The sequence below is a fragment of the Ananas comosus genome, linkage group 9 (assembly GCF_001540865.1).
Source record: "Ananas comosus cultivar F153 linkage group 9, ASM154086v1, whole genome shotgun sequence".
Taxonomy (NCBI): domain Eukaryota; kingdom Viridiplantae; phylum Streptophyta; class Magnoliopsida; order Poales; family Bromeliaceae; genus Ananas; species Ananas comosus.
Genome location: NC_033629.1, coordinates 4,415,416 through 4,487,504, shown reverse-complemented (window position 1 = coordinate 4,487,504; position 72,089 = coordinate 4,415,416). Strand labels below are relative to the sequence as shown.

The window sequence follows — 72,089 nt, the reverse complement described above, 5'->3', positions numbered from 1 at the left end:
CAGACCTTTCTTACGATGTCATAGGCACAGTACGACGTCGGGACGGCCTCTAGCACGGCCCGGTCCGCCGGTGGCTAACGGGGCGGGCAAAATGTAGGGATGGACCCGGAGCGCTATCCGGGGGGGCGGGCAAAATGTAGGGATGAGCCCGGAACGCCATTAGAAAACCCAGGGTTCTGGGTTGAGGACTCTTTCCATCCGGATCTTAGAGAACCCAAGGGTCCTCGCGAGCCGGGTCGAGTCGAAGGTTCCATTTGATTGAGAGAACCTGAAAGAACCTTCGTCTTGGGTAAATTAAAAAAAAAAATTTATATTATAATATTGAAAGTTCGAAAATAGGTTTAAAAAATTTTAAGATTTTAAATCAAATATATATATATATATATATATATATATATATATAGACCCCAAGCCCCAAGGCAAAATTGCCTTGGGCTTGGGGTCTGAACTCATGGGCAGACGGCTCCCTAGGAGCTCTCCTGGCAGACTTGGGAGGGGTGTTTTTGGTCCATCGGACCAAACAAGTTAGTCTGATGGACCAAAAGCCCACATAATTTATATTTGAAATAATTTATAATTTTTTAAAAAAATTAAAATATTTACAAATTAAAAAATTTCAATCAAAATATAGATTTAAATTGAAATACTTAATTGATCATATTTTAAAATTTTATATTTTTTAAAAAGTAAAAAGAAAAAATTTAAGGGGCCGACCCGAAACCGGGCACGGCCCGGCCCGACCCGGACCTTTCGGGCCTAGGGGTCGTGTTGGGTCGATGGTTGATTGCTTCTGGCCCGGCACGGCACGGCACGGCGCGACTCGGATGTGAATCTGAGCCGGACCGGGTCGAACCCTGACCCACATCTGGGCCGGGCCGGGCCAGACCGAACCCTGGCCCATTTCGGTCCGGGTTATGTGGGCCATACTGGCTCGACACGGCCCACATTACACCCCCTAGGCCCGGGCCACATAAACCAATAATTAATATTAAAAGCAAAGGTTAATTACATACAAGTCCCTGCAAATATAGTAAATTACAAATATATTCCTACAAAGTTCAACTTTCATATGTTGACTCTGCAAAAGTCCTAATATTTTCAAATATGTCCCTACCGTTATAATTTGTTAAAAAAAAATTAGTTAACTATAAGTTAAATACTTAACCCTAATTAGTTTAGGAGATAATTTGACATTTCTACCTCTTTTATATTATATTATTGTGGCCTTTAGAAGGATATATTTGTGATGACGAAATTGATATTTCGCTTATTTTCTGTTAAAATATAAATAGTTCTCTAACAGTAATAAATCAGAAAGATATATTTGAGAATATTAAAAATAAAGTTGAACTTTGTAGAAATATATTTGCAATTCACTATATTTATTAGGACCTGCATGCATTTAACCCTAAGGGTGCGTTTGGTTCGCATTATGAAAGATTACTAGGAATAAAAGATATCCGAGAATCTTATTCCTATTCATCCTATTACTAAGAATGTGAAATTCCTGTGTTTGGTTCGTACAGTAATATTAATTAGTCATGTTATTTAATATTGCAAAAAATATATAATTAATTAATTAATTTATTTATTTAATTTTAGATAATGTTCTAACCCTATTAGGATTATACAGATTAAAGAAAGAAAGAAGGATAGGCGGCCGATTAACTATAATAAAAAGAAATGTGAGATTGGAATATAGAGAGAGATTTGAATAAAAAAAGAGATTTTAAGTTGAAAAAAAAAAGAGAGAGATTTGATTCGAAAGAGAGAGAGAGAAGCTAGTTTAGAGAGATGAAAAAAAAAGAAAGTTGAATTTTAGAGAAAAAATAAGTTTAGGACGAGGACTATAAGGTTAGAGTGTAAAGAAAAAATATCAATTAGCGGGGATAGGGAAGAAAGAAAGAAATTAGACATATTAGGATTTATCCCAATCCATTAATATGATGATAGCCACACCTCCCTCAAGGATGGAGATTAGTACTTTGGTGATCTTATTCCCAACGTGAATGCCAATATTTACCAACTAGATTACTTAGTGCGTTTAGCGCAGAACACCGTCATGATTTTTTTATTCCATTGGATTTACTAGGAATCTTTAAAAGAACTAGGCGCGAACCAAGCGCACCTAAAAGTCAGATGTACTTGTCGGACTGTTCTTTGGGAGCACAGCGCTTATGAGTAATGCTTTGGTAGAATTCTAGTTGAGAAGTTTTGAGTGGTTTGGCTTCTCTCTTATTCATCTGAGTGTGCCATATATTATTTTTAGTTGGGAAAACTTTTCTAACATATTCGTTTTGTAAAAAATGTGAGGAGACTCATAGCATGTTTGAAATGACTATCACAACTTTAATATTTTCATTCAGAAAATCCTCAATTTTAGTTTTTCGAATTAGATAATTTTGGTAGAAAAAAAGGTGCTATAGCATGTAAGGATTTGCTTTGGTTTCTCGTAAAATAAAAAAAAAACTCTTTTTGGCCCAAAGAATTTATTTTCATTGGTTTTGTTTAGTCGTAAAGTTGCTTTCCTCGTAAAATATTTTTACATATTTAAAGGAAAACTGACCCCTCGTAGAGATGTCAATGGATCGGATTCGGGCGAATTTTTAAAATAAACGAACCGAACCCGACTCCAAATCGAAGACCCGAATCTGAACCCAAACCCAACGGATTTAAAAATCCATATCTAAACCCGAACCCGACAAAAAATCCGAAACCCGAACCCGAACTCGAACTCGAAAATTTGAACCCGAAACAATTATTTCTTTTTTAATATTTCAAAAATATTATATTAAATCTAAATTTTTTAAATACAAATTCAAATATAACATCAAATTTTTTCTATATATATTATATATAATATAAAATAAATTCGGGTTCAGTGTCGGGTTCGGGCGTATTTGGGTTCGGATCGGATACAATCAAAATTCTATATCCGAATCCATATCCGTTCGGGTTTCTATTTTTGATATTCATATCCAGAATCCATACCCATATCTATCGAATTATCCGTTTCATTCGGATTCGGATCGAATAAAATCGGATATCCATACCAAATTACATCACTGGTCCCTCGCTGCAAAAAAAAACACAGCATGCATGTGCGCACAAAGAAAATCACGCCGTTCACCCACTAAGAAACCAAATGTGTGAACCAAGTGCACCTACAATGCATAGACCAGGTGTATTCATTATTATTTTTACACCATATTTTCATCTACCATTTTTTTTTAAATATATTAGTCTAATTCCATTTTGTATACAGAATTTTTTTAAAAAATTAAAATTTGATAGTTAAATTAAAAGTTATGAAACAAATTGGTGGTCCTTTGAAGCATGGTGCACGAGGTGCACAAATAATTTTTTTCTTGTGGAACTCACCAACATTGTAATAATAATGTGTATGTTTTTATATAAAATAATATGTATAATGTATATTTACAATTTTGCAAGTATTTAATTTTCAAATATAAATTATAATATATATTATATATATATATATATATTATAATATATAATTAGAAAAAAATAAAATAATGGTTTTTTCTTCATCTTTTCCTTTCAACCAAATAAATATCAGTAAATTTTTTTTTTTTTTTTCTATAAACCAAACACCAGAAGTCATAAAACTTTTCTTCTATCGAAAACTTTGTTTCATGGAAAATTAATTTTTTTTCATTGCTATTTCTGAAGAGGAAGTAGAGGAGTTGGAGGCTGAAATTGACTTGAAAATATTTGTGTGAATAGATTATTTTGGGCCGCTGACTTATATTTGCAAAAAAGTTTATTAAATTCATTGATAATTTTATAAAATTTAATAGTTTTCAATACTTTTTAGCAAATTTAACAGAAACAATTAATAATTTTAGCTCCATCAATTTTTCAGGATTTTGACATTTTAAACATCATCAACAAAAGTTATGTGCCGCTCACTAACTATACCTTATATTATTCAATATTAGACCTCAAGCATTCAATAATAAAATAAAACTGCATTAATTAAACTGGAAGAAAATATTTTGCAAGTACCCAATCATCAAGAGTAAAAAATAAATAAAAAAAAAATCAAATAATCAGGAGGGCTAAATTTTCATGTTGGCACGTTGGCGTGGTTTGACCAATGGCCTGATAGAGAGAGTTTAATTTAATATAGAAAAATCTTCAAATAATCCCTTGTGATTTACTATATTTCTAGTTTATTTGGTACGCTTTAATTGGACATGTTTCAGTTTATTATTTTATTATTTTATTTTTATTAATCTGCCGTCAAAATCTCCCGTCAAGTAAGGTGCTAAAGTTTGCAAACCACAAAGAGAGACTATTTAAAATTTTAACGAAAGAGATAATTAATGGTGATGCTTACAAAAAGCAAAAATAAAAATCACAGAAATTTAAATAAATTAAATGATTCACTTAAAATCATATAATACTGAATTAAAAAATAATAAATCAGAAGGGATCGAACATTTTAAAGTTCTCTTTAATATATGAAAATTGACCACTTTTGGGAGCCAATAAAAGCACCCCCACCAAAGAGATTAGGCAAATGCAATCCACTCCTCTAATCCCCAAATAACAACCTCTCCTCCTTCTAGTTCTCTACGTGTGGCTCACGCCGTACACGCCCCCTCCCATATAACCAACTTCAATAAGAACCATCCACCACACCTTACTCCTCCATTTTAGAGAGAGATAATACACACAAAGAAAGAGAAAGAGAGAGAAGAGGACCGAGGACCGAGGATCGATGTCGAAGCTGCAGCGATCATCTGTGTCGTTCCGGCGGCAGGGCTCGTCGGGCCTCATCTGGGACGGCCCCCACCGCGGTCTCGACCCGAAGAGCACGGCTGGAGCTGCCACGCCCCGCGCCGCAGCCTCACGGGTCGTGTCGGCTGGTGTGGCGGCCCCGCCGTCCAGCCCTCGGCTCGCCAACGGCATGCCGCCCTACGCCACCCCTCCCAAGGCTCGTCCGGCCCGCCGTCGGAGGCCGCTGCACGGGTGCGGCTTCTCCGCGACGCTTTTCACGTGCGTGAAGCCCCATTCCACCACCCCGGCACAGTAGAGAACAATCAATCTCCGTGCCATATGGATTGTCACACCGCATGCATGTTGCGAGTTGAGTTTTTTTTATATATTAGTGTTTGAGAGTCATGGATGAGTCTAAGGATTTCCATGTAGTCCTTTTTTATTTAATTTTTTTTTTATTTTTGTAAATGAGAGGAAGTATAAAGAGGTAAATATGAGAACAGGATATTAGTTGGGGCTCACCTCTTTCAAGCTGCGTGTCTGAAGTTGTGATGAAGTATATATGCTAGTTTTTCTTCTTGTTGTATTATATATAGAGAGAGAGGTAATGATCGAGAAGGGAATTGTGTTTGATGTTGTGATGGAATATGTATATAAATATATGTTAGTTTTTCTTATTGTTGTGTCGTTGTCAACTATAATAAATATTATGATGTTTCTTTGGCTTAGTTTCCAAATGAATGATCTTATCCTTTTCTCTTTTTTCTTCTCTTTGACAAATGTATTATCTTAAAAGAATGGGTTAAGAATTTTTTGCTTTGACTACAACAGAATTAGGTTATAGGGAAACATGTTTGGGACACTTTTGAGTAAGTGTCCCATTTATGCTAAAACTTAAAAAAACATCTACTAATGCCTAAATATAAAGCCTAATCCAATCAAAAATAAAAGATTACTCTATTCAACCCACCACACCCAGTCCATTTGGCCCGATTACAAACAGAAAAGAAAAAAAAAAGAAAAATCAATTACCATCTTTTCTTTTCTCTTCACTCAATCCACTGAAATTCTAGACGAAGAGCCTTTCCTGTCGTCCTCCTCCGCCACCGCAGCCAACGAGATAGAGTTTCGGCGGTTGCTAAATGCTTAAATAAGTGTTGGTAAATTAGCAGCACTCTTTTAGGTTATAGCGACACTCTTTAACTGTCACTATATACCTAGCGACCCCACATATAGCAACACTTTTTAAAAGTGTCGGTAATTTTAGCTAGCAGCACTTTTTTGACATGTACCTATATTTAAAAGTGTCGCTATAAACCGTTTTTGTTGTAGTGGACAAAACGTAAAAGAAAATTTTAAATATTTTTGTAAAAATTATATCTAAAATTTAATAATTGTATATGTTAATAAATTAATATTACACATTTTAGGAAAAATCTAAATAGAAATTTTTAATGATTGTAGAAGAAGGAATAAAGTTCGGCTTAAGGTCCAATTAATTAATGCAGCTCTATTCAATCAAAGCTGGTCCGAATCAGGAGCTATGTCATGCCAGAAGCCAATTTTTTCCACTGATTTTAACGTTTTCTTTTGCTTTGTACTAAAAATCAAACTAATGTGGAGTAAACCCTACCCATGTTTGGTTTAAGAGATAAAGGAAGAATAAGAAATATATTCTTCTTATTGTTCAAACGATGCTAAGAATTGGTAAGAATTACTGACCATTCCTAGAGTAAGTGGCAAAGGGCTTAGTGGTTGGTACTCGAGACCCAAGTTCGAATCCTAGTTTATTCACATTTCTAGCTAAGTTTATTTCTAAATAAAATAAACGAAGTGGGTAGCGTACTACCTATCTCTCTCAAAAAAAAAAAAGAAAAAGAAAAAAAGAATTGCTCAGAATTACTATTCTTCTCTTAACCCGGGTTATTCCAAAATAATCCATTAAGAAAGAAGAATAGTAGTGCCACCTACCTTATTTATCTACTAATTAAGTTATAAATAATTATAAATTATAATTAACTAATGTTATAATTTATAATTAATTATCTAATAAAATAGTTAGCTATTTGATGTGCCTATTCAATCATTAGCTAATAATTTATATTATTTAAATAGTTAATATTTTAATTTATCTAATTAATATATTAACTAGAATATAGATGATTAAATAATAAACTAATGTTAACATATTGACTTATTTTTTATAGTTATTTACTAATTAATGTCATCATCATCATGTCACGCTCCGGATTACTACGTTTTTCCGGGCATGCCAACAGACCTGCCGTATATATAGAAATTTTTCGTGTATACGAAGCGATAACTGTACCTGTAAACAGAATATAGCTACACGAGGTAAAGAGCTGCTATAACTAAAATATGTATATAAAAACATAGAGGGTCCACTGTAATACAAAAGCCACGGAACAACCTCGCTCCAGTGAGTACAATAACATAACGGTATGTACATACAAACCCCAAAACTACCTCAGCAAGGTACTCCTCTAACATAGCGACCAAGGATAGTAGGGATCTAGCTCACGACTCCTTTATCGCGGTCGGAATCAGCAACAGCAGCAGCAGTGGACGGCTCTGCAAAATTAAAGATGGCAACAACTGGGTGTGAGAATTACTGCAAAACAATATAATTCTCGGTATGTACCGTCACTGACCTCAACGGCCCACCCGCTAAGTTTACAGTAAGGTATGCAAAGGGTAGTAATACGTAAACTGGAAGAGACTCTACAGCTACATGCTACTATACTACTGCTATCCCAAACCAAGCTCACTGTAGATAAAGGAATGCATCACTAGCTACAATTCAACCACACTGACCAAATCTCAAGGGACTGCCAACTGGCCCCTCCAGCCTGTATCCAAAACTATACCGCACACCACCCACGGGGATGGCCGGTCCAAGAACTGTCCAAACAGGAATGCTACGACATCAACGGAAGAAAATCCTCACTCCGGAGCGACCCAACCGAGAATACAAGCATGTCTCTGTCGAGCTCAATCAGGCTCACACAGGCTATAGTCAATGCAAATGGGTCAAACTGATCTAACAACCAAAGCTCACGTGCCCTCGGCTCAATCTGAAATAAGATGTAAACATCTGGGTCCACCGTCAACCCCCGACGGCTTCTGACAGTACAAAACAGTCCAAACCCTACTGTAAAACAAGCTCGGTCCCTCAACACGAGCGTAACCTCAACCTACACTAATCTGAGTATCCACTACACACTAACAACGGTGATACAAAAGAATAACAGCTCCTGAAGCTAATTCGGTTACTTTTCAAAAAGGGATAGTGTAGGTTTAACGAGTTTTCTCCTAAGTCAAATCCCAGTCCAGCATATATGAAATTTATCTACCATCATTAAATTATACTCTAAATTCAGATTCCAAATAGAATATGCAAATCCATGAATTCGAGCTACTAACATGAACCATACTACAAATAGAAGCATGCTGATATTCTAAACTTAGGAGGAGTTTCGAAGTGTTCGGTCAACACCAACCCACCTCGAATGCTCGTCCAACGTCGGCCAGAAGTCGATAGGAGAAATCCCGCACTAGCTCGACCTCAAACGGGCTCAACTGGAATTGGCCACGGCACACGAACAATCCTCCAAGACGACGAGAAGGAAAAATCAGCTTATTTCCTCAAATTCCCAAAGAAATGAGAAGAGAAGCTAGAGAGAGAGTAGGAGGAGGAGGTAACCACGTTCTCCAAGCTTCGCAGGCTGATATATAAGCTGGTGGTCGGTTGGCGATACAATCCACCACCAAAAAGACCAAAACACCCCTTACCAACTCAAATATGCCTCTGGGGTACTGGTACTCAGCTTGTGTACCAGTACTCGGCACGCCAGCCAGTATAGTTCGCGCGCTGGGTATCGGTACTAGCCCGATGCAGTACCGGTACTCAGCACTGAAAGGCGCAAACCCGAGAGCTCTCTTATTGCGTAATCCTTCTGGGGTTCCGGTACCCAACCTAGGTACCAGTACTCAACACTGAAATACTGCACTTTGCAGATTTCAGGGTCAGAACTCCAACTCGCACTGCGCTGAGTTCGTTTCCGCGTCAATTTCGCACCAAAACGATTCCGACTCGTCCCGACACTCTCTAGACGTGTCGACAAGCCACAGATACTACAGTCACTCGGACAGCTAAACCCCAGGGACACTACACATCATCTCTATAGTAATTTTAATTAATTTATTTATTAACTTATTAAAATATTATTTTACTAATGCTTAGATGCTTATTATTTAGATAAATTATTTTTACTTTCAATTATAATTACTCTTATTTCTACTATTTCAACCTAATCACCCAAACACATTTTTTTTTTATTTTTCTAAATATCTCAGTTCTCGTCTAAACACAAAATTAAATTAATTCATGCCTATTCTAGAAATTATATCTAATTTAAGAATAAACAAAAATAGTTTATTCTCGAACCAAACAGTAGGCTGACTTTCCTGCATTTTTAGCTTAGAGCCAGTTTCATACTCAAGGCCATTTAACATTGAGAAAATTCTACTTATGTAGCCCATGACGGGGTGTAGATTTTACACCCCCTCTTCCTAGAATTTACAAAAATTCAAATAATTTTTAGTAAAAATAAAAATAATTGATGTGATAAGTAGAAAATTAATAAACTTTGGACAGAGAACTCACTATAATAAATTTTACACTTAAGAACACTTTAAACAATAATTAATGACGCTTTAAAGCGTCGGCAAAAATAACCCTAACACTTTTAAAAGTGTCGGATAAAGAGTCGTTAAATAAACATGCTAGGATAAATATACCAACACTTTAATATAGCGTCGGGAAACTTTTTTCTGACTTTTTTTAGAGTTGGTATTATGTTAGGTGCCGACTCTAAAAAGAGTCGTTAATTTAAATAAATGTGTGAAGATTGAGAATTTGGCTGTGTAGCTGTACTCTCTGTTGACGATGTTTTTGTGTGTATTTTAATTACAAAAGCACTCGTCAAGTTTCAGGGATTTGTGTGGGGTTCGTGAGTTGGGTATTTTGGATTTGTGGGTTGCATATTGACCCGGTGGACCTTCATAGGTCCAGTTGATTTCTTGCGCATCCAGGACCCTGACGCAACTATGACAGGTGGGTGCTTCGAGCTGGTAGTCGGCGAGATCGTTTCACTTTCCTCTCCCTTACTCTTGCTCTTGTATATCAGTACTTTTGTCTCTACATGTCAGTTGTTTTTGTTCATCATCCGTTCATTTATATCTTGCTAGTTGTATAGTGATGGTTGTTGATAGACATGTAGAGCAGGCTTACATATATTGTATATCTGTGGATCTTGAGTCCAGGCAACACATTGACTCTTTTGTCGTGTGTTTCGATCTAATTGATCATGGTTTGGCATTGTATGCCTTTGTATTTGGCTTCGGCCAAGGCACCGATTTTCTACCGGTTTTCGTATTGAGCATATCAGCATAATTTAGTCACAACACTGTGTATTCTAGACATCGGTTGGTTTGACCACCGACCAGGGAGTGTACGTATCCGGATAGGTCGTTAGTGGACGCATGAATCAAGTCAGTGTATGCTCTGTGACAGGCAATACTTGAGGTCTGCGGACCAATATGACAGGCACCGGATTGAGTACAGTTTGGGTTTGGTTATCTTGAGACATGCTCAGCATTGTATTCCTTACAATAGCATCTTTTATTACTTGCTCTATTATATCTGTTGTTATAGTTACTGTAGTTGTTTTTCATATCCTTACACATATATAAGTTTATTCTATCTCCTTTGTTTTTCAGTGAATACAATTTGTCTTCGTGGCTCTGCCGTACCCACTGAGAAAGCTTGATTGTGGTTTCTCACCCCCTATTTTCTCAAGTGGCTCGAGTAAGGAGTTGGTCCGTGGCGGACGGGAGAACGTTCTCGCTAGACTGCATTAGTGATCGTCACATTCGTTACTTTCATTTCCACATTTAGTAATTTAAATAATAAATGGTTCAGTTAGATGATCACTATTACTGTTTGAATAGTCGTAAACCTGTATGAGTTGGTGATCTCTGTTATGCACGCAATCGAAGCTTTATAGATCTTTGGTATTTGGATTTATACGTTGTGGTTTTCTACCTATCGAGATAGTCGGTTTTCAAAAATGGAGTTTTCGAGTGAAAAATAGTTTTAAAAGATTTTCGAATGATTTTTATAGATGATTAAATAAAGTTTAAAAATAAAGTTTCCGGATGGGGAGCATTTTTAAATAGGATGATTGTTGTATTGTGCATCGCATCATCCCGCGCCTAATAAGTGTTTAGAGACATGCATCATCTCTAAGGATCGTTAGCTATATGAAAATATATCGCATAAATTGCTTGTGGATTGGTAAATGTAGGTTGTTATTGTGATCCTGGTGTTGTTATTGGTATGCCGTGCTAATATGAAAGGGACTCCGTCCGTGTGGTCAGGAACTTTATATTTGTTGCGGGTCTGTATGCCACGTGGGCCATGTGGAAATAAAAAAAGGCACGTTTTTCGCTACTCTCGTTTCTAAAAATAGTATTTTTTATAAAAAGGCTTCTAAAACGGCTCCGGGGCGTGACAAACTGCCGATACACCAAATTATATGTAAATTATGAAATACCAAATAAACACGTCAATACGAAAACTTTACAATAATGAACAATAAATTTTTAAATATTTCAACAGTAATAAACTTCAATCAACAATGCTAATCCCAATCAAGAAATAAAAAATTCTCTACTATTGTATAAGTGAGAATAATAGGAACAAACGAAAATTTAATCACTTTTAAATTAGCAGTGAATTATTGAGGTCTTTAAATGCATTACTCTACTCTTATAGTGTATATATTGCTTTCAGTTGAAAAGTATGCCTTCTGGTAATGCATATGTAGCCATAGACAAAATGTGATAAAAAGAGTTATATAAATAGAACTCAACTGCTTCAGGATTTCCACCAAATTAGCATCAGACAATATTCATCCTACAAAAGCAAACAAAAATTAAAATTAGTACAAATACTCAATTCACCAATCTTATATCATTGTAGATAGAATGTGAGGAAAAAAAAGTTGGCTAAATTACATAAAACTCCTCTGTCAATATTCACTTTTTCACTTTCCTCCCTGTCATTTAAAAATCTACACTTTGCCCCCTTGTAAAATGAAAAATATTCACAGGAGAGTTTGGTGTTAAAATATGATGACTAATTTGGCCCTTACCATCTCCATCTCCATCCCAATCTTGCTCATTTGCCGCCTCTCATTTTCTATTTTTCACGTCTTGATTGCCCGTTGTTAGTCTTCATTTTCTTCTCTATCTTCTCCCCTTCTCCTCCTGCACCCTCGTCGCCCCTCCCTTTCGGTGACAGTAGGGAGGAAATCGAGATGGGCGTGGATGGAGAAGTGAGAAAAAGCGACGGCGTAGGCGAGGCGGAGGAGTAGGGCGAGGAGGTGTTTGTGGGCGCGAACAAAGATGTGGGCGAGGGTGAGGCAGCGAAGAAGGGCGAGGCGGCGAGGAAATAGGCGGCAACGTTGAGAAAAGGAGGCTGAGAGTAATTTTTGTATAAAAAAAAAATATAATAGTATTTTATAAATGGAACCCTAATGGAGAGCACTAACGGTAGGTAGTGAAGTGAATATTTTTTATTTTACAAGGGGGCAAAATATAGATTTTTAAATGACAGTTGGAAAAAATGAAAAAGTGAGTATTGACTGGGGGTTTTATGTAATTTAGCCAAAATAGTTTGTGATTAAAGTTCTAGATAGTTGGTTACCATACAAATAGACATGTATCTTTAATTGTTGCCAAAATAGTTTGTGATTAAAGTTCTAGATAGTTGGTTACCATACAAATAGACATGTATCTTTAATTGTTGGATCATCGAATTTCTTTTTAAAAACTCAAATCCAAAGCTTACAATCAAAAGTTGATTGTAATGCTAGTCTTACAATCAAAAGTTGATCGTAATTTACAGCTCTATATATAATCTCAAGTATCATGAACGACTACGCTATCGGTGGTAGCAAAACTCAACTATGGAAAATAAATTCAAGGGAAAATCAAGGAAAATTTTGTCCCCCATTAGTGTTAAAGAATCACTGCTCCTTTTATACTAAACATTCTTTATAGAAATGTCAATCAAATTACTTTAAATTGAGTTATTTCTATTTTTTGATTAAGTTATCTGTTGATAATGGTTATGATATAATGATTAACTAAGTTCTTTTAAATCACATAGTTATCATAATAACATATTTTCAATTAACTGGTGCTTTTTAATTTTGTGGGAATATAATTAAATAATTGTTTCTATTTTTCCTCACTTATATGTAAATAATTGTTTCTAATTTTGATCTTAATCATTAGTAGCCTAAACTTTAGATCGATTGAAAATAACTATCTAAGCTTTAAAAATTTTAGTTTTACTATCTACCCTTTTATTTTGTTGGATTTTATTTGATTTATTAGTTCTGAAAAATTATTGCATATACCTGGTGCATTTGTACATTTGTACACTTTACTTTTATTAATCACTTATTTTAATATGACCACTCATTTTTCTAGTTAAGACTTAAACGCTAGAATTATTATGAGGTGTATTTTAAAAAAATAAAAATTCATTGGAAACATATCTGAATGCACTAGATGCATGTAATTACTTTTAGGAAATTAAGTAAAATTATTTGAAAGATCAGATGATAATAAAATTAAAATTTTTCAATGTTGGATCATCATTTTCAATTGATCCAAAGATTAGATCAGTTGTATATAATTTCACCTTTCTAAAATGTATAACTTTTTTATGCCGGTATATTGTATGTAATATCTATTAAATTAAATTTTGTTTTTAAAATATATTAAAGTAAAAAATGTAAAAATTTATTTGAAACATGGACAATTTTGATTCGACTGCATGTCAAAATTTTAATTTTGCTATTCAAACTTTCAACTCATTTGATTTAAGTAATTTGATGGCTCCTAGGATGAAAAATATAAGCTAATTGTTCACTTTAATAAATTTATAGTTACGCAAATTGTATAAAATATACAAATTAAATTCATAAAATAAACGATACATGCAAATTTTTAAGTTAAAATTTTTTTAATTGGCTCAAATCAAATAAATTAAAAGATCAGGTAGCAAAATTAAAATTTTTAAAAGATGCGATAGTCAGATTAAAAAAAAAAGGTGATACCTATGATAAATTTTATACATTTTTTCTCAATATAATTAACTATCAAACAATAGGTATCATATCTTTATACCTGTATATTATTCTCTCTAAATTTTTCATACGGCAACATTCTCTTCATTATTGAGTGTGGATTCTATTCCGAACCGGCTCAAGTTTTTCATATATATATTTTTTTCTTTGCATGGACTGATCTGAAATTTTTTTTTTTTCTTTCTTTACTTGAACAAAATCAATCATTGTTGAGTTTGGGCTTCTTGAGCTGGTTAAGCTGCTCCATATAATTTTCTCTTTTTTGCTTGATCTGAACCGAATCGGATTACACCTCTGTATTAGGCCGAATTGTTCCTCTTCCACTTCCTCCAACTATTACCTTCCTTCATCGGCAAGATGAATCCCATATCTTATCATCGCTTCGCTGTGTACTCTTTCTCTGTAGACATTTTTTTTATTTTTTTTCTAGTTATCTGTCCGCGCATCGCATTGGTTACTAATATTAGTGGTGCATGAATTGTACGGATGCGCTTGGTGCGGGCAGTAATTTTAAGAGCTACCAGGATCAAAAACGCAATCTGTGGTTCGGCGCAGTCACGGGCCGAATCGAAGCCCGATCTCGCCGCCTTTCCCGTCTAAACTTTAGGAACCTGCCGACGGCAGGATCGGAGACGAACGGACAATGGTGGCGCTGGCCGTCAGCCGCGGGAACCTGCACAAGGTTCCCAACGCCCCGCGCCGGTGGCCTCTCCCCCCCCGCTCCATCTCCCTCCCCCAATTCAAGAACCTTCTCCGCCGGCGAGCCCTCGCCCTCTCCCGCATCGCCGCAGCCGCCGCCGACGAAAACCCTAGCAGCACCTCCCCCTGTACGGAGAAGAAGGTGAAGGAAGAAGAGGCAGAAGAATCACCGGAGAAAGCGGTGAACCCCGCGATCGGCGGCGCCGCGGCGAAGAATGGAGAAGACGAGCCCGCCCCGGACGGAAAGGCGGTAAAAGAAGACGCTGCCGATTCGAAATTGGAGGTGAGACCTAAAATTTGTTCTGTAAATGGTGTTGCAGGCCTGTTCGCATGCATGAACATCTTGATTGTCGGATTTGATCGATGAAAAATAGGATCAAATATCTAGAAAGACATGCCATGTCCGGCCTTCCAAGTTAGGAATAAGATAAATCACCTGGGAGGTAAAATACACTCAGGCCATGTTTGGATGCATGTATATCTTGTTCGGCTTATCTCTATCATTTATTTGAGAAATTCGTAGTATTTGGTAGATATTTGAGAAATTCGTAGTATTTGGTAGATGAGCACTATGATCAAATGTTTAGAAAAACATATCATATTCAGTTTTCAAGTCTTTCTGTCGGAATGGATAAACTGTCTCGTGGATAAAATATACTATCCGACCAAATTATAGATACCAAGACTTCCCAGGAGCTAAAATCAGACTCATGACTTATAGTAACACAGTAAAATCTTCGTTATGCGTAAAAAGGCATACCATACTAGCTATTTCTTCGGGACAAGATAAAACACTTTGTAGGTAAAATACACTTAGGCCATATTTGGAAATCGGAATAAGTTATCCAGGGATAACTTATGCGGTGTAAAGATTTTCTAATGTGATTGTAAGGTAAGAGTTTGATTTTTGTTCTTTGAGAAGTTTTGATATTCATGCTTTGGTAGGATGGGATATTTCGCCAATAAGGTGATTTATCTTATCCAAAAAAGTGATTTGAAGGCTGAATATAATATTCAATTTTGGACATTGATCACACTCTTTATCTACCAACGTACAAGCTTCTCAAGTAAATTATGGAGATATATACTAAACAAGATATTCATGCATCTAAACAAAGCCTTATCGTACTAAATCATGGATGCCAGGACCGTCTAAAGAGCTAAAATCTAACTCTTAACTTGCAATCACACAAAAAGATCTCCATAACGCATAAGCTATTAGTGACTGGATAATATGTTCTGATGTCCATACAGGGTGAGTCAGGGTTTTTTTTTTCTTCTGTAGCTAAGAAGGCTAAATTACAAAACGCTTCTTATGTTTTAGCCCATGTCTTAACTACCCCTCCATAAAAATTGCATCATATTTCAGCGATGCACTTTATCATCTTCTTAAATGGGCTCAGTATTTTCGGTGGATTTTTGGACTTAGATGCAAAGTTTCACAGAGACGAGTAATAAGTTGGTTTAAATGATTAAGTACGGGGACCAGATTGAAATATTGTGATAATATATGAACTATCCATACATTTTGCCCCATTTTCAATGTATCGCGAAAATTGTTTATTTGCCTGGAAGGATGGCTTTTTTGAATGTACCTAAACCACAACCAATTTTATTAAGTTCGGGGGATTGAATATACTTTTCATTTTCCTAAATTTTGATCTATGCTCTCTGATGAGATCTTTATAAAATATATGAAAAATAGTTAAGCCAATCCTAATTGCGGGGGTTCCAATAAGTATTTTCTGAGGTCTGACATACTGTTGCAAACATGGGGTTAATCTATTCATATTGTAATAAAGGATTAGAGTGCTTGAGTTACATGATAAATCTATTTAATATCTTTGTCATTAGTTTTACTAACCATGATATAGTTCGTGTAAGCATCTTTTACAAATCGGATCTTAGGCGCATTGCTTAAGAGTTTGTACATTTCAATGATAATTCTCCACTCTGGATCTGTGAATAGGTGAAAACTTACTCTCATTTTGCAAGTTTAATTTTCTTCTACTTGAATGTGTGATGTAGCTTCACTTCATGGGTTGAAACATATCAATCCTACCAGTGGTGGTCTGATAATTCAACAGAAGAGAGCAAACTGCATTAGGCTTATTTCCAACTGATAGTAGATATGATAAAGGTAAGACAATGGGCTGTAGATGGATCGAGAGTAGCAAATTAGAAATGAGGAAGTGAAGAAGACAAATAGAACTATTTATTCTGACAAATCACTACAAAGCATCCTATTTGTGGATCTCCATATGGATTGGTTGATACCAGAATGGCTTTAAAAGGATGTCCTGAAACGTCCAAATTTGTTCTACTACTGAAACATAATTTTTTCGATATCAAATCAGTAAGAAGTTTTGCTCCAATCAAACTTTTGACTTTCCTATAAAACAACATAAGCCAATTTAACTCATACTCCTAATATTAATAGTTTTACACTAATAAGGATTCTTAAAGCTCTTTCCTACTTTTGCAAGTAATTCCAAAACCAATGGCTCTAAAGTAAATTATATTGAAACCTGGACTGTTTTACCGATTTTCGAAAGATGAATAAGGAATGATTGTATTATCGTTGGATATTCATATCTTAAACTTGGTAATTTGTTTAGATTGATTAATAACATATTTAAGTGCTTATGAAGAGCAACTGATTGTTAGAGTTTCGTGTCATAACTCAGGTTGGCTTATCTTTTAGATCACATGAATTTTCTTTTCATTAACAGGTGCATGTACAGATGTACCACGTATTACTCTTTAGCCTATTGTGCTTTTCTAGTTACATTACATAACTGCCAATTTCTTTAGCTGTTGCGCATATGACTTTGTCTAGCTTTATACATATGTAATCAATGTGTCAGATAATTAACACAAAAGTACCTTTACCCTTTGTGGCTGTATGGCGTCACTTCTGTCTCTGTTTTCAGCTTCAGCCATCTCTAGCTGAGTCTTTGGAAAGTCAGAAAAGTTTGGGGCTTTTGCTAGTGGCTACCAAAATGAAGCTCAGGCTAGCTCCTATTTGGAGCAGCTCATTGTTCTGCAGAAGAAGCTGTTTATGGTACTTCAATCAGTATTCCTAGTCAAATCACACTTCATCAAACAAAACTACACCCTATAGCAGGCAAAATGTGCCATAATATGGTGAACTACTATATTCTTTTCCGAAGTTCTGTCCTACAATTTCTTCAAGGAGTACCTAAGTTTAATAACTCTTTTTTCGATGGAAATAAATATGTCCAGAAGAATGAACTCATGTTTCGTCTACATTACTATATCCTTAAAGTGCATATTAAATTTTTGTAAATCATTCCTTGCCTTTTAACATTGCCTCTTTGTTTTCTATTTTGAATTTCTTAGGTGATTGATGACTCCAAAGATATTGTGAAAAAAGAGGAGAGCAAAGGAGAGCTGGAGAACAAGTTGCAAGTCTTGAATGAGAAAAAGCACAATCTTGTACAAATGCTGAAGCAGGTAAATTTTGTTTTCGGATTTGTTATTGATATGGACCATAAGGTTGCGTTTGGTTCTGGCATAAGTAAGAACTGCTTATTTCAGGGATAGGTACAAGTTCAGATATAAGTAGGAACTAGACCAATTTTGCGTTTGGATGAAAATAGGGTTGTTTTTATAAACAAGATAAATAGTGTTTGGATGGTTAGATTGGAATAAGCGGAATAAGAGTTATAATTTTAAATAATTTATTTTATCTAATTAATTAACATCAAAATATTACTTAGAAATAATTTAATAAATTAATAAATTTATTAGCTATGAATATTGTATAAGATAATAAAAATATATTAATTAATTAATTATAAAAAATAATTTAACTTTTTACTTAGTAAATTATTTTAGCTAGATAACTAGTAAAAAAAAATTAATTAGATTAATAGAAATATTAATGGTTGATCAATAAATAAATATTAGTTTATGAATAAATACATTAGATTATTAATTAAATTAATTATTTTATTATTTAAGCAATAAATAATGATTTAAATATATTAATTAGATTAATTAATGATTTAATTCCATAATTAAAGTTAAATTTAGACTTTAATTAATCTTGTTTACTTGGGAACAAGCTTGTTCCAGGGAAAAGGGTGGAACGACAGTTTCAACCTTATACCAGCTTATTCCAGAAACCCGAAAACTATTGTTCTCGGATACCAAACACGGCATTTGGGAACAAAAGGGGGAACAAGGGCTTATTCCCCTTCTTGTTTCCCAACCAAACACTGCCTAAAAGTGCATATATGTGTTAATTTTTGCTTCAAAAAATATGGTGTAGATTACATCTAATTTCCCAAGAGTCCCATCCTTGAAAACATTTTAGGAATGTAATTCAGAGTTGGAATGGCTTAGTATAAATTGCTTGGCATTTAGTATCTCGAGTTTGATCTTAGGCTCCTTGTCTTGTCTTGTTGGGCCATTATATAAAAGACATTGCCAAATTCAAAACCATGTTCTTTCATCAATTTTTCACCTGTATATGAGGTCTTTGTGTGCTGTCTTATATCCTCTATCTCTTTCTCTTTTCCTGCATGACCAATCATTTTCTGTTCTAGCCTATCTTTTTTCATTTTCAGGCGTGCAAGCTCAAATACACTAAACTCTTTCCCTAATACATGTTTATGGCTACAATTCTTTTGGTTTCATTTTAATGTCGAGTTCATGCTCTTTAATGTTTTTTCTTTTTTTAATTTCATAACAACTACTCTATTTATTGATACTATTCTCAAACAAATTTAGGTTCTGCTGTCTTTTACACTTGAGTGCTATTGGTCATTTCAGTTTGGCTGAACTGTTGTAACAACTTGCTTTAACTAATGATTAAGTTTCACCGATTGCTAAAAGTTTTTACCCTCCTTTACATAGCAACTACCTTGTTCTAGATAAATACACACCTAGATATCAATGTAGGAACTTCCATCTTGGTACTTGATTACCCATCCAAGCTCTATATCATATACGAAGGGAAAAATATATTTCCGGTGTCTCATTCATTTGTTCTTTAATAGTTTATAACATAAGGGTCAATTTGGTTGTTCAACAGATTTTAAATGCTGAAGAAGAAGTAAAACGACGGACCATGTTGTCATCTGTGACAATGCCACTGCATGTGGAGGTGAATTTCGGTGGTGATTCAGCTGGTGAATCTGATGCTGCTCCTAGCCACAGCTCTCATGGGCGTCAATTGCATCAGATACACAGTACATCCCCCTCTGCTTCCTCTCTGAACAGGCCTGTGTTTGGCTCTCTTCAACAGAATGTAAGTGATTATTAATATATCGAAGTGGTAGATTATGATTTTAGCTCTGCATTGAATATTTCTACTTTGCCATGGATTATTCATAATGGTACCTAATGTGATTTGTTTGTTGTGGCCTTTGTAATTATCCCAAATGCTAGAATTATGCAGCAGTGACATTGGTCAGAAAATTTACTTACATTTAGGGGATGTTTAGTTACACGTAATTACAACTGCGCTATAGTTATAACTGCATGCAGATGCAATCTAGTGTTTCGTTTGATATATTTAAATTCAACTGCTGCAGTTGGAACTGCATGAGCAAGCTCAACTGCAACAATTAAAACAGCACCTAAATTGGCTGCATTGCCAACTGCAATGGCTGGGAGATTAAACCTTAAACAAAAGAATTATTAAGTTATGATGTAATGCTATGCATTTCAGAATTATTAAGCTCTGATGTCAGGTATTTGACCATACCACTGTATGAAATAGTAAAGTCAAACATTTATAGTTTAGGGGGTGTTTGGTTTGCTGTAAAAGTAGTCTGAAAATTAATTTTCAGTTGAAAAACATTTTTCTGATGTTTGGTTCTCTGTAAAAAAAATTTTCTCCGAAAGTTTTTTTTATGGATTCTGTGAAAATTTGGGGTTTTCGTTTTTCGCTCCGCAAGAGCGGAAAACAAAAAGCTACAGTGGAAAATGGCGGGGTTCATAGGATTTTTTGTGCGCGGTCCACGAGGTGAGCTTCACCTCGTGGACCGCCTGAGTGAGAGAGAGAGAGGTCCAGTCCTCTTTGATTTTATATATATATATATATATATATATATATAAAGTAGGGCTAGAATACTTTTACAAATATCACCCAAGTGATACTTGTGTGTTTTTAGCCCTTGGATCACTTTTTGATTATTAATCAGCCTTGGATTAAACACATTCACCTACCACACCTACCACCGACCTACCATCCATCATCTCAACCTCACATCTCTCCATCCAAGGGCTAAAAAACACACAATAGCACTTGGGTACTTTTACAAGTATTCTAGCTTCTACTCATATATATATATATATATATATATATATATATATATATATCTATATATATATATATATATATATAATTTATTTATAAATATATAATAATTTATTTATAATATTAAATATATTATTATATATATATTATATAATATATTTAAATATTTTTATAAATATAAATTATAATAATTAAATATATTATGATAATTATTATATATTAATAATATATAATATATATAATTAGAGAAAATATATAATAATTATAATATATTAATAATATATATAATAAAAAATATATTAAATAATTTTTCATCTACCTTTTCTTTTCCTTTCAACCAAAAAACTGTCATGGAAAACTCTTTTTCTTTTCCTATAAACCAAACACAAATGACATAAAATTTTTTTCCACCGAAAATTTTTTTTCCACAGTTTTACGTGGAACCAAACTCACCCTTAGGCTTTTAAGTTTTGGCCTTCTTTGATATTATTGCCTTTTTTTGTATATTTTAATGTATAAACATTTTATATGATTGGATGTGCGGACAAATGAGCTTCCCTACTCTCGTCATAGTTTGGCTAATTTGCAATGCAACGTTGCCAGATGTCAAAAGGCATTTTTTTTCCAAAAAAAAAAACCGACAAGTAAAGAAGCAGAAAAAGTTACTATAGTTGTTTTTGGTTGCTAAACAAATCGGCAAATGTAGAGACTGCAAATACTATACCATCCACTTGCACACTCCGTAGAGCAGAATTGTGTTTTTAAAAAAAAAACAAACAAAATAAAAGAGGCAACATTATCAAAACAAGGCCTTAGGAGTTCATTTAATATATGCTCTATAGTTTGTGTAGTATTTGCAAATTGTTACCTTCTTTGTATGCCTAAGCTTCCTGATGAACATTATGTTGTGATTTGATTATTGAAAACAAACTCCTCAATATATGATGCACCATATAAATTGCAGAGTAACCCCTCAAGAGGACTCGGAGCCCACCCATCGACGACTTATGCTGCATCAAATAGTCCATCTGGCTTTCCGTTGATGGGACAACTAGCCCATGCCGCAAGCCTTCCTCTATCATCTCCCGGGGCCCAATTTATGGCTTCTTCTCCATCACCCGCTGGCTCAGGAGGTGGATCATCATTCTGCAGGAACTCTCGCACCAGCTCCTCATGAAAAAAAAAGAAGAAAAAAGAATAGGGCATGTAATTCAGATAAATGACATGTTGCGGTTACGGGTGATTAGGAGTAGGTGTTTCTGATCATTTGGTTGCATGAGTATTTTGGCTTATTGTTGCGGAGGACGATCTTGTATCCTTTGTGGTTATGGGTGATTAGAAGCAGGTGTTTCTGATCATTTGGTTTCATGAGTATTTTGGCTCTTGTATCCTCCTCTTGTTTTGGAGGTTCCTCTCACTTGGTGTATAGAACATTTTAATGAGCAATTTGGCTCTTGTAACATGAAAAGGCTCTCATAGAACTAACCCTTTTTTTTTTTTTTCTTTTTTTCTTCCTTTTTTTTTCTTTTCTAGCAAAAAAGAGAAGAATACATTTGTTATTTCATTTTCTTTGAATTCCAGTAAATAGCTGTTGAAATTGTTTGATAATATTCAGTTAGCTTGTTTTGATAAATTACAAGCAAGGTTTCTTTCACTTTCTTACTGTGTTGAACTGATGATTGCATTTCATTTTATTTATTTGATTGCTCAAATTAAAATGGTCCAAATAATCGAAAGGTCCTGTTAAATGATCCAGTAACTTATAGTTTTTAGATGTGGGTCCAAATAATCAAAAGGTCCTGTTAAATGATCCAGTAACTTATAGTTTTTAGATGTGGGCAATTTCTCTTATTATTGTTTTTTTTTTTCCGAATAAAGTCGTGAATGCAAATAGTGGGTGTGAGGAAATTGTCAGATGTCTTTGTACGAAGTCTCTAATTTTGAGAAGAACAAGAGACTTTGAAAAAAAAAAATCTCTCGAATACTTGAAACATGCAATGCAGAAAAGGCCGATAAAGTAACAGACAACGATTACATAAATTTTTTCACCAATTATTCATTTATTCTTAAGATCACAACCATATAATTATTCAACAGGCATACTGGCTACTGCACAAACAAATAATATATAGTAAATAATACAAAATAATTAATTTTAAGAATCAATAGACAAATTAATCAAACATCGTAAGAGTTAATTAATTAGTTCCCGAACTTGGACTTGAAGAGATTGATCACACTCTGATCAACCTGGAAAGTCTTGGTGAGCACATCATTCGGGATCGCCGGCGTCGACCCGAACAGCGTGAACGGCGCCAACACGACGCCCGGCAGCTGGCTGTCGAACGCCGTGATCACCACCGCATTCCCCGTCCCGACGTTGAACTGGAAGTGAACCAGCCCCCTCGGGATCACGAAGCTCTCGCCGGCTTTCACAGTCTTGGAGTAGAACGCGTTGGCGGTGCTGACGAAGCCGACCAGCACCTCTCCTTGGAGGATGAATCCGAGCTCGGTGGCGCGCGGGTGGCTGTGGAGCGGGTTGATGCCGCCAGGGACCAAGTCGACCCGGTTCATGGAGAGGCCGAGCGTGTTGAGGCCGGGGAAGTTTGCGACGTTGGCCTGGGTGATGTTGGACCCGAACATGTTGTTGGTGTTACCCGGGGCGGACAGGCCTGAGAAGAAGAAGTCGTCGGAGACGACGGAGGATGTCGGCTTGCAGGGAAAGCCGTCGACGGTTATGTCGGTCGCCTGGAGGTTGGCGACGCAGAAGTCCTGCAGAGGGTCGGGATCAGCGCGGCAAGAGGAGATGATCAGGAATACGGTGGCGAAAAGGATAAGGAGCGATCCTGGTTTGGAATTGGAGTACTCCATTGTTTAACTGGGGAGATGTTCTGATGTTTTTGAGATGAGAGGATGCAGCAGAGCGATCTTTATATATATATAGTGGTAACTAATTAAGATACATGCATGATGCAAGTGGTTTGAAGAGTTCAGAGGGTGCTCAAACAATTAACTTTCTTTTCCATTGACTATTCTCCTCATAATCAGGCAAAAATAAAACGCGGACCGAAAATCTGAAGTAGAAAAAATTATTAAATTGTCGGATTCAAATAAAATAGAAGATTAGATACATGAATTCAAGATGTTTAAAAAACCAGATAGTTTAATCAAAATATACTATAGTTTAGATAAGTTTCACACTTTTTTACTGTTGGAAATAATAGGCAGCGGAAACTTACAAACCGGATAGCCAACGTATCCGGGAACCGGAATCGGATCGGGTTGCTTGTTTTACAAGCCTTCTTGGATCGTTCTTGTCTCGATGCTTCTGGATCTCCCACGTTTCTCGTCTTCTTCCACGCGTACGCCTTACGTCACGGAACGGATCGCCTTACGTCACGGATGCCAATCGGAGAGAGCTACCAGAGTCCTCTCCTATGTCCACACCCTAAAACCCCGGGAACGTAGGTGGAAATCCCAGAGAGGAAGAGGAGAGAGAAGAAGGAAGATTTTCTGGATTCTCGAATTAGATCGTATTCGATCGTCTCTTCTACGGGAGAAAACGGGGGCGTATATATAAAATAACGGAACCCCTAAATATCCTGAATCTCCTATAGATTAGGATAAGGATTGGGATATTTATTAACATATAATAAATATCCATTATAAGATATGTTTCTTAACTGATAAGGGTATATATTTACAAAAGATTAATTTCAAAATTTATTCATGACTTTTGAATTGAGAACAATTCAACATGCACTAAGTTGTTTTGATAGGCCTAGCATATCAATACAAATGGCAAACATGGACACGTACTCATGAACTCTAACGAGAGGGTTAGGGACGACTCTGATACCATATTATCAAAAATCAATCTAATTAAAAATGACTCATAAACTCCTTAATAAGTTTTATTATATAGATCTAGCTGTAATCTGTTATGAGTAAGTCGGCTCTTCCGCCGTGTAATGTGGTTTTGTGTTTCCACTGCAGAAGATTAATTAAAGCTAGATTCACGTAATAGACAATATATATATGCATGTCAATGCTCCAATTCAAGCATTGCTGCCAGAAAAAGTTGAATTTTCTACTGCATGCATGTCTTAATTGAGATAAATATGTGGGATAGTCCTTCATTTATTCTTAACAAACAATGATAACTTTTTTTTAAGTGCAAAGAAAGAGTCTTTACCAATAAAGCTGTCATTGCCTAAGACTGATTCAAATCATCCTTCTTGAGATGAGATGCATCATTAATTACGACAACAGTTTGATTAATTCTTGTTGAATAAAATTGATTAAAAATTAGCAGTTTAGATTTTTGGAATAATTAGTTATCTTACAGAAACTCTTGAGTTTGAACCCACCAAAACTCTTTTATTTTAATCTATACATTTATACATGTTCGCCATGTTTTTGACAGCTTGAATAATGATGACAAGAAAATCAGAAGAAAATTCTATATAAAACCTAAAAATTATCAAAATCATTCATTAAAATTACAAATATTCATTAAAATAGATATTTAAGTCATATTTTGGGTGGACTAATCGTATATATTATAGGAAATTTGATGATTTTACTAAAAATTGAGAATATTTATTGTATTGACAATTTTTGGAGGATTTTCATATAATTAGAGCTTGAAGGAAGGGCACATATGAAATTAATCATATTAATTATTGTTTATTATGTGTTTGTGTTATTATTGGGATAGAGTTTATAAGGAAACACTTACAGAAAATTTCGTAGGTCGCAATTGAATGTCCTTCATCCAATTAAGTTTTTCAATTACCACCGTCAAACTAAAAAATAAATTTTTAATTACAAACACATAATTTTGTGAAGAATCCAAATTAAATATACTAACTTGATGAAGGACACCTAACTACCATCTGGAAAATTCTATGAGAGAGCTACATTTTATATAAAACTTTTGTGTTTTATTGCCTTATGGCATTTGTAGTACTGTACAATAAAGCAAAATGAGTATAGCCCAAGTGGCGTACGTTACTCTTCAATAGTATATTAGTACTAATAATTAGACATAAAAATTTTGAGCTAATGATTTGAACCTAATAAGTTATTACTGCTAATATATAGTCCGTCATGTTACATTTGGTATCAAAGCTATATTACTAGTGCAAGCCGAAAGATTAGTCTGATGAGTCTAACATCACTTGATAATTTTGGGCTACGAGTTCGATTGGGTCAGCCGAGCATATTAAAGCTGTGTGTTGGGCCCAATGAGGACAACCCTAATTGAGGAAAGGTGGACATATCATCAAAATATATCGTACATCAGTACTAATAATTTGATTTAAGTATTTTGGATTAGTGATTGGAGTCTATGTCACGCCTAGGGCTATAGCGAAATCCTTCGGGTGCGCTAATAGACCCGTCATATGCATGAGGACGCACTTGGCACATACGAAGCGTTCACAAACATCGATCCTATTCAAATACAAGTAAAAGGAATGTGTATCATATAAACATGTATTAGAGTCTATCAACATCAATAAAATATAGCAATAATTGTACATATTACATCCATATAGTCCAAAATGAAACTATATATGTACAATCACCCACCGGCATCGCTAATAAAATATATATATACAATCTGCTACATACAAAAATATACACTAGTGGTTCTCCTTTAACACGTCTATATCTGGGTGGGAGACGTTATATAGCTCACAATCACCTTATCTTGATCAGACCCTAAAAAAAAAAAAAACAAAAACAGGGAATGAAAATTATTGAATAGCCGTCCCTAGTGGGTACGTTACATTCAACGACAATGAAGAACTACACTACTAACTCTACTAGAGGCAATAATAGTAAACCGAATAATAAAAATAGTAGGATATAATTGAGTTGAAAGTAAAATAAACTACCATACATCTAAAATTATACGTACACCAGAAAGCAGCAAATCAGATATCACATCCATCAACTAGATAACTGAATAAGCAATGCTGTGTAAGCGAATCATTTCGACGAACTCATTAGTCCGGTTAAGCCTGCCCCTCCCTCATGCTTGGTCCCCTCCTGCAGGTCGTCCATCAACTTGCAAGCAATCTAACACATTTATATCAGCCGTCAGCCTCTAGGGGGATACTAGAGGGGCGCGACCTCACTGAATATCATGTTGCATATGTCAAGCACAATTTGACTTATGCAGCCTATAGTAAAATGCGATGATCAAAAGATGATAACAGTACTGTCAAGTGCCCTCTGGCACTATAATCTCCTATTTCACTGCCTACTGCTGTCTAACTGCCTCTAGACCTTTTCTTAATTTTCAGTAAAATAGTACACAATCAGCATACATAAGATAATCACAGATAATAAAAAAATAACCATGCATGCATCTATATAACTCATCTCACTAATTAATAGCACTAAACTATATATAGGATCTCCTCAGATGAGCAGTTGAACCGGAAGAATTAATAGATGGCCAGCAATCAAGACGCCGGTTATTCATTAAGTAGACAGCAAATACAATAATGACATATAGGTACGTAACAAATACAAATTTCACTGTAGCACGAATGTGCTACTACACTAATTAATAATTAGATGATCCTGAAAATTTAGACTTCAATAGATTGATCACATTCTGATCAACCTGGAATGTCTTGGTCAGCACATCATTTGGGATAGCCGGCGTCGACCCGAACAGCGTGAACGGCGCCAACACGACGCCCGGCAGCTGGCTGTTGAACGCCGTGATCACCACCGCGTTCCCCGTCCCGACGTTGTACTGGAAGTGAACCAGCCCCCTCGGGATCACGAAGTTCTCGCCGGCTTTCAAAGTCTTGGAGTAGAACGCGTTGGCGGTGCTGACGAAGCCGACCAGCACCTCCCCCTGGATGACTAACCCGAGCTCGGTGGAGCGCGGGTGGCTGTGGAGGGGGTTGATGCCGCCGGGGACCAAGTCGACCCGGTTCATGGAGAGGCCGAGCGTGTTGAGGCCGGGGAAGCTCGCGACGTTGCCCTGGGTGACGTTCGAGCCGAACATGTTGTTGGTGTTGCCCGGGGCGGACAGGCCCGAGAAGAAGAAGTCATCGGAGACGACGGAGGATGTCGGCTTGCAGGGAAAGCCGTCGACGGTTATGTCGGTCGCCTGGAGGTTGGCGACACAGAAGTCCTGCAGGGGGTCGGGGTCGGCGCGGCAAGAAGAGATGATCAGGAAGATCGTCGCCGTGACTAGGAAGAGTGATCCTGCAGGTTTGGAACTGGAGTACGCCATGGTTTATGTGCAATTTGTTTTGCTTGTTCGTGGTGAAAGGGAGGATGATAGGTGGTTCTTCTTATATAGTAGTAATTAAGATGTACATGCATGCTTATGATTTTATAGGCGTAGTTAATTTGAACTCTGAAGAGTTCAAAAGTCTATCAACTTTGTTCGTTGACTTTGCATTTTTCGTGAACTTTTCCTCCAGATTTAGTGGAGTTGGTAATTTTGTCTTCAGTTGGCTCGGAATTACACATCTTATGTTGAAATATTAAAATTTTGGACTCGGTCATTCCACAATACGTAAGGCACAACTTAAAAAATTCGTAATTAAAGGTCCGAATATATTTACTGTTAATTTTTAAGTCATAAATTTGTCCGTCACAATAAGCAATACTATCGGTATTCTCAAAAAATAGAGTAAACCCTGCACTGTTCAAATATCAGTTTTTTCGCATTACTTTTATCAATAACTTTTTAAATATTCTTGTGTAAATTCCAAAAGTAAAGATAGTTTTCTATACAACAGTGGCATCACATCCATAGTTAGTTAATTCGGATTCGACAAAAATTCGGTACGGATATAATTCGGATAAAATTCGTCTTTTAATTTTTAAATTCGTTAAAAAATACGGTTAAAAAATGGATTCGGTAATTATTCGGATACGTGATTTATACGGATATTATACGTTCACCAATTAAAAATTCGGAATCAAAAATTTGGCTATATAATAAATATATAATAATTAATATACTATATATATTATTATTATAATTTTTATATATAGATTAAATATATTCATATATTAATAATAAACCTTATTAATAATACATAAAATTTAGGCCAATTTACATAAAAAATCCACTTATTTTGGGCTTTTGCAAAATTGGGCCACCTTTTTCGTTTTTGCAGATTCGGTCCGTTTTTTCAGCAAACTAACCAAAATACCCTTATTACTATTTCTCTTTCTTCTTTCTCTCTCCTCTTCGTTTCTTTCGTTCTTTTTTTTTTTCTCGCCGAAAAAAGTAACGAAGGCAGAGGCGGAGGCGGAAACGGTCCGCCTCGCCTCTTACCCTCATGCTCTCGCCCCCGTCCTTACCCTCGCCCACGCACCCCCCACCTTCCTCGCCTCCGACCCCGCCAAGGCCGCGCCGCGACTTTTTCTTTTCTTTTCTTTTCTTTCCCGACTCTCCTCGACCGTCTCCGACGACGACGCCTCTCTCGCTCTTCCCCGCCCTTCTCGCCTCTCCCTCTCCCTCTCCCTCCTTTTCTGTCGCCTCCGACGACGATGCATTTTCGCCGGCGCCGACGCCGACACCGTGGAGGTCACTGCGGCGCTGCAGCCTCGGAGCGGGGGGTCCTTAGCGACGTCCTCACCGGCGCTGTGACTGTTGGCAGAGAGGGTGATAAAAAAAAATTATAGAAAAAACAGAAAAAAAATAAAGATAAAAAATTATATAAAAAGAAGTATGAAGATGAAATTGCATCGTTAACTGCAAAAAAAAATTATAAGTTGCACTACTTAAGATGTAAACTGCAGCTTTAAGATTAAAATTACACTCTTTAAACGAAAATTACACTCTTTGAGAAATATTTACACTGTTTCTTTTCTTATTGCACTCTTTCAGATGTAAACTGGATCCATTAAGATAAAAATTACACTATTTAAACGCAAGTTGCACTGTTTCTCCTCTTGTTGCACCATTTTTTCTCTTGTTACACAGTTTTTATCTTAAACTGCACCCCTTTAAGAGATATTTATACTGTTTCTCCTCTTGTTGCACTGTTTCTTCTCTTGTTGCATCATTTCTCCTCATGTTGCATCATTTCTCCTCATGTTACACTATTTTTTATCTTAAACTGCACCCCTTTAAGAGATATTTATATTGTTTCTCCTCTTATTGCACTGTTTTTTCTCTTGTTGCACTATTTATCCTCTTGTGCACTGTTATACATGTATATACATGTATGTATATACATGTGTATATCTCTCTCTCTCTCTCTCTCTCTCTCTCTCTAACAAAGGTGGGACCAAGCTTGTTCCCACCCACCCAAATTATTGTTTGGGTACAAAAGGGGGGATAAGTTCTTATCCCCCTCTTGTACCTAATCAAAACATCCTCTAACGCTGCATTTGGATTGGGTACAAGATGGGGGATAAAGCTTTTATCCCTCATCTTGTACCCAAACAAGATTTAATGAGGGTGGGAACCCTAGCGGGTTATCCCAGGGATAACCCGCTTTGGGTAGGACCCAAGATTGGAACAATATTGTTCCAATCCTTATCCCCCTCTCTTGTACCGGGGGCATCTCTGGAAACCCCCGCGCTCCCCTCTACTGTTCCTCTCTTCGCCTTTTTCTCCATCCCTGAAAACCCGCACTCAATAACTCATGACCACTGTTCCTCTTCCTCTCTTCGCCTTCTTCGTGCCTCCTCCCTTCTTCCTCCTCGTGGCTTGTGCGATCTAAAGAGGTGCCTTCTTCGCGGCGTACCCTAGATCCGATGGGCGCACGGCACCGCCTCTGTGGAGAAATTCTCGCGCTTGGTGCCGAACCCTAGATCCGAGGAGAAGAAATCGCCGCGTGGTGCCGAACCCTAGATTTTAGGAGAAATCTGCGCAACCTCGTCTTCTTCTCCGTGCCTCCTCCCTTCTTCTTCCTCGCGGCGTGGTTTTACCCTAGATCTGAGGTTCTTTTTTCGTGCGGAACCCTAGATCTGAGGTTGTCACGCCGCCGCTTCGTGCCGAACCACCCAAACACTATTTCTCAAATTTAAATCCTTACTTTTAAATTTGCCAGTACATTCCCAAATTAATACATATTACAAACAATTTAAAATTAAAAATTGGTTCAACTTCATATTAAAAGAAAGAGGGGTATTTTGGAAATTTTAAATTTCAACTACCCACTATTTCTCATATTTCCAAAAACCATCCAAATACTATTTCTCTTGTTCTTACTTATATTCACATTGTCATCCAAACAAAAAATTACTCTTGTTCTTACAAATATCCATATTTGTATCTATCCATGGAATAACTAGTTCCTACTAATACCCAAACCAACGAAGCCTAACACCCTATTTGGAATGGGTACAAGAGAGGGGGATAAGGGGGTTATCCCCCCTCTTGTACCCAAACATAATTTGGAGGGGCGTGGAACATTTGTTCCACCCCAACCTGGTACAAGGGGGGCCTTGAACAAGTGTTCCAACCAAGGGGTGGAACAAGGGGTGGTAGAAAGAGAGAGAGAGAGAGAGAGAGAGAGATAGATTTTTAATTTTAATTCTAATTTTAATTTCTAAAATTTATAATTTAGTTTTTTAAAATTTAAATTTATAATTTTAAATTATAAATTTTAATGTTTAAATTATAAATTTGATATTTGTAATTTTTAAATTTTAAATTTAATTTTTTAGATTTAAAATTTAAAATTTTATATTTTATATCTTTCAAATTTAAATTTGATCTTAAATTTAAAATTTGATATTTAAAATTTAAATTTTGAAAATTATAAGTTTTAATTTTAATTTCAAATTTTAAAATTTAAAAGTTAAAATTTTTAATTTAAAATTATTAGTTTAAAATGTTAAATTCAATTATAGAGGTAAAATTATTATTTTCTATCTATAACTACAAACTATTCTACCTTATACTCAGATTTTCATCCAAACATAATTTTTCTAGTTCCAGCTTACACTCACATTTTCATCCAAACAAAAAAAAATACCGTTGTTCCTACGAAAATTCATTCTTGTACCTATCCCCGGTATAACTAGTTCTTACTTATACCCGAACCAAACGATGTCTAAAAGAACAAAAAAAAGTGCTCGTAAAATTATGCGCCTAAGCTGATTCAAAAAGAATCCAACTTAGCACACTAACAAAATAAGTTGAAAAATTCAATCCCAATCATTCAACAAATTGGAAGAAAATAGTAATAAACAATTGCACAAATAATGAAACAATTAGGAAAACAAAATGCAAGCATAATCATATATGTCAATCGTTGCAATGACCATTTAACTTTTATTAATTTTATTTTGCACACATTGTAAAGACCAGCCCACTAATACAACTAACTCATTGGAGTGTTAGGTAAGGTTACAGTATGGGTGATGGTTAGCACTTCTATTGAGTGTCGGACTGAGTTAGAGGCCATTTTGGTAGAAAATGGATGCGAGAATGGACTCCGGAGATCAAAGTAAGATTAATTTGTGCTTTTTAAGCCTCTTTAGATGCTCGGGAGTGGTTTAGGGCGCCCGTAAGTGGCGAACTAAGGAGCAGAGGATCCGGATGGTGATTCCAAACTCCTGGATGTATCGTAGGTGGATCCTGATGAGGGAGTCACTGCTCATGCATGCTATGATTTAGATGCCCAAAAGTTATTGTAGCAATTCGAAAAACATAAGGCTGAGTTGAGTGGCGAGCAGTGAGCAGGTGACTTGTAGCAGGACTTTTGGGCGCATAGTCTTGGCGCTTGAAAGTGTGTGGAAGCATCTGCGACAGGTTTGATCGGGTGGCCCATTGCAATGTGCGCGCACCTGAAAGCCTACGGCTATGAAGTTTTGAACTCCCGAAAGTGGGTTCTAAGCGCCTGAATCTCGAATCTTTTGCATTGAAGCTGATTTTGAAATTCTAAGGCCTTTTCTACAAATGTTGCATGTCTATAAATAGACCAGGGTTGTGCCCAGCTGACTTTCTTTCTCACCTAGTTGGTTACTTTGAGCTTCTCTCTTTCTTTTCTTCGTCCACTTTTTCTCCTTTGCTTGGAAGAACTCAGCTTGAGGGAGTGCAGAAGGTGACTGTTCATCTTGTTTTTGTTCTGCTGAGGACCTAGGAGGCATATGTTGTTGAGTGGAGCTTCTCTCTTTCTTTTCTTTGTCCTCTTTTTCTCCTTTGCTTGGAAGAACTCAGATTGAGAGAGTCCAGAAGATGAATGTTCATCTTGTTTATGTTCTGTTAAGGACCTATGAGGCATATGTTGTTGAGTGGTGGAACTTTTACATAGCATTTGGTTCGGGGATGGGTGGAGGGAGGGGGGGTTAAAGGGTGACCCTTATCCCCAGTGAGGAGGATGAGAGTTTTGGTTAGTATTGGAGGTAAGTAGAAGATGAGCTGATGGTATTGATTGGGAATTAATTAGAATTTTACTCTATATATGTTTTCAGTTATGATTTAATAGTTGATATTTTGAGGTTTTCTGGTTGGAACTTTGGTACTATTGAGGAAGAGGGTGTTCGAGCATGTCGTTTCCTTGCCTTTCTTGGAGTACCACCAAGTGGATTTCATGTCGCCGAAAAAGGTAAACTAATCATTATGTCTATTTCTTGTATGATCGATATGCTTGTAATATCTATTAGTATTATTGTGGGAATATCATTATCTAGACATCTTTGTGATCATGCTGAAGAGATCCTATAGTTTTGTACTATTAGTGAGATGAGTTATATACATGTAGGTGCCTCATTATTTTTCTATTATTTGTGATTATCTTATGGATACTGTCTATGTACTATTATACTAAAACTAAGAAAAGGCCAAGGGGCAGTTAGACAACACTAGGCAGTGTAATAGGAGATTATAGTGCTAGAGGGCACTGGACAGTACTGTTATAATCTATTTGATCATCGCATTTTACTATAGGCTACATGAGTCCAATTATGCTTGACATATGAAATATGATACTCAATGGGGTCAGGCCCCTCGAGTTTCCCTCTAGAGGCTGACGGCTAATATAAATATGTTAGACAACCTGGAAGTTGACGGACCACCTGTAAGAGTGGGGACCAAACATGAGGCGGGCGTAGGCTTGGCCGAACTGATGAGTCGGTCAAAATGATTCACTTATACAGCATTGCTTATTCAATTTATCTAGTTGATGCATGTGATATCTAATTTGCTGCTTTCCGGTGTTGCCCTTTTTTTTTGTTATTTTTCATTCAACATCTGATCAAGATAAGGTGATTGTGAGCTATATAACGTCTCCCACCCAGATGTACATGTGCTAAAGGAGGCCTACTAATGTATATTTTTGTATTTAGCAGACATGACATGGACTCCAATCACTCATCCAAAATGCTTAAATCAAATTATTAGTTGTCACGCCGATTACTACGTTTTCTCGGGTACGCTAACAGACCCGCCTTATACATAGAAATTTTTCGTGTATACGAAACGATAGCCATACCTGCAAACAGATAGGAGCTACAACAAGAAATACAGAGCTGCTAAAACTTGAACATAATATATATATATATATATATATATATATATATATATATATATATATATATATATATAAACATTAGAGGGTCCACTGTACATACAAAAACCAACAGCACAATCTCGCTCCAGCGAGTACGACTAACCATAACAGTATGTACATGGCAAGATCTAGATCGCGACTCTAGTACAAAAACCAGGAAAGGAGCGACTCTAGCTCGCGACTCCCTTGCCTCGGTCAGAATCCACAGCAGCAGCAGCAATGGACGGCTCTACAAAAAGGTGGCAACAATTGGGTGTGAGAACTACTGCAAAACAGAGTAGTCCTCAGTGGGTACCACCGACCCCAACGACACACCCACTAAGTTTACAGTAAGGTGTGCAAAGGATAGTAAAGTAAACTAGAAGTCACTCTACAGATATATGCTACTGAACTGCTGCCATCCAACCATGCTCTCTGTAGACATAGAAATGCATCACTAGCTACACTGTGACCCAATCTCAAGAGACTGTTGATTGGCCCGTCCAGCTTGTATCCAAACTACACCGCACACCACCCACGAGGGTAGCCGGTCCAAGAAATTGCCCAAACGGGACTGCTGTGATATCAATGCAAGTAAAGCCTCACTCCGAAGCGGCACTCGTGGGAGCGATCCAACCGAGTATGCAAGCATGTCTCTGTCAAGCTTAATCAGGCTCACACAGACTATAGTCAATACAAATGGGTCAAACTAATCTAACAACCAAGGTTTACATGCCCTCGGCACAATCTGAGGCAAGATGTAAACATCTCATGCCCTCGGCACAATCTGAGGCAAGATGTAAACATCTCATGCCCTCGTCAGCCCCGACGGCACTCGATAGCACAGAACAGTTTAAACTTCACTGTAAAATTGTAAGGACTGAGATTTTTTACAGTGCAACTAAACTCTCTGTTGACGATGTTTATGTGTGTAATCTAATTACATAAGCACTCGTCAAGTTTCAGGAGAAAATGAGCTAAAACGGAGAAGTTACGCGATTATTAGTTTTCACTTAAGTGAATAGTAACTCCGATTTTCCGGAGAAACCATGGAGTAGAGTAGGCTTCTGGCGCGTATCGGACTCCGTTCTTAGCGGTCCAATAGCTCGTTTCGACCGGTTCAGCTGTTCTGGAACTAATGGCACTGACGGATTTTGAGTTTGACGCACGGATTTCGAGAAAATCCAAAAATACATATTNTGTTTGTACTTTTGTACTCGTGTGACGCCGTGCAAGTACAGGGGAGACTCTGTCCGTGTGAACAGTGGATTTCCTGTATTTGTGGCGGATCTGGCATACTCTGGGGTCAGGTTTTCAAAAAAAAAAAAATTCAAACGCTTTTCCGCTGTATTTCAAACAAAAAGGGGACCCCGGGGCGTGACAAAAATGAGCTCGGCTCCTCAGTACGAGCATAACCTCGGCCTACATTAATCTAAGTATCCACCACGCACTAACAACGGTGATACAATAATAAAATTAGCTCCTGAAGCTAAATCTGTTAACAATTCGAAAGTAACAGTGTATGTTTAACTTGTTTTCTCCTAAGTCAAATCCCAGTTCACCATATAAAACTCATCTAAAATTATCAGACGATGCTCCAAATTCAGATTTCATAAAACATGCAAATCTAAGAATTCGAGCTACTAAACATGATAATCAATATAAGAAAACACATGCTGACACTCTTAGGAGGAATTCCGACGATTTCGGAAAACATTAACCCACTTCCAACGCTTGTCCAACACCGGCTAGAAGTCGATAGAAGCAACCCCGCGCTAGCTCGACCTCCAACAGCTCAACCGGAATCAACCACGGTGCCCGCGCAACCTTCCAAAGCTCCGAGGAACGAAATGAGGTCGACTCTCACCTTCTCAATGAACGGGGTATACAAGCTAGAGAGAGAAAAAGAGGAGAAGTTAACCATGTTCTCCAAGCTCCCAGAACCTATATACAAGTTGGGGGGTCGGTTGGAAATATCGTCACAACAAAATGACCAAAAGACCCCTTACCAACTCAAATCTGCCGACTGGGTACCGGTACTCAACTTGGGTACCGGTACCCGGCACTCAGCCAACAAACCCGCACGCGCTGTGTACCTGTACTAACCCGATGAAGTACCGGTACCCGGTCCTAGTACCGGTACTCACCAATAGGTACCGGTACTCGACGCCAATCTGCTCGAACCCAAGAGCAACAACTCAAGTAATCCCTCTGTGGGGTACCGGTACACCTCTCACGTACCGATACTCAACACTCGAAATCCTGCTTTTGCAAATTTCAGTGTTCGAACTCCAACTCTCACAGCTCTGAGTCTATTTTCGCGTCTATTTCGCGTCAAAACGCCTCTGACTCGTTTCGATACTCTACAAATGTATCGACAAGCCACTAATGCTGCAGTCAGTCCGATAGCTAACCCCAGAGAGACTACATTAGTACTGATGTACGATATATTTGGGTGATATGTCCACCTTTCCTCGGTTAGGCTTGTCCTCGTTGGACCCAACACATAGCTTTAACATGCTCGGCTGACCCAAACAAACACATAGTCCAAAATCATCAAGTGATATTAGACTCATCGCACTACTCTTTCGGCTCGCACTAGTAGCATAGCTTTGATACCAAATGTAACATGACGGACTATTAGCATTAATAACTTATTAGATTCAAACCATTAGCCCAAAATTTTTAAGTCTAATTATTGGTATTCAGCGAACTACCCACTCAACCCTTGGAGACCACTATCATCCTAATCACACATTTTTTCATCCAATAGCCGAAAATCTAATAATACCATTGACTTGATACTATTAATAAGTAGTGCTTCTATACTTGTTATTTTTCGCTACCTTTCATTCACTCCTTTTTAATGGCTCAAATTTTATTTTTTTATAAAATTGTGACATGCAATAGCATGTCACTTTGGGAGGGGTACCAATTACTAGGTATCTCAAAGAAGGGTATTTTTTCTTTTAATACATGAATAATTTAGTAATTTTATCTTTACTATATTATCAAAATCTTTATTTTCTCTTTGTTTCCTTTTTGTCTCTCTTTGTTTCCTTACAAATTCAATTCGTAATGAACTAAAATTTAAAAAATTGACTAAAAACTGAAAAATTTTAAAGGTAAGATCAAAATCAATTTAATAAATCAAATTAATTAGACTAATCAAATTGATAAAATATACAAATAGCTAGCTTAGATTTGTTCAATATAAATTTATTTAATTTATCTATATTTCTAATTTTGTTTACTCTAGTAAAATTTTATGGTGGAGATTTATTATAAGCTTAAAATTTAAATTATATAATCTAAATTTATTTATTTGTAAGTTTAAATTGCACTATACTATTTAGATTTATTGGGGGTTTCTGTATACTTTTTAGGTTCTAAAACTTCAAATTTATTTTGCTTTCAAGTTATATTTTAAATTACAACATGATCTTATAATTTTAAAAGATCAATTTTAACTATTGAAATTTGAATTAATTTTTCCCATACAATTCTATTCTAAGAAAAAATTTGAATTANTTTTTTAAATAGTGATAAAGAATTAATATCTAAATTAGAAAAATTATTAAATTTTTTTAAATATAATAAATATGTTGAAATTAAATATTTGCCCACATTCATTTTTTAAAATTAGCAATACAAAATTAATATCTAAATAAACAAGAGGAATTCATAATTTTGTTAAACATATTAAATATGTTAAATTTAAATAGTGATATAAAATTAATGTCTAAAGTAGAAAATTCTAAAATCTTTTTAACATATTAAAAACATTTAATTTATTGTTTTTTTATCTACATTCAAATTTTTGTAAATAAGTGATACAAAATTAATGCCTAAACTATAGGAATTTAAAAGTTTCTTAAACATATTAAATATGTTGAATTAAAATATTTATCAACATTACAAAAATTTTTAAATAGTAATACAAATTAAATTCATCTAACTAAAATTTAAATTTTTAATTTTAAATATTCAATATTTAATATTTAAATTCAACGTATTTACAAATAGAACTATTTCTAAAATTTCTATAATATAATTAATGCCTAAATTTGAGAAACACTAAAATTTTTAAAATTAATGCCTATATTAATGCCTAAATTTAGGTAATCAATCAATTCCTCAAATTAGTGCAAATTAATGCGTAAATTTAGGATATCGGTTTTTTTACTCTTGATAATTTATAGATTTTTCTCTTGATTTTCTTGTCATCGTTCAAGCTGTCGAAAAACGGATGATCACGAATAAATATATATCGATTAGAACCAAAAAAAAAATGGTGAGATTCAAACTCAAGAGTTTCTATAAGACAACTAATTATTCCAAAAATCTAAACTACTAATTTTTAATTAATTTTATTCAACAAGAATTAATCAAACTGTTGTCGTAATTAATGATGCATCTCATCTCAAGAAGGATAATTTGAATCAGTCTTATTCCAAAAATCTAAACTGCTAATTTTTAATTAGGTAATGTTTGCTTTATTGGTAACGACTGATTCTTTGTACTAAAAAAAGTTGTCATAAGTAGCCCACATATTTATCTCAATTAATTGAGACAAACAGTAGAGAAAATTCAACATTTTTTTAAAAACAATGTTTGAATTGGAGCATTGACCATTGTTACCTATTACGTAAATCTAGCTTTAATTAATCTTCTGCAGTGGAAACACAAAACCACATTACACGGCGGAAGAGCCGACTTACTCATAAAATTAAGCTAGATCTAATAAATAAAACTTATTAAGAGATTATGAGTCATTTTTAATTAGATTGATTTTTTGAATAATATGGTATCAGAGTCGGTCCCTAACCCCCACCATTAGAGGTCATGAATATGTGTCCCATGTTTGCCATTTTGTGCCATGTACATTTTATTTTGAAAAAAAGATAACGTATCATCCGCTTCATTCAATAAAAAAAATGAATTAGGCTACATAAGTACGACAATAGGACCCTGGAAAAAAGCAACAAACGGCAAACAAAGAGCAAAAAATCAAAACCAAAATAAAAAATAAAAACAAACTGCATGCCTTCAGCTACTACAGTGATCTTTCCAAAATACTCTTAAATTATGGATTTTGCTTAGAATACGGTCTAATAGTGTTTTCCAAATTTTGAAATATTATGATATTTCTCTCCAACCACACAAGCCGCCAAACCGCTAGCATCCGTCAAAGTTTTTCCTCTTTTTGTGCGATATATTTTCGTCTATTACATTATACACAAATTCGTTTGTTGGGCCTATCAAAACCACGTATACATTATCTTTTTAAAATCTTGAATTCATGTATATATTTTGATTAAACTATCTGGTTTTTTAAACATCTTGAATTCATGTATCTAATCTTCTATTTTATTTGAATCGGACAATTTGATAATTTTTTCTACTTCAGATTTTTGGTCCGCGTTTTATTTTTGCCTGCTTACCTAGAGTATCGGTCGTAATTTCCATAGCTATATTTTTATTAAAGTAAATCATAGATCCAAATTAGTTACAAATTAAGTGGAAAAGTTATTAAATGCTAAAATTAACGACATGTACAGTTTAAGCACAAATTAAATATTAATTTGCCCGATCAAAATGGATAATCATGGGAACAATAGACTTTGTTCCCATTTCCAACAACTACGTACGGGACTGATTCCACACAATAACACAGAGTCATTATATTTCATTATTGTAGACATATATACCATTTTTGTTGAAATATTCATACATTATATGTTGCTTAGTCATTATTATGAGGAGAATAGTCAATGCAAAAGAAAGTTAATTGTTTGAGCACCCTCTGAACTCTTCAAACCACTTTCACCATGCATGCATGTATCTTAATTAGTTACCACTGTATATATATATAAAGATCGCTCTGCTGCATCCTCTCATCTCAAAAACATCAGAACATCTCCCCAGTTAAACAATGGAGTACTCCAATTCCAAACCAAGATCGCTCCTTATCCTTTTCGCCACCGTATTCCTGATCATCTCCTCTTGCCGCGCTGATCCCGACCCTCTGCAGGACTTCTGCGTCGCCAACCTCCAGGCGACCGACATAACCGTCGACGGCTTTCCCTGCAAGCCGACATCCTCCGTCGTCTCCGACGACTTCTTCTTCTCAGGCCTGTCCGCCCCGGGTAACACCAACAACATGTTCGGGTCCAACATCACCCAGGCCAACGTCGCAAACTTCCCCGGCCTCAACACGCTCGGCCTCTCCATGAACCGGGTCGACTTGGTCCCCGGCGGCATCAACCCGCTCCACAGCCACCCGCGCGCCACCGAGCTCGGATTCATCCTCCAAGGAGAGGTGCTGGTCGGCTTCGTCAGCACCGCCAACGCGTTCTACTCCAAGACTGTGAAAGCCGGCGAGAGCTTCGTGATCCCGAGGGGGCTGGTTCACTTCCAGTTCAACGTCGGGACGGGGAATGCGGTGGTGATCACGGCGTTCGACAGCCAGCTGCCGGGCGTCGTGTTGGCGCCGTTCACGCTGTTCGGGTCGACGCCGGCGATCCCGAATGATGTGCTCACCAAGACTTTCCAGGTTGATCAGAGTGTGATCAATCTCTTGAAGTCCAAATTTTCAGGATCAACTAATTATTAATTAGTTGAATAGCAAATTGCTACAATAAAATTTGTATTTGTTACCTATATGACATTTATTGTATTTGTTGCCTATTTAATTAACAAATAAATGATGTCCTCATTGCCAGGCATCTATTCTTTGTGCTCAACTATTCGTCTATTCGTAAAATGCTTTTTTTTTTTTGAGAGAGAGATAGGTAGCACGCTACCCGCTTCGTTTATTTCATTTAGAATTAAACTTAGCTGTAAATGTGAATCAACTAGGATTCGAACTTGGGTCTCGGGTACCAACCACCAAGCCCTTTGCCACTTTCTCTAAGGACGGCCGGTGTCTATTCGTAAAATGCTAAGCCTGTAAAGTTTGACCTAGTAAGTGTTTACTCATCTAAATATTTATTAATATAAAAAACGGTAAATTGTACTTTGGTCCTCAAACTATGAGGCGTGTGACACATATATTTTCAAACTTTAATTTGTTTCAATTTGCAGTTTGAATCTTCTGAATTGTTATGATCAAATTCCACAATCCAATTTAGTTAGATAATTAAATATCGATAAGTTATTGATATATTAGTGATGTGAAAGTATTATGATTGGTAATGTGATAGTAATTAAGATGCACGGTATATTACCTTTAAATCAACAATTTGTCAAAATTTAGAAAACTAAATTGGGCTATGTGGCTTGATTGCAATAATTTAGAAAGTTTGCTAAAAATTACAATAAATGAAAGTTTAAGACCAAAGTATCACACGTACTTCATAATTTGAGGACCAAAAGTGTAATTTACCCTATAAAAACTATCAAAATATTCTCATAGTAAATTTGTAGTAACTTTTTGTTGCCGTGTACATTTGTGAATTTATTTAAAATGGATTTTGTCGAATTCACCGTAAAAGAGGGGATATTTCAAGTTGAAAACTCAATTAGTCAATTAGATTCTAGCTTAATTTGCTTAATTAGTTCTACTTTCCTCCCCTTCTCCAACGGACTATGCCTTGATCAACTTAAAATTTTCAAGAGAAAATTAAATATTGATCCTCAGAAAGCTAATGGTAGTTTTAAACGAACATAAAACGATGTTATAGTTGTGCGAAGTTAACTGTAATAGAATTAATGCGTCATAGTTGTCCAAAGGGAAAATGTAGATCGATCACATTGCTAGCTGCATGCAGTCCATCATGCAATAAAAGAATGTGAAACAACCATATCTTTTCAAAAAATTAAGTTACGTAATATTTTTTATATTTTTTATTCAACACTTCTTCTGATGACTTGGTACAGTATACCGAGCCTTACAAATATCTTAGATTCAGTGTAAAATAATTTATAGTGTCACTTGTGATGTTTTGGGAGAGTTTTAGATGAGAGTTAGAACTATTCTTACGTGAAAACGGCACGAATATAAAGTTTTGAAATCAAAACTATAGGCTGGCCGGCCCATTTCTACTTTAGTACCGATACTTGAAGTTTTGGGATGCCGGTACTAAATAGAGATCCCAGCAAATAAATGTTTGAGTTATGTAGAACTATGGCTAAGTATTGAAGCTGGTTGCCGCGTATTGGTACCCGAAATGGAGTACCAGTACTTCTTGACTTGTTCTTGCTATGAGAACTCTCAAATTTTGCGAAACTTGGGAATGCACCGGTACTAAGTGACAGAGTACCGACACCCAAGTTTGAGTATCAGTACTCACATGTACTCAGGCCAAGTTTTCGGGGGTGTTGTTGCAATCTATAAGTACCTTACCTCCATCTCTCTCCTCCTCACTTTTCTCTTTGTTCTCAAGAGAAAACACCCTCATGTCTCTCCTTCATCTTCTCCTTCCTCTCCCTCTCCACTACTTGTTTCACTGCCAAACCTTCACATTCACTCTCTCTTCTCTCTTTGGAATCTCAACTTCACCTTATGTATGGAATTGGAGCAAGAGAAATAGTGGAAGAGTTCTTTAAATTTTTTATATGTAAGGAACTATTATGCAAATTATAAAAAGTTTAGGGGGCGATGACCCCCTCAGTCTATACATAGCTCCGTTCCTGGGTGGCCAAAACTGTGAAAACCTAGAAATATAGCTATCTGCAACACTTCTAATGAGGTTTTATTCTAGTCCCCATTAAGTTTGACCTTAAAGATTTTGAAGTTTTAGATTACACTATAAACCTTATATATATTTAGGAGGAAATTAAACTTTATTGCTTAAATGTCTACACAGCACATACGAATCCATCAATCTTCTTTATTAATCTCATAATTTTTAATCCAGTTGTTCACTTTTTTTAATAAATGATCAAATAATTAAACTGAAGTAGTTATAACATTGGATGATCAAGGTTGGTAAACGTGTGGTGCATAAATGTATATATATATATATATATATATATATATATATAGAGAGAGAGAGAGAGAGAGAGAGAGAGAGAGAGAGAGAGAGAGATCCATTGAGTGTATGCTAATCTTTTCAGTGTCGAACTTAATATTTCAAGAATAATCTGGGCAAAAGTTTCAGGAGTACTAGCGACACAATTTAATTACTCTAGAAGAAGATCATGTATGCGCAGGGCGCAAATTGCACCGCTAGTTCCAAAAACTTCAGCTGGGTTTCATTCTACTGATTCTTAAGATTAACTAAAGTAGGTAAATTAATTTATGACCCCTCCGGTACTATTTATATAATATCACAAGAAACTGGTAGCTCAAACTTTGTTGTTTTTGAAATGCAATAATGAAAGTTCAAACATCCAACTTTTTTTTTGGATAGTCATTTTGAATAGCAACCACGCGGCTACTTGATTTTAGAAGAAGAACTCTTTTTAAGATTCCCTCATACAGTCACTGTAGATTCATATATAAGAGGGTAAAATTATATTGAACAATATGCAAGTGTTTCGTTAGCCCATATCTACAACAAAAAATGCGTACGTGTGCAACCAATGTATTTCACATGTCATCAATTCCTAATTTGTATTGTGATGTAATATTAAAGAACCCCGAACAATTGCATGTTTGTATATCACAATTTAACATCCAATCTCTCCATGCCAATCAACCAACTATCCTTAAAATCTCTCAATTTCGAATGTGATAACAAAGCCCTTTGTAGCATAGTTAGTTAATTCGGATTCGGCAAAAATTCGGTACGAGTATAATACGCATAAAATTCGTTTTCTAATTTTTAAATTCGTTGAAAAATTCGACTTAAAACAGATTCGATATAAAATATAATATAAAATATAAGATAATCTATATTTAAATATAAAAATTATAAATTTTTTATTCAGATTTTTAATAATTCGTGAATTATTTAGCTGGCCAAAAACTTTGCGAATAATTTATTTTCTTTGAAAAAAATTCGTAAACGGACCGTTTAATTCGAATTTTTAATCATTTATAAATAATTTGCAAATAATTCACAAATTAACTAACAAAGCTTTGTAGCCTGGCAGCTGGATTTCCAGTCAATATGTGATTATTTTTGGGGCTACTCTATTGAATTAACATATCCGTCATGAGCATAGGAACGGATAAGGGTGCTGGGTCTATGTTGGGCCGCAGTCAGCCAGCCCATGGAATAATCTCAGTCGGCCCATGGTCGAGCATGGGTATACTTCATATATTTTTTTGCATATGTATACTTAATATATTTTTTTGGTATTTCATGTTTTACTAGTAAAGGAGCCCGCACTTTACAGCGGATAGAAATCGTCGTAGTAATTAATAATAAAAAAATATTAAATATTTTTTTATGTATCCCATTTGGTATATCCACTAAATTAAGCTCGCGGCGGAAAGGGAAGTGGCCGTGCATTAGTGAGAAAGAAGGAGGGAGCGAGGGAAGGAGGCGATGGTGTATTGCAAAAGATAAGAAATAAAGAATTGATGAATAAATTGAAAATAAAAAATTTAAAATCCGGTAGAGGGAAGGAAAATAGCCATAATGAATAATTGGAGATAGAGAGGTTAGGATTGAAGATGATAGTGGAACCATTTAAATATATTAATTAGAAGTTTGATAGTAGAATCGTTTGCATTAATTGAAAATATAGTGGGACCATTTAAATACACTAATTAAAAGCTTGATTAATGGGACCGTTAAAATGTAGATTGAAAGTTTAGTGAAAGGAAGAAGAAGGGTCACATGCTAGAGGAAGAAGAAGGGTCATATGCTAGCGAGGGTGAAGGAGAACTTACCACATGGCAATAAACATTGGAGATTCATATAGGTTAATAGATATTTTTTTTATAAATATGATTAAAATTATAGGAAAGTTTGTAAATAAATAGTCCTATGATTTTATAATAATTTTTTTGAAAATTCTAAAGTAAAATCAGACAAGTTAAAAGATTTAAAAAAATAAAAATTTGCTTTGCCCTTTAGAAATTTTACTACCTCATTATAATTTGAGTCCTTATGGGTGGTCAAACTTTCCGGGCCAAATCCCCTTTCATATATATATATATATATATATATATATATNAGGGTCACATGCTAGAGGAAGAAGAAGGGTCATATGCTAGCGAGGGTGAAGGAGAACTTACCACATGGCAATAAACATTGGAGATTCATATAGGTTAATAGATATTTTTTTTATAAATATGATTAAAATTATAGGAAAGTTTGTAAATAAATAGTCATATACTCTTATATGAATTCCCAATATAAAATTATGACGTGGCAAGCTCTCATTTTTTTTAATTTACGTTTCATCTCCACTTCTAAATGCTCAACCATTCATCTCTCCACATTTAATTATATGCATCATATTCCACCAATTAGTGAGCTTAATTTGTAACTCTAATTAATCCACTCCCCTCCACTATTAGTTCCCCCACCCCCTTTTTTTTGCATGACATGTTATTTTCCATACAAAAAGGAAGATTATCATCTAATCTCTCACCTCACACTCATCTCCTTCTCTCTATCTCATTATGTTAACAAAGATTATGAGGATAATGAAGAAGAAGAACATGCGAAGAACGTTATCTCTTTCAAGAAGTATCGTCCTGTAAAGTCCAGCCGTGGCCCATATAAATGCTCGCGCCGGCCGGTCTGCGCCGGAGCCCTCGCTCGCCTTGAACCGTCGTCACCTCGGCTGCCTCCTCGCGCGACTCGCGCGCGCCCACAACTGGGCCAAGGAGAGAGGCATCCTAGCCTCCTCTTCGCGGGGACGTTGTGTGGGAGCTCGCTTCTCAAGAATCGCCGGAACTTCTTAGTAAATCAAATTGTTTAAGAATTAGAATTTCTGTAGTTGATGTGATGGCAAGGCTGTGTCGGTTTAGATATCGCAGTTTGGTGATGCAGATGAGGTGTTTATTCATAGGTTACAATGGAAATCCAGAAGTGACTCGGCGCGGAAAGCAACAACCAGCTGAAGATTAAGAAAATGTATAAGGTTTGGATGAGTAAGAGAAGCGCTCCAAAAAAGTATTAGTTTTTTTAAGATTGATGTTTTTTGTTTTATTTTCATCTTATGACCATTTTTTTGAGTAGACACTGTTGTGGGCAAAATTCGTTTCGTAGATTAAAAAGTATGATGTGGAGACTAAAGCCTGAGACCCCACCCAAAATTTTCTTAAGCCAGATACGTTAAATTATTATTTATGTATTTTATATGCTTCTAGCTATGATTTTATTTTTTTAACAATTAAATTTAGTCATGCAAATTGACTGTGCTTAATATGGTATAGCTTCCTATAAGCTGTAAATATAAATTTTATTAAAATTTTAAAAATTTGCTTCTATTATCTACCCGCTCCATCGCGCGGGTCTCTACACTAATATATATATATATAGGCTAGAGCTACTATCCTATTAATAGGATAGGAGCAATTGTCCTATCAAATTATTTTTTATGATCGAGATTCCGAATCGATGATCGGAACCATTGAAGTTGATTTAGAGTATTTGAAATATCTAGAAACAAAATTTCATAAATTTTAAAATTATTTACATGGTGATCAAAGTGTCGTAAAATCGACAATTTTTTACGGCCTATATGAGCCGTTTGCTTGTTTAACCGGTGCTTAGGCAATTTCAAATTGCTTGAATTTTTGATAGAAAATCTTTATACTAATTAAATAATGTTTGATATCTATTCTGTTATGAATTGAGAAAATCTAACATTTATTTTAGGTTATTCATTTATGACCATTCATTTTTTAACTTTTAAGATGAACTTGATAATAATTTTTAAATATACAAAATTTGGTTTCTAAACATTTTAATTGTGTAGATCAATTTCAAGGTGCCGATTATCAATTTGAAGTTCCGATCAATCAAAACGACTTGATAGACAATGGCTCCAATCTATTAATAGGATAGTAGCCGACTCTATATATATATATATATATAGGGTCGGCTACTATACTATTTATGAGTGCGATCGCCCTCATACTCATAAGTTGTTTTCGATGATAGAGCTTCCTAATCGACGATCCACACAGTTAAACGTTATTTACAGCATTTAAAACTTCTAGAAATCAAATTTTATAATTTTTCGACATCATTTACCTTACGATTAAGAGGTCACAAATTTGACAATTTTTAACGGCCGGTATGGGATACTTGCTAGTTTAACGGTGTAAAAGAATCTGAATTTGTTGAATTTTTGATAGAAAATTCTATTCACTACATAGGTAAAGATCAATAACTCCGATCTTGAATTGAACGATCCGATCATCTTTTTTTAGAACGTCGTTCGATTTTGACCATTCATTTTATGCCCACTTGATGGACTTTATTATGATTTCGAAAATTTACGAAATTTATTTTCTAGAAATTTCAAATACTCTAGATCATATTTAACGGAGTAGATCGTTGATTCGGAAGCTCCATCGTCGAAAACAACTTATGAGTACGAGGACTCCAATACTCATAATAGTATAGTAGCCACGGCCTATATATATATATATATATAGAGTAGGGCTACTATACTCTTATGAGTAGTGGTCCCCCTAGGGTTGAGTGGTCCCCACTGGGTTATAATATTTAATCTAATGGTTAGATATGATAAAAGGAATTATTCCAAAAGCTAAAAACTTGATAGCAAAATGGAACTTTTGTTATCAATAGTATTCTAACGCAACTCTCGATTTAAAAATCAAATTTTATAATTTTTTGACATTATTTGCCTTACGATCAAAAGATCTTAAAATTGACAATTTTTAACTGCCAGTATGGAATATTTGCTAGTTTAACAATGTAAAAGAAATCAAAATCGGTTGATTTTTTTATAGAAAATTTTATTCATTGTCTAAATAAAAGATCAATAACTCTCATCTTAAATTGAAGGATCTGATCAACTATTTTTAGGACGTCGTTCGATTTTGACTTTTTATTTTATGCCCGCTTGATGAATTTTAATATAATTTTAAAAAATTATGAAATTTAATTTTTAGAAGTTTTAAATACTCTCACTACAACAGAATTAGGTTATAGAGACACATGTTTGGGACCTTTTTGAGTAAGTGTCCCATTTATACTAAAACTTAAAAACACATCTACTAATGCCTAAATATAAAGCCCAATCCAACCAAAAATAAAAGATTACTCTACTCAACCCACCACACCCAGTCCATTTGGCCCGATTACAAACAGAAAAGAAAAAAAAAGAAAGAAAAATCAATTACCATTTTTTCTTCTCTCTTCACTCAATCCACTGAAATTCTAGACGAAAAGCTTTTACTGTCATCCTTCTCCGCAACTGCAGCTAACGAGATAGAGTTTCAGCGGTTGCTAAATGCTTAAATAAGTGTTGGTAAATTAGCAGCACTCTTTTAGGTTATAGCGACACTCTTTAACTGTCACTATATACCTAGCGACCCCACATATAGCAACACTTTTTAAAAGTGTCGGTAATTTTAGCTAGCAGCACTTTTTTGACATGTACCTACATTTAAAAGTGTTGCTATAGACCGTTTTTGTTGTAGTGTCTACAGCATATTTAACGTAGTGGATTGTCGATTCGGAAACTCTATCATCAAAAACAACTTATGAGTACAAAGGGTTCTATACTTGTAAGAGTCTAGTAGCCTTACTCTCTCTCCCTCTCTCCCTCTCTCTCTCGCTCTATATATATATATATATATATATATATATATANATATATATATATATATATATATATATATATATATATAGAATTAGACTGGAATACTATTCATAGTAAAACGTATTTTTTGCTATCAAATTTTTAACCCTTGGATGCAAAATTATAGGGTCAGGATGATATTAGTCGGTTATAGTTGAGTGGTCCCCCTAGGGTTGAGTGGTCCCCACTGGGTTATAGTATTTAATCCAATGGTTAGAAATAATGAAAAGAGTTGATCCAAAGGCTAAAAAACTGGTAGCAACAACGGAATTTTGCTACTAATAGTAGCCCAGTCCAACTCTATATATATATATATATATATATATATATATGAGGAACATCTCCTATGCTTTGGAAATTTAGTTCCTTGATACTTCGAGGGGTATAAATTAATCATGTTCAACGGTACCGATCGTCAATTTGGAAGCTCCATCATTGAAAGAAATGAGTGGCAACGAAATCCGTTTGCTACTAATAGTATTCCAGCTCAACTCTATATATAGAGTTTGGCTGGAATACTATTGATAATATTTGGTCCCTTTTGCTATCAGATTTTTAATCCTTGCATGAGAAATTATAAGGTTAAGATAATATTAGTCTCTTACGGTTGAGTGGTCCCCCTAGGATTTAGTGATCCCCACTGAATTATAATATTTAATCAAATGGTTAGAAATGATCAAAAAATTAACCCAATACTAAAAATTTAATAGCAAAAAAAGATAAATATTATTAAGAGTATTCTAACCCAACTCCTCTATATATGTAACCATCTCCATACGCTTTGAGCATGAAAATATATTTTTATAAACAAGACACTAATTAACGGCGACTATGAAATCGCGATATGCTAAAAAAAATTTAATTATTCTTTTGGATAATGGATTTAAATATTTTTCTAGGTTATAAAGTTTGGAAATGGCTTTGAATTGATTGATGATTGTTGTTGTTTTAATTAATTCACCAACCAAAGCAAGCTAGGGTGCAAAATTTTACGCAGAGGCGCACGTGAATGTAATGAATACGCATGCTATGTGTTAGCCTTGCTGCTTCGTTGGAACCTCGGGGTTGGGATATGAATCGAGTATTCATCAAGTTTAATATCGTTTATATTTGAAATTTTTTATTTTAATATTTCTCCCTCTTATTTGTTTGCTGAGCTGGAATACTCAGACCCTATTTACTTAGAAATTTTGTATATTTGATTGATAAAATAATGGGATCAAATATTTATAGGTGAAATATATTATCCTATTAAATAATAAATATTAAAATTTTTGAAAAAAAATATTTTAAATCCCTTGTTTATATATTTCACCTATAAATATTTTAAATCCCTTGTTTATAATAAATACTAAAAATTTTTCGTAGAAAAAGTTACTCTTGTATAATTTAATTATTTCGACATTTAAATGGGACCTTAGTGTATTGAAAACATTTGCCATAAATTGTCAAGTTGTCTTTGCCAAATTATTTCAACTCATTCATGAAAGGGGAAATCCTTTTGGCCTCTTAATAGAATATTTTACTTGTATAGTGTAGTGTTCTTGACCTTTGGATAGGATTGGCTTCAGTATTAGTGACTGGTCGACATCTCTGGAGAGTGTCGGACTGAGTCGGAGTCAATTCTGCACGAATTGGATGCAGAATTGGACTCGGCGCACTCAAAAAGGCAAAACTGGAGTTTTGCCAGATTCGGGCGCCCAGAACATTGTTAGGGTCGCCCAGAACTGAGTGTTGAATTTAACTGAAACTGGAAGCCAATTCGGATCCCATGTTCCGGGCGCCCAGATGTGGGTTCGGAAATTCGACATCGTGAATATCGCTTGCTTCGACGCGTGGCAGGCGGTAGGTGAGTTCCGCCGGAGCCATTTACGGGCGCAGCACACCGCGGGCGGAGAGTCCGAGGAGCCCGTTTTGTGCAGGCCGGATGTTCTGGTCGCCCAGAACATAGTTCCGGGCGGCCAGAAATGCCCGTTTCTGTAGGGACACTGGATAGCAGCTTGAGTTCCTGAGACTTTCTGGATCATTTTAACTCTCTATAAATAGATGGAATACGCCCCTTTGCTGCTCTTTTCCTCCCTTCTTCACAGAGAAGTCCCTTTTAGCATCTCTACCCTCGGATTTGCCTCAAATTGCATCAAACTTCCATTGATCCAGCTTGAGAGAGTGCTGATTCTGCAGTTCTTCAGCGGCGACCTCCAGTGTTTTGGCTCGTGCGCGACGTAGGAAGGTCGGATTTCGACGAAACTTGGTTTGCTGGATTCTAGACTTCCAGAGCAATCCACGAAGCCCTGAATTGCAGATTTTGGTTGAGGTTAGCTTGGTCAAATTGAGGTTTTTCTGGACTGCTGTTGGCTTTGAGCTGAAAATGGGATTTTCGAGTTTTTCTTGATGCTATCTTTGTTGGCAGTGGGATTTTGGACCTGAGTTTGATCACCCTTCAGTAGTTGCTGGATTTGGATCTGTCCTCACCCGAATTGGAGCTCATTATGTGAGTTTTGATATTGGAATTGAGATAATTAAGCTTAAGTGCTGAAATTTTGGTAAATTGATGGTTTTTATTGGATTTTTGGGTGAATTGTAAATCCAGATCTTGAGGGGCTTTGTTGCTGGTTTGGAGGTGTTTCCAGCAGTGTTGCTTGTGATCCGAGACCATCTTGCTGCCAGGAATTGCACTAGAGGTGGGTGTATCATCGGTTTCGCTCCTAAGTGCATGTTTAGTCGACGTGTATAGTTCGATTTTTGTATATCATGCTTTAATTCATCGATTAGCATTTTGGACGTAATATGAATATAAAAGCATGCTGAAATGAATGTTTATATTATACATGTTGGACTTGAAATTTGACTTAGGAGAAAAGCCGCGTTTTTGACCCGTCATATGCTTAAACTACCAAATTTAGCTCTAGGAGCCGAAATTCGATTGTATCGTTGTAGTATTAGTGCGATGGATACCTAGGATAGTTTAGATGGCATTTACGCTCGTGCTGAGGTGCCGAGCTTATTTTTCAGCAGAGTATAGGCTGTTTCGGGTCGTTGGGTACCGTTCGGGTTAGCGGTGGACTCAGATTCTTGTTTTGGTCACAGATTGTGCCGAGGGCACGTGGGTTTGGTTTGTAGACCTGTTTTGATCCTGTTCACTTGACCTTGGCTAGTTGGAGCCTGATTGAGCTCGACAGAGATACGCTGCATACTCGGTTGGGTAGTGCCCACGAGTGCCACTCCGGAGTCAGGCTTTGTGCTTTCGCGTTGGTGTCGCTCATGCTAGTTGGACTTGCTCTCCACGGACCAGTTGTGTGGATAGAGTCTGATAGTTGCAACTGGGCAGGGACGTGTGTATTCACTGTCCCGGGGACGGGTATGCTTACAGTCCTGATTGGATTGGGTCAGATTTGACATTTCCTACAGTTGGTTAGTGTAGAGCATGATAGTGTAGTGATTGATAGCAGTAGAGTGTACTTCCTGCTTTTCCTACTATTCTTGTTCCCTTCTGTAGATTTAGTGGGTGGACCGATGTTGTTTTGGCGGTACCCACTGAGGACTACTTGTTTTTACAGTAGTTCTCACGCCCAGTTGTTACCCCCTGTTTTGCAGAGCCACAGGTTTCGGCTGCTGCGCCTTCCGCGGATCAGGATCGAGGCAAGGGCGTCGTGAGTTAGAGCCCTACCCGACTGACAGAGTTAGAGGCACCCTACTGCAGGTAGATGTTTTGTTTCGAGTTTATGTACATAGTGGACTTAACTCGCCAGTGCGAGTAGCTTTGTATTTTAGATTTGGACTATGTATATGAAACTCAGTTTGTTTATCTCCTGTTTTCTCTAGCAGCTCTCTACTACTGTTCGTAGTAGTGTTTGATTTACAGGTACAGCAATCGTTTCGTATACAGGAAAAATTTCTTTTGTATACGGCGGATTTGTCGGCGCGCCCGGAAAATGTGTAATCCGGGGCATGACATATAGAGTATTAATGCGTTGCAAATTTATATATGACACTTTGATATTACATGCATGAACTAATCAAATTAATATTATATATTACGTACGTTAATACATTAACAATTAATATATAAAAAGAAACCGCTAACAAATTCAGCTTCCCATGATGCAACTAACGTATATATGCATAATACATATATGGATCATTTTCTCGTAGGATATATAGAATATGGTGAACTAAAATCCACTCTTGTGCCTATAACGCACCCTACACGTACTCTTGCTTCCTTATCTTTTTCTAAAGCTTCAATGCTTCATTAGTTACTTCTGTTCGAGCCATGCAAGTTGGTTGTGACAGGAGCTGATCAAAATTTACAGAGATTAAGCTATTTCTAATCGAGACTAAGCTGTTCTACTCCTAAAATTAAAAGTTCTTAAAATGTAGTTAATAAAGGATTATAAAAATATTCTATTCTTAGAAAATAGAGAAATTACTGATATTAATAGAGTGGTTTTCTTATTCGCAGGGAAGAAAGACTCTTATTTCAGGCGTCTTAGCGTTATTTATAGTATTGCTGTCAACCTGCAGTTATCGGGCAACTCGATCGCGTCGTCCATGGGAAAACGCTATAGACACCTTTTATTGGTTACGGAAATTATTTCCACGTCGCGTTCTCAACCGTTCCCGCCAAGAAAGTCTCCGTTTTTAGCGGCTCTTGGTGCACCACGTATTATATTTTAATTCATCCACGCAACCTGAACACATGTATATATCAAGCCGCGCACCAATTGGCACTATTTTTCTTTTGCCGACTCTTATAATCTTCTTTGCATCCTAGTATCTATCAAATTTCAAATAAGAGATCTTCAATACGTACTATATATGTGGCTACAAGTAACCTATGTTTACATCATACATAGAGGTAACTCGTTTTACATTTAAAACTAGATTTCATTAGAATAGATTCTAAATCAGTCATTTCCCACCCATTAATTGTTTATCCGAGCACCACAGTAACTTCTACCTAACCCCAGTCGTGTAAAGATGTTAATTTGAACGGATATGAGACTTGAAACTGTAACACTCACCATACTATAAATACAGCACCATACTGCACTCTCTTCCTCACAGCATATTCATCAGTATCCTCCATCCAATTCATAAACTAAGTGTTGTTACATTTTATTATTAAATAATATTTGCATTGAAAATGACATAATCTATACATGCATTCATATTGCATTCCGATAACCTATACTCTTGCATTCATGGAGGAATGCAAGTTACTTCATAACTCCAAGCCATTTAATTCTTGTAACCTATAGCTTGTGAGGCCTATATATAGAGTGCATTTTCATTCATTTGCATAACAACAATATACAACTAAAGCTATTTCTATCTACTTGTGAGAAAGAGAAGGTTAAAGAAAGGTGTTTCTTTTGGTGGAGCTTTGGGCTCATCTACTTGTGCAGAGTTGGTGAAGCCACATGACGAGGGTCGAGCCGTTGTATTCTGGAGGGGACAAGTCGGTGCTCTGCTGCATCGGTGCAAAGGGTTTGCCAACCGCAGAGGGCTTGAATCTCCTTAAAGAGAGCGAGATATCCGTGCCTCGGCTTGATCGACTCGTTGATATTTTTTAAATTATTTTGTAGCTAACCTCTATTTTTTGAATATTTACACCAACACTAAGCTAATTACGATGGCAGTTAAGTCTCTTCTCCTCCTCTCCCTCTCCCTTACTATCTTGTTCATCTCCTCCCCGACCTCCGTTGCCACCGACCCCAACCCCCTCCAGGACTTCTGCGTCGCGGACTTGAGCTCCGCGGTAGTCGTGAATGGCTTCCCATGCAAGCAGAACACCACCGTCGTCTCTGACGACTTCTCCGCCGCACTATCCGTGGCGGCCAACACCTACGACATATTCGGGTCGAACGTCAGCGTGGCCAACGTGCTGACCTTCCAGGGGTTGAACACGCTTGGGTTGTCGATGAGCCGGGTGGATTTGGCCCCCGGTGGGGTGAACCCTCTGCACGTCCACCCCGCGCGACCGAGCTGGTGTTCGTTGTCGAGGGGGAGGTGCTCGTCGGGTTCGTGTCGTCCGCAGGGGTGTTCTACTCCAAGGTGATCGTTGCGGGGATGAACTTCATCATCCCGCGGGGGCTCATGCACTTCGAGCTCAACGTCGGCAAGGGGAAGGCGCCGGAGACCACCGCGTTCAATAGCCAGTTGCCGGGGACGGTGGACTCGTCGGTGGTGCTGTTCGGATCAAAGCCCCCGATCCCCGACGAGGTGCTTAGTATTGGTGAAAAACTCAAAATTTTGAGTTTTGTTGGAACAAATACCACAGCGAAAATCTAATTATGATTAAAATCTACAAGACCTTCCAGGTGAACAACCAGATCATCGACCTCATCAAATCCAAGTTCGGGAACTAATTAATCATTTAGTTATTATATATTCGAAGGGTATTTATATATACATAAAAGTTCCCTGAACGCATTGTGTGATGTGTACGTACATGTGTTGTCTTGTGTACGTAGTTCAATAATTAATGCATGGCTAATAATGTGATTTGCTCGTCTTTGTTCTCGATCGGGCGTGTATGTTATTAGTCTCTAATATTTCCTGGAATAAAATATATGGCCTTTTTATGTGTGAATATATCATCTCTCTCTCAATTTGCTTTTTCAAGCGTTATGCACTACGTACATATATAGTAGTCGTATATATTATTATCATTATTGTCTCTAATATATCTTTGGTCTACAGTGCACCATCCCTACATATACTTTTGCGTCGTTTTATTAAATCTAGCTAATATATCACCACTCAGGATTCTACCTGGTGGTATTCAAAAAATAATAAATTATTATAATAATATAATGGAGATGACACTTAATTTTGAAATAAAATATGGAAGCTCCGCTCCATGACAGTTTAAATTTCTAAATAATTAAAAGTATTATTTTACACAATATCAAAGTAATATATATATATATAGAGAGTGTTAAAGATATGCCTTCTTTTTTGGTTTGGTTCATACACCGGATTTATGAAAAAATAAAAAAAATCTCATAAGGATTTATTTTGGTGGATCCTAATTTAAATTGGAATCCTAGATGGACTAGGATTGGTTTCCATATAATACTCTATATTCAATAATCAAATTGAATTAGAGTAGGATTGAGCCAAATCATTCTCTATATATACATGCATATGCATGTACGGCTCGTGTAGAGAGGTATAGAGGCCAAAATTAATTAGCCGCATAATTAAGTGGCCGGTTCTATTGAGGGCATGTACGATTCTTGAGGGGGTATAGAGGCAAACTAATTAGCATCTCTGTGCATAGCTAATTAATTAAGATGTCCCGTCCGTACGGTTAAAAGAAGGCGCGGTAGCACGCATGCGACGGATTTAAGTTGGCGGCGGAGCGACGGTTCTCAACCAATTGCCTGAGCGGTTCGGATTCTTCGAAGCAACGGCATAAAGGAATTTGGTTAGAGTTTCTATACTTCTCTAATTTGGTCTTCTCGGTTTTACGAAAAGCTTTTTCGGTATTTTCTTGGAGTTTTCGTTGGAACAAGAAATGTGGAATTCACCATAAGATTCTTGATTTTTTTATCCGGAGAAGACATAAGGTGTAAGCTTGTATTTCTATTTCTTCATATAGTGGAATACATCTCTCTCGCTCTCCCCGTGGACGTAGGCAATTGCCGAACCACGTAAATCTTGATTTCTTCTTTCTGGATTTATTTCTTTTACCGTTCGTTTGGTATTTTCTCTATTTTTCGTGCATCTTTGTTGGTAGCACATGACGGACGATCCATCCGGTACCCAACAGAGAGATCTTTGATTCGAAGCACACTGGATTTCTTGTATGTTTCTTCTAATTTTCTTTGTTTAATTCAAATTTATGTATTTAGCCTATCAAAAGATCATCGAAACGGAGAGTCACGAAGAGTACTACACGTAAATTAATATTAAAATATTAAAAGTACCTAGCTAGCCACCTGAAAAATAGATCATTGTTTCACACGGATCATGAACTTGGCCGAGTGATGGAACAAATTAGTTTATAATAAATCCCTCTCGATCATGTCTCTATTAACTTCGTGGCATTTCCTGTTTCATGTCACGTTCAATCCTCCACAAAATAATTAGGTAATTAATTAATTAATTACTATCTGGGTTTGACATCAATGGGTGAACAAAAATTTAAAGAGCTTCTTCGGTTCCTCTATATATATATCTCAGACTTCGGAATCAGAATAAAATTTACTGATTTTTGTAGTTGTTATTTATTTTGTAGGAATCGAATTCCGATTCTTATTCCATTTTAGAAGGAAAATTACCCAATACATTTATAACCTAATCCTGTTTTGAATTTTGAATTAGACCGTTTTAGAGTAAACTATTCAAAATGCTCTTTCGCAAGCATCCTCTCCCTCAACAAAAACTCTCTCACGGAATCTTAGGTGCCCTAATTATTCATTTCGATCTCTATTCCAATAATAAATCAAATATTTTTGAAGATTACTTATTTCCTTTCCTATTCTAATGCAATTCTGTTTCATTTTCCTTTTTCGTTCCAAATTAATATGAACCAAACATATCCTAAACCGTATAGCTTCCTATATTACGAGAACACTTGAGGCGTTGTATGGCATTTTAGTTCTCAAACTTTATTTTATTAAAATTTTTGCTATACCATTTCTGAAATTATGTATTGTAATCAAATCATATAATCTAATTTAGTTGGTTAAATATTGACAAATTATTGTTACATTATTAATGTGAAAATATTGTGATTGATAGTGCGACAATGATTATACGAAGCTATACCACTTCTCCATCAACAAATTGTCAAAATTTAGCCAACATTTGTGAATTCATTTAAAAATCGATTTTTGTCGAATTCAACGTAAAAGAGGAGGATATTTCAACGTGAAAACTCAAATTGTCAATTAGTATGACGTATACTTTACTTAATTAGTTCTACTTGATTTACTCGATCCCCTTCTCCAATGGGCTTTGCAAAAGATCAACATATATAAAAATTTTAAGAGCAGATTTATTTTTATTTTTATTTTTATTTTTTTTTGAGAGATAGGTAGAGCAGATTTAATATTGATCCTCAAAGAGGAAATAGTAATTTTAAGAGAACATAAAAACAATGTTATAGTTGTGCTCACAGAGGGAAAATTGCACAACTAGTCCCCGAAGTTACCTGTAATTAATAGAATGCGTTATAGCTGTCCAAAGGGAAAATGTAGATCTCATATTACTAGCTGCAGTCCCTCAATAAAAGAATGCGAAACGACCATATCTTTTCAAAAAAAATTAATTTATCTAATATATTTAGATTTTATATTCAACACTAAATGGTAGAAACTAAATAGGAGAAAATTAGAAGAAACTAGGAGCAGGGTAAAATTTGAACTCAAAACCACCCCGCTCTAATCTAAAACGATATATTTAAGAGAATGTGAAACAATCTTTTTCGCAAAAAGCTTAAACTGTACTTGAGAACCGTGGTATTGTATTTTTAAAGTTAATACATCAGAACAAACCCCTCCCCCCGCCATTAAAACAAAAAAAAAAAACTTTCGTCTATTTACAAATTGCTGCATGCATTTTCAAAATTTTATATTTTCGATCTAAACTTTTCTGTAATTGATTTTGAAGGAACTGGTAGAGAGGTAACTGAGCCCACCTCAAACTCTCTCAGCATGAGCGCAATGGAAAATCAGATCTTATGTATAGAAAACTTGAAAAGAATAATCGATAAAATAAGCACGAGAATATCAAAGCGAGGAGAGAACAATAACATAAACATTTGGAATGATTTCATAAATGCCCTTCTAGAGTTTATTAATTTCATCAATACCTTTCTAAATTTGACAATATCACGAATACCCTCCATTATGTCAAAATTATCATATATGTCCTCCACCGGTAAAGGTCTGTCTGAAATGGAGCTAAAGTTTCAAAATACTATTTTTACCCTTTATATTTTATCAATAGTTGGAATACTAATAATGTTTCAATACAATTTTTGTAAACCTAAATTTAACTATTTAACATACTGAATATAAAATTAAAATATTAATACATATTAATTATTAAAAAAATATATAAAATTGTATTATATATAGTATGTATTTTTATATGATTTTCGTTTGTTTTTCGCCTTGAATTTCAGCTCAGGTTCAATTTGCGTATTGACCAAAGCCATAATCGAATCTAAATCCATTGGATTTTTATTTTTCATAACTATGACTGAAATCGTCTATATTTAGCATCGATTAAACTTACCCCATTTAAAGTCAAGTTCAGATAACATTATGAGTTTTTATATCCATTCATATTCCTAATCAATAATAATAATTTTGAAATAAATGACTGATTTAAAATTTTTCCTATTTAATCAAAAATAAATCATATAAGTATACATGTCTTTTGGTGACGATGGAAAAAAAAAAAGAAGAAGAGTTTAGTTGAGAATGATTTTGGTTAAAAAAAAGTTATTTGCATCGACATTGGTTGTTTTAACTATACATGTAATTTTTAATGCAAATTGGCCCGAATCTTCTTTTTTTGCACCGACATTTGGTTAGAGAAAGAAGATTCGGGCCAATTTTGGTTAAAACAACCAATGTGTTTTTGTTGTCGATGCAAATTGAGAATGATTTTGGTTAAAAAAAGTTATTAAGCTTTAAAGTTTAAAAAAAGATAAGTTTAAAAAATTTTCAACTTTTTTTTTATTTAAATTTTATACATAATTATTTATTTGCTAAAAAATTATAAATGGTGCCACTAGATTTGGTGAAATCACCAATAAATTTAATAAAATTCTCATTTTCATACGCTAAAATTAGTTATTAATTTTGTAAAAAATTAAAAGTTAATGGGATGTCAATTAAAAAAATAAAAGTTGAGAGACCCATTTCAAAACGGCATATAGTTGAGAGGGTCTCCGTACATTTTTACTTATGAGGAGGCTGAGGGCAAGCTCGTCATTTTAAAAGTTAACCCATCATTAATCCTTTATACTACGGTAAAGATAATGTCAACTACCGGTAAGAATATTGATGATAATTTTTTATGTTTTGGGGGCCGTATGTAATATTTTAAACTTTATAGGGGCATATATATGATAATTTAGGCTTTGAGAGCGATATCTATGAAATCGCTCCTAAAAAAAAAAAATTATATGGTTCGACCAATTGTGTGTCAATCTATGCCCATTGACAAGACTTTTTCAATACATTCTTCGATTATTTCATGACACAAAGTATAAGGAGCATATTAGATATAAGAAATCTCTCTCTAAGGACTATCTCACATTTTCACTGTCAACTAGGAGTTTTATAATAAAGCCCTAAAACTCAAAATATGGATTACAACAAACCCCAATCTAGTAGCAATAGATCACCACCGTTCATGTGAGCCTCCCAATTCACTTCTAGTTGTTCATCTCTGCTTAAAAAACCACTAGAAGATGTTCCTGGTCCAATCAAGTCTTAATCCACGAGATTAGGTCGAACCAGAGTCAGACCATCAACACATCATTTTGGTTTCTATATATGTAATGTCATCTAGGGTTTCGGAACTTACCCCAATTAAGTTACGGAATACCAATGTTGAGCTCCAGAACCTGCATGCAGCGCGCATTTTCTGGACACTCGACCGTGTAAATGTCTCAGATGTTTACTTCACTCTGATTCAACAGATTTAGGTTTAATGTTTTAACAATTTAAAGTGACTAGCATTCGTTAACTGACTAGAAAATCATAAAGCATACAAGCCCACACGCAATATAGAAAGATCTTTTTGACACTCAAATTTTATCTTGTGTATAAAAATTTATTCTAGTTCCCGATAAGTTCAACATTTGAGATTCCAAAATTTTACGAGTACTTCACTATATATAAACCTTATATTTAAGGAGAAAATCGTTATTGCTTGTCTACACAGTACATACAAATTCATCAATCTTCTTTATTGATCTCATAACTTTTAATCTAATAGTTCAATTGTTTAGTAGATAAGAGCCTGCGGCAACTCAATAAATGATCAAATGATTAAATTGTACCTTTGTTACAACATTAGATGATCAAGGTTGGTAAATGTGTGGTGCATTAATGTGTAGATGCACTGGGTGTACGCTGGTCCTTTCAATGTTGATCTTAATAGATCAGGGAGATAACCTGGCCAAAATTTTCGGGACTTGGGGCACAATTGGAAAAATACTATTTGTACACCCCATCAGAAATGTACAAGTTAACACCCCATTCATTGGATGGATGAACTGTAGGATATACGCCACATCTGATGTGTATATGCAGCATTGCTCGACATAATTTATACCTTAGAAAAAGAGGATCGATGCATGCACGATGTATGCATGGGCCGCAAATTGCACCCTTATTCCCAGAACTTTCGTCTAGGTTTCATTCTGATCCTTAAACTTAATTAAAGTTGGCCGTTGAGACTCTAAAGCTTTCAAGTTGTTTTATTTTAGTTTTTGTGTATAGTTACTACAAGAAAGTACAAATAATTTCATACAACTCTCTGTAAATATATCGAATAGCAAATATAATCCTACAAAGTTAAACTTTTCATATTTTTTTCTAATAAAGTCCAATAATATTTATATTTGTCCTTCTAGTTTTTACTATTAATTAGAGCACAGTTTATTTTTTAACAAAAGATAAAGAAATGACGTTTTTATCATCACAAAATGTCACTTCTAAAATATCCTCCAAAAAATTCTCAACAATCGTATTCTTTCTTTCTACCATAACAAATAATATAAGAGGGTAAAAATTTACTCTAGTATTTTACTAATCAGGGTTTAATATTTTATCTATAGTTAACTATATTTTTATAACAGATCCTAGCTAGCAGCTAGGGTATATTTAAAAACGTTAGAACTTTTATAGGAATAAATATAAAAAGTCGAACTTTATAAAGATATATCTACTATTAGATTTGTTTACAGGAAGTTGTATGCAATTAATCCTAGAAAGTAAATTATCGCTCATACTATTTATTTATAGAGGGCAAAATACTATTTAAAACCCCTGCACCTGCATAATTATAAATTGTATATACTTTATTCATCTTTTATCCTATCTCATATACCGTACATCGTTTAAGTTAATTATAATTTTTTCTATTTCTGAAATTAGCCTTTAAATTCAAAGTATGAAATGAATGAAGGGTATATTACTGAATTTAATAAGGTAATCTAGTATTGCAGGTCTGAAAATTAATGAAACCTTGTGAAAAATTTATGGACTAAAATAGAACATTGTAAAAGGTTCCATGTCACGAATATCAAGTTTAAAAGATTGAAATATAATAGATTGCATGATTGAAATATAGGATCCACAATCCAAAACTAATGAATGTTTGGTGTACAAATGTAAACAAGGATAAGGATCAAAAACAAAAATCACTTTGCAGTGTTTAGAGTGATCTTAAATGTCGGACTAAAATGATTGAGAACTAAAATAAACGTATCAAAAAGTTTAGTGACTAGTGTGGTGCAATTTTATACCCTTTATTTTTTTCGCTCGTAAATATAGAGCTGAGTTTGAGTGACCCAATCCAATGAAAGCGCTTAGATGACAAGCAATTTGTTTGCATTTTGTTTTGGTTTAGCCAGAAATTTGTGGATCTCCGGTTATAATTTGTTTCAGGAATCTTCTCAAATTCCAGTAGATTCCTAATTAATTCATTATAAAGGTGCACGTATGACCCTTAAGGCTCCGTTTGGTTCAGGTATTAGCAAAAACTAGCTATTGCAGGAATAAGTATAAGTTTAAGTATTAAAAGAAAGAGTTAATTGCAAACATAGTAAATTACAAATATATCTTTACAAAGCTCAACTTTTATATGTTGTTCCTACAAATATTCTAATATTTTCAAATATGTCCCTCTAGTTTGTTACTGTTAGAGAACTATTTATATTTTAATAGTAGATAAGTGAAATATTAATTTTACCATCACAAATATATCCCTCCAACAAAAAAAATGCATGTGCAGCCAATGTATTTCACGCGTCATCAATTTGTAATTTGTATAGTGATTTAATATTAAAAAAAAAAGTAAAATTTGAAAAAAAAGAAAAAAAGAAAAAAAAGAACCCGAAACAATTGCATATTTGTATTATTTTTTGGGCTCATAATTAACTTAGCCAGCCCATGGTCCGGTCTCAAGGGTGCAATGTGGGCCGGGTCGGGCCAAAACGGGCTAGGGCTGGCCCGGTTTGGCCCAGCTTCAAAATTGGGCTGGGCCGTACCAGGCCGCGGCCTAGCATAGCCCTCTGGCCTGAAAGGCACGGGCGGTGCCTTGCCGGACCTAGCGGTACTCCGAGTTTTTTTTTTCATTTTTATTTTTTTAAAAATATATAATTTTCAAGCGTGAAAAATTAAATTATTTCTATTTAAATTGATATTTTAATCAAAAAATTTAAATTTTATAAAAATAATCATAAATAACAAATATTTAAAGTTTTTAAAAAAGTTTGTAAATTTTGTTTAGAAAGAAAAATAAATTGATAGGGGTTTGGTGCATTTAAGATGAATTGGGAGTGGTTTTGATCCAATGGACCAAAACTGACTCCTCCTAAGGTCTGCATTAGCAGACCATGGGAGGAGAGGTACTAGGAGCTCAGACCCTAAGGCCCAAGGCGTGAGGTGGTGCCAAACCCGGCGATCTACGGGCTATCCGGCTCGTTTTACATCCCTACTTGCATCTCTTGGTTGTGCAGGACCAAGCATTGCTGGCCGGTGGCCGGGTACGGTACAACCCATATGGGCCATGCCTAAAACGCAATCTAAACTTTACCTTTTTTTTTTTGTTGCATCTTACACCTATATATATATTTTTTTTATATTTTATATAATTTATAAATATAATTAAAATTATTCAAAAGTTTATAAATAAATAATTAGTATATTTGATAAGAATTTTTTAAAAATCTAATAGTAAAAATATTAGATAATTTGAAAACCTTAAAAATTAAAAAATGCTTTGACCTTCGGAAGTTTCAGTATGGCTTCATTCCGAGTTAAACTTTCATAATAAAATCTCCCCTCCTTAAGCCAAAAAAAGCCCCTTTTTTTCTATAAATAACTTATTAATTTTGTATTTGTATAGAAATAGGCCACTTTTTTTTTTTATTTTTACAGATTCAAATCCAAAAAAATATTTTGATACGACCAAAATGCCCTTTTTTTCCTATAAAGATTGGTAGAGTATGCTGATTGAGACCTTCACATGTAGAAAGCTGCACTATTTGATGAAAAAAAATCAAAAATTGCAAGATTTGAGAGTATATTTTACTATTTTCGACTGTATTTGCACTATTCATTCTTCTTTTCATATTATATATATTTTTTTATTTTAGTTTAAGATTTTTGTTTTTCAAGAGGAATAGATAATAATTATAGGTTGTTAGTTGTATTGTATAATATGTATTTACTTCTATATTTTGTTGAGATTTTAAATGCCAAATTGTGCAATACCATTTTCAATTTGTGCAACATACACTGAATGCAACATACTCACTAATGGTGCAATATTAGGTGAAAGCTGCAATATTTTGATTTTTTTTATAACTAATTTTAAACATAAATTATATTTTACTGTTTGAAAAATATGCTGCATTACCTAATAAGAATTTAAAATTTTTATTAGAGACAATACCACAATATTTGGAAAAATTTTTTTGACGTATTTTAGAAAATATTAAAAGATTAGAAAGTATGCGACACAATTTAAAATGCATTACGCTATTCTTCTTTACTTATTATATTTATTTTTTATGTTTGTGTTAGCTAAGAATTTTTTATGTGTGCAATTATGATTTATTAGGTGTCTTTTTTAAGAAAAATAATATCCATTTAATGCTGGTCCTGTAGATATTTTAAACTAAAGCGTGCAACATATATTGAAATTGTGCAATATACTCTGTAGATTCTAATAGTGCAAAATTTTATCAAAGGTTCAATAATTTGATATTTTAATAAAATTTAAAATGTTAAAATTTTTAAATCTTAAAAAATGCAAATTATTTTAATTTTTCTAATTAAAATGTTAAAACGTTAACATTCTAACTTTAAAATGTTAGAATTTGTGCAAATTTGTTTTGGTGCTGCATGATTTTAAATTTGTATTGCACTATTTGAGAGACAATTTTGTTATTTTAATTTTACTCTTTTTGTATAAAATAAAAGAACGATTTTTAAGAAAAAAGTATCTATTAATAACTATTATTAATCCTCGTAATTGAATACACCTGGCATACTTAGCTTAATTTTAGGATTATTGAGACCTACGTGGCAGTGCTTTCATATAAATTGGTCCCTCTCCTCAACCTTGCAAGTGGGACTTCCTACGGGATGCTACGAACGGGTGCTTCCTACCGGACGCTTCGGGTCCTTCTTCGACTACTAACTTGTACCCCTTTATTTTCGGATTGTTCGTCTCCTCTTGATATGTTAAAAGCAACCGCCTCTGCCTCCTTCCTCAAGCTTCCGAATCAGATCCCACTCCTCGCCCTCCTCCTCTTCCACTGAAGCATTCTCCTCCTCCTCCTCTCCCAATCTCGCCTCTCCCTTACGAGATCGATTACTTCACTAAACTCATCCACCTTCGCCACGATAGCATTCTTGATGGTTGAGAGATCAAATCCGAATCCAGGCCCTAGGATTCCACCTCTCCAAAACCTTCCGGCTAAACTCCGGCGACGACTACACGCGCTGGATCTCCGAGAGATTGGGCCAGATCTGCTTCACGATCTCGAGCTTCGAGATCGAGAACGACCCCGTCGCCGCTAAGGAAAACGATGATAGCACCGCCACCGCGAGCAGCCGCAGCAGGTCTGAGAGTGCAAAGGCAGAGTGNCCGTTAATAGGGTTATTTTTTATACTTGCTTTGGAATTGTCTTGTGACTACCACTCTCGGCTTCATTTGTAAAGAGTTAAAAATTCTATATACCCCTCAAAACTTCGGAAATATCTCATTTATACCTACTTTTTTTTTTTCTTTCCACCCCTCATATGCTCTTCTGTTATTCTAAAATATCCCTACAATTATCATCCATTAAGTTAAGTTAGATTAAACATGAGTTAAATATATACCGCAGTTGTCACGCTCCAAATTACCACAGTTTTTCGGGATGCCAACAGACCCGTCGTATACATAGAAAATTTTTTTGTATACGAAGCGATAGCTGTACCTGTAATCAAAACCAAGCTACAACCACAAGGTAAAGAGCTGCTAAACTGAAAGTAACCATATAAATAAAAACCTCGAGGGGTTCTTATACATACAAAAAGTCTACAACACAACTCTCTCCAGCGAGTACCTCGACAACATCACAGAATGTACAAAGAAAGCCCAAAACTACCTGTGGAAGGTACTCCTCTAGCACGACAACGAGACGGATAGGGATTTAGCTCGCAACTCCCTTTCCACGGTCTGAATCAGCGACAGTAGCAACCGTAGAAGAAGGCTCTACAAAAAGATATCAATAACTGGGTATGAGAACTACAGCAAAATAGAGTAGTCCTCAGTAGGTACCGTCACCGACCTCAACGGTTCACCCACTAAGTCTATAGAAAAGTGTGCAAGAGATAGTAACGAAAGTTGGAAACCCCACTGATATATGCTACTATACTATCGCTAACCAACACTAGCTATCTGTAAATAAAAGAAATGCGATCTCTGACCTAATCTCACTAGGGACTGTGAATACACCCGTCCCGTATGTCGAAACTACACCGAGCACCACCCCGAGGGCTGCCGGTGGAGAGCAAGTCAAAACTGGACAACAACGACATCAATGTAAAGCAAAAAAGCCAAACTTCGGAGCGGCACTCGTGGGCGCGACCCAACCGAGTATGCAAGCGTGTCTCTACCGAGCTCAATCAGACTCTCACAGTCTGTAATCAATGCAAATGGGTCTAATTGGTCTAACCACCAAAGCTCATGTGCCCTTGGCACAATCTGATGCAAAATACAGAAATTTGGGCCCGCCGTCAACCGCGACGGCACCCGACAGTCTGAAACAATCTATACCCTACTGTAAAATAAACTCGGCATCCCAGCACGAGCGTAAACTTACCCTACACTAATCTGGATATCCACCACGTACTAAAAGCGGCGATACAAAAGAACCACAGTTTCTAAAGCTAAATCTGGTAACTTTTCAGAAAATGACAGTTTAGATTTAATAGTTTTCTCCTAAGTCAATTCTAAGTCCAACATGAATATAATTTCTAACTTAACTCCAAATTTAGATTTTATGGACTAATCCATGAATTCGAGTACTAGTCAGAAAAATAAAACCAATGAAACATGTCGACGATGCTAGAACTTAGGAGGAATTCCGACGATTTTGGTAAACATTAATCCACCTCAACAAGCTCGTCCAACTATGGCGAGAAGTCGAAAGGAGAGGAAACAACGTGCTCGCCAGGCCTCCAACAGCATAACGGCGACGCCCACGCGCTCGAACGGTTCTCCGGCGCAACTTCAAAATCCACCCGAGCTCGAGCCGCGACTCCACCACGAGCGACGCCCACTACTAGAGAGATAGAGAGAGTAGCAACCAAAAATTCCTTCTCTGACTCTCTATACATATATAAAGAAGTGGGATAAGGTTGGGAAGGTTGGGATTAACGATGCCTCAAATGACTAAAACGCCCCTCACCAACTCAAAAATCTAGCTGGAATATCGGTACCAAATTTGGTTACCGATACTGGGCCTCTCAATCCGCAAGCTCGCACACAGCGTACCGGTACTAACCCGATTCAGTACCGGTACTCGGCATCAGATTGGCGCAACCCGAAAGTTTCAGTTCTGGAATTCCACTGGGGTATCGGTACTCCTCTCCCTGGTACCGGTACTTAATACTGAAATCTTACACTTGACAGATTCCAATGTCAAAACTCTACTCTCGTATCACACTGAGTCCGTTTTGCGTCCAATTTGCCCAAAACGACTTCGGCTTGTTTCGACACTCTCCAGTTGGGTCGACAAGCCTCAAATGCTGATGCCCACGGGCTGCAGAACACTAGAGACACTACAGCAGTTAAAAAAAATTAAAATTCCAATGTTGCCCTTAATTTAAGGGCAAATAAGAAATGTTGGTGATGGTAGAAAGGTATATTTGAAAAGACGAAAGTCAAAATATTTTTTGTGCCTCTGACTTAAGGGCAAATAAGAAAAGTCGGTGATGGTGGAAGGGTATATTTGAAAGGGTAAAATAGTAATTTTATACAGATAACAGAGTTTATTAACAAATTTTAACTCTAGGGGTATATTTGAAATATGTTGGAACGTAAAAAATGTATTTTCAATATTAGCCTTCTGAGAGGGGTAAATCAGAAAGTTGAAAACTTTTCAAGGGTATGTAAGCAATTGCCCCTATATATATATATATATATAGAGAGAGAGAGAGAGAGAGAGAGAGAGAGAGAGAGAGAGTTGAGCTAAAATACTATCGGTAGCAAACGAGCTCCGTTGTCACCCATTTGTTTTCGATGATGGAGCCTCCAAATTGACGATCGGCACGTTGAACATGATCTATACCACTTGAAGCATTTAGAAACCAAATTTCAAATCTATTCGACATCATTGACCTATTGATCAAAGGGTTTTAAAACTTGTAATTTTAAGGTCGATATGAGACGTTTTTTTCTTTAACGGTGTAAAGATATCAAAATCAAGTAAATTTTTGTTAGAAAATTTTTTAAACTATTTAGAACAAGATCTATACTCTCGATCTTATTATAAGATCCCTATCATCACTTTTTAAAGAATATTCATTTTCAGCCATTCATTTTGTGTCCACTTGATGGACAAGAGAATAATATCGAAAAAGTATGAAATTTGATTTCTAGATACTTCCAGTGGTGTAGATAATGTTCAACGGTACCGATCGTCGATTTGGATGCTCCATCATCGAAAATAAATGGGTGGCAATAGAGCCCATTTGCTATTGATAGCATTCTAACTCAGCTCTTTCTCTCTATATATATATATATAAAATTGAGCTAGAATACTTTTAGAAGTATCACATCCTTGGTGCTTTTAGGGTTCTAGCTCTTCGATCTACTCCTTGATTACTAATAGGCCCTTGGAATCAAAAAAAACAAACCTATTCCAGCCAACCGATCACCGTACGCCATTGCATTTCCAAATTTACATTTCTCCATCCCAAGCGGTAAAAATTCAAAAAAGCACCAACCTCTGGGCTTTGCTTTTCAGTATTCGTAGCCCTCACATATATTATATAGTATAGTCATAATAGGTATATATAGTTATGAACTATATATATATATCGAGTATATATGTATATATAATGAGCCGTCCTATGTTTTTAAAAGTACCAAGGTCATTAGGTTTTGGTGTAAATTTTCGGCCCTTGGATTAAGGGAGTTTGGTTAGGATGATGTTGGTCCCTAGAGTTGGAGTTGGGGTAGTTGATTGAATAGGTATAATTTAATGGGGTGAAAATTATCAAAAGGTAGATCTAACGGTAAAAAAATTTACAAGCACCAAGTGCTTAGTACTTTTACAAGCACCATAGCCGGACTCATATATAATTGAGCTCCTATATTTTAAAAGCACCATGTTATTGGTATTTGTAAATTTTTGACCATTAGATTAAGGGATGTGCAGTTAGGATGATGTGAGATCTCTAGGGTTTAGTGAATAGTTGGTTAAATAACATGGTTTAACTAGTGAAAATAATCAAAGGGAAAGATGTAACGATAAAAAATTTACAACTACTAAATACTTGGTGCTTTTACAAACATCATAGCGGGACTCTCTCTCCCTCTCTCTCTCTCTATATATATATATATATTTCAATAGTACTACTTAACTAGCCAGAGTTAGACTATATCTGACAAAATTACATCTCTTTTATTGTAGAGATTTAACAAATTAAATGTGTTTGGATTAAACTCACAACATTATAGACCTGAAATGGCATAGAGCTTGCTCTCATGTAAAATTATTAAAATGATTGATTTGATAGAAAACATCTTGTAAAATCACAATCTTGAGAGAGCATATAGATAGAGAAGCTTTCATACAATATTGTGAAAAGGATTGATTTAATCATTTTAACAAAGATGTTTAGCAAATGGGAGAGGTGTCCTAACAACTGCACGCCCATAGTTTAATGTGTTTTTTTTTTTTTTTTTTTTTTGAGAGATAGGTAGGACGCTACCGATTTCGTTTATTTCATTTAGAAATAAACTTAACTAGAGATGTGAATCAACTAGGATTCGAACTTGAGTCTCGGGTACCAACCACCAAGCCTTTTGCCACTTGCTCTAGGGACGGTCGGTGCCCATAGTTTAATGTTGCGTGGGTTTTGGGCAGCCATTTCTCCAAGTAGGCAAGACCACGGCTCCCGCATAGTGCAGTCTGCCCACGGAGTTTGAAACACTATCTTGAAATTATAGCATTCGTGTAATCTAAAACAAGGATCGGTGGGATTCAAATTCAAAATATTCTTATTATGATATATACCCCTGCGAAGTAATATGAAACAATTATTTTTTTCTCTAAAAACTTAGATGGTCAGATAGTAATGTTTTCTAATTATTTCCATATTAATTCAACACAATTGACCAAAGCATACCAAATCAATATCCCTACATAATTTTCTAAACACAGATTTCTTGCAACTCGATCTGTTCGTACACCGGATATATAATCGGACCATTCATCCAAACGTCACGAGAAAACCCTCACCTAGAGTAGACTAGATTCAGCTGTCAGTAAATAAAAAGCAGCATCCAGCATCGACAGCCCAACCGCCTGGTGTGTGGAAATTAAATTTGCCGCCCTACTTTTTTTCTAATGACTCGTTCGCAGGAACACTTGACAATTATTTTCGTGCAAACACTGATCATTCATAGTGCAAATGGCAAAATGTTTGGTGGTTGGTGTCCGAGGTTTCAAGTTCGAATCTCGAATCCTAATCGATTAACATTTTCAGACAAATAAAGAAAGCGATTAGCATACTGCCTTTCTCTCAAAAAAAAAAAAAATTGTACTAATGTATTGTGCCTATGGAATGGATGAATTAATCAATATACTCTCACTTATGTATCACAAAAATTTTTGTAAGCCTCTCGTATCTGTATCGGATACGTATGTGTCCATGTCACACTTCTGTCAGATGCGGATATACCATAGATGCGCCTTTGATGAGGGTCATGATGTATTTGTGATGCCAAAATTGACATTTCACTTATCTGCTGTTAAAAACAGTTTTCTAATGGTAATAAATTATAGAGACAATATAAATATTATTAGACTTTTATAGCTAGGAATAACTTAAAAAAGTTAAATTTTATAGAGATATATATATTTGAAATTCGATCAATATATATACAAAAAGTTGTATACAATTAAATATAAATAATAATATTATATTAATATATTATATTTTATTATTGGTGTTTATATTACATTCGTGTCCTAAATTTTAGAAGCTATTGAGTCATCGTGCAATTAATATCCTGTTTTCTCCGTGTCTGTGGCGCCTAGACTTACCTACGAAAAAATTAAAGAGTGTTATTTTCTTTGGCCTACATCTAATTTTCTTCTCATAAAGCAACAAACTGGAAAATTCTAGCCATATCTTTAGTGCCCAAAAATGACTTTCACTTTACGCATGAATAACATATAAATAGTCGCATTGTTATCGCGGTTCTTATGATCGTTTTCTCCTTCCTCTTTCCTTCCTTCCTTTCTCCTATGTCGCTTTCTTAGCGAGATTTTAATGCAGGTTAGGTTAGGAAAATCCTAATGTTATCATGAGTATTAATTGGGGGCCCAGATCCAGAAGATGTGCGTACGTGTCTAAATTAGTCTTAGTTTGAATGCAGTGGCAATGGATGCATGCATTGTAGTCTCGCTTCAATGAGAAACTAATCTTGTGGTTA

The 72,089-nt window shown here is 35.6% G+C and overlaps 4 protein-coding genes and 1 pseudogene across 4 annotated transcripts; 3 read left to right on the top strand and 2 right to left on the bottom strand.

Moving 5' to 3' along the window:
- Positions 14,525-22,467, top strand: LOC109715830. Its single transcript, XM_020241023.1, has 4 exons — positions 14,525-14,973; positions 18,054-18,167; positions 19,753-19,968; positions 21,947-22,467. The coding sequence occupies exons 1-4, from the start codon at positions 14,635-14,637 to the stop codon at positions 22,157-22,159; spliced, it is 882 nt and encodes a 293-aa protein (XP_020096612.1). The 5' UTR covers positions 14,525-14,634; the 3' UTR covers positions 22,160-22,467.
- Positions 23,047-23,869, bottom strand: LOC109715740 (germin-like protein 3-8). The gene has a single exon (XM_020240881.1). It carries the CDS (start codon positions 23,851-23,853, stop codon positions 23,185-23,187), a length of 669 nt encoding a protein of 222 aa, XP_020096470.1. The 5' UTR covers positions 23,854-23,869; the 3' UTR covers positions 23,047-23,184.
- Positions 27,460-28,261, bottom strand: LOC109715731 (germin-like protein 3-8). Its single transcript, XM_020240869.1, has one exon. The coding sequence runs from the start codon at positions 28,244-28,246 to the stop codon at positions 27,563-27,565; it is 684 nt and encodes a 227-aa protein (XP_020096458.1). The 5' UTR covers positions 28,247-28,261; the 3' UTR covers positions 27,460-27,562.
- LOC109715725 (germin-like protein 3-8) lies at positions 40,397-41,204 on the top strand. The gene has a single exon (XM_020240857.1). The coding sequence runs from the start codon at positions 40,414-40,416 to the stop codon at positions 41,092-41,094; it is 681 nt and encodes a 226-aa protein (XP_020096446.1). The 5' UTR covers positions 40,397-40,413; the 3' UTR covers positions 41,095-41,204.
- On the top strand, positions 54,799-55,543 carry LOC109715417 (annotated as a pseudogene).

Excerpts from the sequence above, each read along its gene's own strand:
- LOC109715830 (XM_020241023.1), top strand. The coding sequence starts at position 14,635 with ATGGTGGCGCTGGCCGTCAGCCGCGGGAACCTGCACAAGGTTCCCAAC. Across the intron at positions 14,974-18,053 it reads CTGCCGATTCGAAATTGGAG|GTGATTGATGACTCCAAAGA; the intron begins GTGAGACCTAAA and ends TGAATTTCTTAG. Across the intron at positions 19,969-21,946 it reads TTGGCTCTCTTCAACAGAAT|AGTAACCCCTCAAGAGGACT; the intron begins GTAAGTGATTAT and ends TATAAATTGCAG.
- LOC109715740 (XM_020240881.1), bottom strand. The coding sequence starts at position 23,853 with ATGGAGTACTCCAATTCCAAACCAGGATCGCTCCTTATCCTTTTCGCC.
- LOC109715731 (XM_020240869.1), bottom strand. The coding sequence starts at position 28,246 with ATGGCGTACTCCAGTTCCAAACCTGCAGGATCACTCTTCCTAGTCACG.
- LOC109715725 (XM_020240857.1), top strand. The coding sequence starts at position 40,414 with ATGGAGTACTCCAATTCCAAACCAAGATCGCTCCTTATCCTTTTCGCC.